At 44.0% G+C, this 72,089-nt stretch overlaps 5 protein-coding genes across 11 annotated transcripts in view; 2 read left to right on the top strand and 3 right to left on the bottom strand.

The window, feature by feature from the left end:
• Nucleotides 1-11,854, top strand: part of LOC310801578 (uncharacterized protein) — a 14,538-nt gene extending 2,684 nt beyond the window's left edge. Inside the window, exons 2-5 of the mRNA XM_083665644.1 lie at nt 1,608-1,996; nt 2,200-3,423; nt 8,649-8,897; nt 9,197-11,854. Coding sequence (XP_083521770.1) covers nt 1,645-1,996; nt 2,200-3,423; nt 8,649-8,897; nt 9,197-10,479 — 3,108 coding nt within the window. The 5' untranslated portion in view covers nt 1,608-1,644 and the 3' untranslated portion in view covers nt 10,480-11,854. The remainder of the gene's footprint in view (nt 1-1,607; nt 1,997-2,199; nt 3,424-8,648; nt 8,898-9,196) is intronic.
• A 10,220-nt stretch (nt 11,855-22,074) lies between these two features.
• Nucleotides 22,075-56,002, bottom strand: LOC310802459 (uncharacterized protein). 7 transcript variants are annotated; one of them, XM_083666827.1, is made up of 4 exons: nt 55,925-56,002; nt 46,430-46,486; nt 24,476-24,841; nt 22,075-24,164 (listed from the first exon to the last, which is right to left on the bottom strand). In XM_083666827.1, exons 2-4 carry the CDS (start codon nt 46,446-46,448, stop codon nt 23,125-23,127), a joined length of 1,425 nt encoding a protein of 474 aa, XP_083522953.1. In that variant the 5' UTR covers nt 46,449-46,486; nt 55,925-56,002; the 3' UTR covers nt 22,075-23,124. The 7 variants fall into 7 exon arrangements, with proteins under 7 accessions (XP_083522953.1, XP_083522955.1, XP_083522952.1 ...); XM_083666829.1 differs by lacking the exons at nt 46,430-46,486; nt 55,925-56,002 and adding exons at nt 27,341-27,430; nt 28,124-28,140; XM_083666826.1 differs by lacking the exon at nt 55,925-56,002 and having other exon boundaries at nt 46,430-46,548.
• Nucleotides 48,892-51,488, bottom strand: LOC310802461 (uncharacterized protein). Its single transcript, XM_083666833.1, has 2 exons — nt 50,956-51,488; nt 48,892-50,395 (listed from the first exon to the last, which is right to left on the bottom strand). Exons 1-2 carry the CDS (start codon nt 51,299-51,301, stop codon nt 49,353-49,355), a joined length of 1,389 nt encoding a protein of 462 aa, XP_083522959.1. The 5' UTR covers nt 51,302-51,488; the 3' UTR covers nt 48,892-49,352.
• On the top strand, nt 54,842-64,363 carry LOC310801577 (uncharacterized protein; the record flags this gene model as incomplete). The annotated part of the gene is made up of 3 exons (XM_083665643.1): nt 54,842-55,085; nt 61,307-61,549; nt 61,868-64,363. The coding sequence occupies 3 exons, from the start codon at nt 54,842-54,844 to the stop codon at nt 62,887-62,889; spliced, it is 1,509 nt and encodes a 502-aa protein (XP_083521769.1). The 3' UTR covers nt 62,890-64,363.
• A 7,330-nt stretch (nt 64,364-71,693) lies between these two features.
• Nucleotides 71,694-72,089, bottom strand: part of LOC310802458 (uncharacterized protein) — a 5,093-nt gene continuing 4,697 nt past the window's right edge. The window contains exon 3 of the mRNA XM_083666824.1: nt 71,694-72,089. This exon is cut by the window's right edge and continues 1,543 nt beyond it. Coding sequence (XP_083522950.1) covers nt 71,906-72,089 — 184 coding nt within the window. The 3' untranslated portion in view covers nt 71,694-71,905.

Below are 72,089 nucleotides of genomic sequence, written 5' to 3'. Positions count from 1 at the left end.
GGTAATACACTTCATTCATACTGAGAAACCTCATCTGTAGGTCAACCATGTTGTCATGGTAATAGGTCAAGCATGTTGTCATGGTAATAGGTCAACCATGTTGGTTATTGGTCAGATGTAGCTTCTGCCCGCCTCCCTCACACCCCAGCCTGATTGGCCGCAGCCCGCAAGTGTCGAGGTGATAAACAGATCCCTCCCACTGTAATCAGTTTGTCTTAATCAGCCGCGTCCATGAGGAGCCTCTGGGTTTGTCAAGGCTGTCAAACGCGTTAACACTGTGTAGTGTGTATTCTGTAGTGTGTATGAGTGTGTAGTGTGTTGTGTGTTGTGTGTGTGTGTGTGGTGTGTTGTGTTGTGTGTGTGTTGTGGTTCGTTTTGGTGCCGTCAGACAGATCATATCAGGACAGCCTCCATAGTGCGCAGCGCGTTGACGGGGTATATTAGGATGAGGAGTTACCTTACGCTCCAATTGTGGGACTAAAATAGGAATGGATTATGTCGCGGAAATGTTGTGGAATCAGGACCAGTCAAATGTAATGGAAATGTTGTGGAATCAGGACCAGTCAAATGTTGTGGAATCAGGACCAGTCAAATGTAATGGAAATGTTGTGGAATCAGGACCAGTCAAATGTTGTGGAATCAGGACCAGTCAAATCAGAAGTATTCAGGAAAACCGTTTTTTATTCTTATACACAAATACGGAGGACAAAGGACATGAATGTCGCCACTCCCTCTGTCAAACATTTAGAATTCACCAGCATTTATATTGAGGAACAAACAAGCTCAGACGTTTGACCACATTCTGTCTCAGAAGTTAATTTCACTGTTGCTATGGCAGATTCATACATATTTATGGCAGATTTAAACATATTTCCTAGTTGTAGTACTCCTAACAGATACAGCAGCCACACAAGCAGATGCAGACAGGTGCATTTCTCTTATAAATCTGTACAGAGGTTTTGTAGAATGCCTGTTGTGGGTGATGGATACATCCTGCTGTCCCTCCCTTAAAGAGAACAGGAGGCCTATGCATTTAGTTACAGAAAACTGTGCACGCAACCATTAAATCCATCAGTCTTTTTTCCTCACAACTACCTGAGCAGGGAATTCATACTACATCCATAACACTGATTAGTCCCTAACCCATGACCGGACAGCATCCTCAGCTGCTTTACAATGTCTGGTGCAGTTTGAAAAAAAATCCCACTTTCTTCTGATTCTTCATGTCGTTGGTACTCATGCAGCAAAAACCCATGAAAAGTAAATTAGTTAATAAATGCACTTTCCAACTACTCAGCCTCCTGTGTTGGATCTTCTGTGGCGGAATGGTGCACTTGTTCACGAACCCCTTGTGCGTTCAAAAGCATTGGATTGGTGCTGGCATGAGACTCCACCATGTTGCTTAGACCAGTCTATTCCTTTTAAATCCATGAGGGGGAGGGTAGAGTGCACCATTCAGCCAGAGGGGTAGAGAATCGGGCCGCAGCCCAGTCAATGTGAAAGACGCTTTACAATAACAATTCATAGTAGTGCATATCCTCTGTTAGGTGTTTGGTAATCTGAATGTTTGTGAAATTAACTCTTCACCTGGTGTGCCTCTACCTTAGTTTACCCTACACAGATCCACCTCACAGCCCAGCTACCATGTCTGAACCCAAGTCCACAGAGTCCCCTGGTTCTGGCTGTGGTTCTCCAGCCCAGACAAGCACACAGCGCGGTCCAGAGATGGTGGCAGTGAAGCTGGAGGACTGCAGTCAAACACTGGAACTCAATGTGGTAGTGAAAGAGGAGGAGGAGGAAGAAGTGATGGTGAAAGAGGAGGAAGGAGGAGAAGAAGTGGTGGAGAAAGATGTGATGGTGAAAGAGGAGGAAGAGGAGGAGAAAGATGTGATGGTAAAAGAAGAGGAAGGAGGAGAGGAAGTGGAGGAGAAAGATGTAATGGTGAAAGAAGAGGAAGGAGGAGAGGAAGTGGAGGAAAAAGAAAGTGAGGTGGATGGTAAGCATACTATTGTAGTCTGACAGTGCCTCTTTGGTCTCTTCCATTGTGGCATTGATGAATCTCTCTTGAACTCTGTGTTCAGTCATGGTGTTCTGCAGACCCCAGAGATGTTGTTACTTCTGGCACTGCTGAGCCTATGGAAGCATTACTTGTTGCTCTCATGTGTTGTTATAATCCTGTGTATGTTCCTATCCTTACAGGAGAGAGCTCCAACCCAGGCTCAGACAGCGAGCCCAGCTCCACCGCATCAGGAAACCATACAGACAGGGGAGACTCAAGACGGAAGAATCACCACTGCATGGACTGCTTCAGTAGTTTTTATGAGCCAGAGGATTTGAGAAGTCACACTTGCAGGCCCCGTCCCTGTTTAGATTGCAGTGAGAGTTTCATTTGTCCAACTCACCTTGAATCACACCCACAGACTCATAGAGGAGAAAAGACTTACCTTTGCATTCAGTGTGGGAAAGGTTTTCTTACGATGAGCCACCTAATGAGACACGAAAGAATACACACAGGGGAGAAGCCATACCACTGCTCTCAGTGTGGAAAGAGTTACAATCGTTCTAGCACCCTAGAGCAACATCAGAGAACCCACACAGGAGAGAGGCCTTACCACTGCTCCCAGTGTGGGAAGAGTTTCAGTTGGACAGGAGCACTAAAGACACATCAGAGAATACACACAGGAGAGAGGCCATACCACTGCTTCCTGTGTGGGAAGAGTTACAGTCAACTAGGCAACCTAAAGACACATCAGAAAATACACACAGGAGAGAAGCCACACCACTGCTCCCAGTGTGGGACGAGTTTCAGTCAACTAGGAGACCTAAAGTCACATCAGAGAATACACACAGGAGAGAGGCCATTCCACTGCTCCCAGTGTGGGAAGAGTTTCATTCGGGCAGGAGCACTAAAGAAACATCAGAGAATACACACAGGAGAGAGGCCTTACCACTGCTCCCAGTGTGGGAAGAGTTACAAAAGCTCAAGCTCCCTAAATACACATCAGAGAACCCACACGGGAGAGAGGCCATACCGCTGCTCACAGTGTGGGAAGAGTTTCAGTCAACTCGGAGACCTAAAGAACCATCAGAAAATGCACACAGGAGAGGGGATGTACAACTGCTCCCAGTGTGGGAAGAGTTTCAGTCGGGCAGGAGCGCTAAAGACACATCAGAGAATACACACAGGAGAGAGGCCATACCACTGCTCCCAGTGTGAGAAGAGATTCAGTCAGGCAGGAGCCTTGAAGTCACATCAGAGAATACACACAAGAGAGAAGCTGTACCACTGCTTACAGTGTGGGAAAAGTTTTACTGAGTCAGGAACCCTAAAGAAACATCAGAGAATACACACAGGAGAGAGGCCATACCACTGCTCCCAGTGTGCAAAGAGTTTTACTGAGTCAGGAACCCTAAAGAAACATCAGAGAATACACACAGGAGAGAGGCCATAACATGCTCCCAGTGTGGGAAGAGTTATAGTAAGTCTTGCAACCTGATGACATATCAGAGATGGTCCAGACACTGACAGAGTTCCATTGCCCCTTGTACAAGAAAGAAGACAGATATACAGATATCCCTTATTACACTATACTGGCCTTAGCTTCAGGCGTCAGCTCCTGGTGCTGATTTTAGTCATCCATAGACATGAACACAACCTGAATGTACAAGAAGAAACCAAGCAGCTGGCGGATGTGTCAGCTGTTATGGAAAGCTTCGCCGTGTAGCAAAAAGCAAAGCTTTTTGTTTCTGTGTGATATACAGTGCCTTCCGTAAGTAACAGGACAGTGAAGCATTTTTCTTCTTTTGGCTCTACACTCCAAATGTTGGGTTTTGAAATAAAAATTGGTTTATCGGTTTATCGGTATTGGTTTCACCATTCAGAAATTACAACACTTTTTATGCATAGTCCCCCTGTTTCAGGGTAGCCAAAATTAATGGGACAATTGGCTTGACAGGTTGTGGTAAATCAGGTGGGTTCAGTCACATCATCTGTGCTAGCATAAGAGAGCTGTTACTGTCTAATATTGATTAATATTATCTAATATTATATATCTAATATTGATTCTAGGCTTTGCATTTGCCTTTGAAGTCTGCTATTGGTGTCTGTCAACATGAGGACCAAAGCAGTGTCAATGAAAGTCAAGTCAGTTTGGAACATCATTAAAAAGAAAAAAATGGTCTGGTAGGCTAAGGCAGACCTACAGTGGATGACTGAAGAATGCTCACCATAATTAAGAAAACCCCAAAACAACCGTTCATACAGATCAGGAACACTGTCCAGGAGGTCGGTGTGAATGTGTCAGAGACGTCACCAGCCGAACTACAGAGGCTTCACTGCAAGATGCAAACCACTAGTTATCCTCAAAAAGCATGGTCACTTACAGTCTGCTAAAAAAGGTACCTAAAAGCCTGCAGATGTCTGGAAAAACGGTCTTGTGGACAGATAGGATGAATATTGTCATGTACCAGAGTGATTACAAGTGGAAAGTTTGGAGGAAAACGGATCTTAATTGGATCTTAATTGATGATGCAACTGCTGATGGCAGCAGCAGAATGTATTCTGAAGAGTTACAAGCAAATTCATACAATGGTGCTTCATCACACAGAAAGACCATGACCCAAAACATACTGCCATAGCAACTAGGGAGTTTTCAGGGCCAAAAAGTGTAAAGTTCTTGACTGGCCAAGTCAATCTTCAGATTTAAATCCAATTGAACATGCACTTCATTTCCTGATGATAAAAGGCAATCCAGGCATGGCAGAGCATCACCAAAAAAGACACCCAGCGTACGGTCAATGGGTCACAGACTTCAGGCAGTTATTGCATGCAAAGGATAGTCGATGCAAAGGATTGTGGACTAACATGTGCTTAATTTTTACGTTAAATGAATCTGTCCCATCACTTTTGGGTACCCTGAAACAGGGGGACTATGCATAAAAAGTGCTGTAATTTCTGAAGGGTTTTATTTGATGTAATGCCAGAGAGAGAGAGAGAGAATTATGCCTTTCCAAAATGTGTTTTTTGGTTGAATTATTGTTGTGTATTATCCAGCTCACTGTAGCTTATGATGGACGATCATGGCATATTACTGGTTAAACATTGACTTACCTGGTTATTGGTGTTAATTACACACAGGTGAGGCACCTGCTGTCCTCTCACACCCGTATGTATGTGTCTATTCATTCCTCTGTGTCTGTCTTGAGGAAGGCTACAGCATAACGTCAACTCTCTCCTGCTCTCCATTGCTGAGTATCGAATAAAGATACAAGAACATACTTTTTGCCCTCTAGTCTTTATTTTCCTTCATTAAGCAAATACAAACTCACAAAGAACCATGGGTGTGTTCCAGTCGGCAGTTATTCCCTGCAGGGCGCTGCACAGGGTATTCAGCCATTTTAAGGGAGATTCCAATCCGTCGGGAATGAAAATGTTCAGTTGGAAGTGACCTGCGACCTGGGCATAACCGTAGGGAACAACAGGTGTACACTGAACAGGACATGGAGCAAGTCTTCTCCACAGTCATTGGTAGAGCTGAGTGAGGATTGTGGGTCATATTTCCTGTGTGCATTGTTTGTACAATGTAGCTATTAGTGAAATCCTTTGTATAGCAGTTTTGTAACATTCTGATATTAAAGGTGACTTACATAAATAGGGCTAAAATGTAACATTAGCTGGCTAACCAACATAACTCAGTACAGTAGCAGCTAATTAGTTGAGTAACATCTAACTTAGAATACTGTCTGTAGTTACTGAGCGTTTATGTCTGGAGAAGCCATTTAGTTGAAATACACGTCACTTGTGTGACAGTTTGATGATGCTGCAGGGCATTCCAAAATAATACATGTTTCTACTCAGAATCAGAATCAGAATTATTTTACATATTTGCACATACAGGAAATTGACTTGGTGAGGTTGGTGCATGGGACATAAAAAACCAATAGCAAATATTGACAAGAAATGTACATTTTGTAGATTTGTACATCTTTAAATACTCAGTGCACTTCATAGTTCCCTTTGACAGAGTCACCCTGTTATGTCACTACAAATTCTCCCATGTCACCCCCCTCCTCCGCACCCTCCACTGGCTCCCGGTAGCAGCTCGCATCAGATTCAAGACCCTGGTGCTCGCCTACCGGGCGGCAAAGGGAACAGTCCCTCCCTACTTGCAAGCAATAGTCAGCCCCCAAACCCCCCCTGTACTAACCCTAACCCCGGCCCGATCACTCCGCTCTTCCACCTCGGCTGCCCGCCTGGCACCGCCGCCTCTATGTGGATGCAGCAGCTGCACTACTCGGTCACGGCTTTTCACTGTCCTGGCGCCCCGCTGGTGGAATTACCGATCTTCCGCCGTAGATTGAAGACCGATCTCTTCAGGCTACATCTTAACAGTCAACTAAGACCTCTTCACCCCCACTACCCCCCTGTACAAGTTCTCTCCTGTTAATAATAATAAATAAATAAATAATTATTCCTTCTTCTGGCATTACAACTGCCAATGGCCCCTGGTGTGAGCATTGATTACTTTGTCTTATGGTGACTGTTGGATAGATGATTCACTTACTTAAACAAATGTATTTGTTGTAAGTCGCTTTGGATAAAGGTGTCTGTTAAATGCCGTAAATGTAAACAATGTAAAACATACTGTAGTTCCCTGGCCAGAGTCTCCCTGTGCAGTGTGTAGAGAACCAGGATTCTCCCTCTGGTCTGGAACACAGCCCAAAGACGAACAGACTATTTTAGAAAAAAATACGTGAATTGGGGGAAAAAAAGGTATTATTAAGAATATTATGTGAATGAGCCTGTTAGTGGTCCGCCCCCGTGGTGATGTCATCAACAGACGACAATGTGCACGCTCGAGTGCAACAACGCATTTCGGATCACTGCTTCATTCACGGCTGCGGTTCATTTCTGGAGTGATCGGCCGTCCTACAATCCCGATTTGAGCAGCGCCGATATCTCGACATTGTTAAAAAATAAGAAAATGTAAGTAAAACGTTCCCCGTAGCGAAGTCCTGCATCGCATTGTTTCATTCGCCTCCTAATGGTTGTAACTGTAACTCGAGGTTTCACAAAGACGAAAACAGGAACACACCGCAGCGCTCTATCGCTGAATAAAAACCTGCTTGAAGATATATAACTTGTTTGTTGTGTCGTTTCGAAATGAAGTCAAAATTATCACCAGAAGAGATAGTCAAACGTATCTTCTTGTGAGTATTTTGGACTTCAACTTTCCACAAGAAAGAACAACAACACACGTTTTGGTCCTTTGTTCAGCCCGTGTGAGGCCTCGCCGTGCAGCAGCTATCAGCTCTGAATGAGGTCGATGAGGGATGGGAGACTAAATATCAGAGGAAATAACAGGGATATTATTAGCCAGCTTATTAGGCCAAATTTACAAAGGCTCATTTACTATGGGGACGTAGCATTAGTCAACAGCATATGGTTTCGTTTTAATCTTATTCCAATACCGTATTAATATGTTGCATTGTTGAGACTGTTTGCATTCGGGGGGGGGGGGGGGCATTTTTATTTTGTTTAAAGAAAATTGATGACTTCTCTTACAATTTGTCCCGGTTTCGAATCTACACATTATTTATCTATTAATTATTGTATAATGACATTCTAGTGAAGTGTGCTAACAGCTTGTTATTAGATAATAATAATTCCGTTATTGTCCCAATTATTGATAGCGTATGAATTCATACTATTAGAAACCAGGTTGAGTCACTGAGTCGGTGGCGCAGGGTGACGGGTCTGTCCGTGACACTCGACCACTTGATCTTTTTGCGTCTCGGCAGCCGGAGTGAAGGGAGTCTGACGTAACGTTAAGACATCTGGAGCAGCGGTGGATTGGCGAGGGGTCGGCTGACCATCTAAATCAAGTTGGCAGAAGTTTCATATATTTTTGCATTAATGACTTAGTCATAGCCAAGGAAAGGGGCTTGCTGCGTGGCTGGGGTACGACATGCCTGCGGTGGAGGAGGAGGAGGATGAGGATGGTCCAGTAGCAGCAGGAGTTGCCCCCTTCCAAGACAACAACCGACTACATATATTTAATTTTGCTTCCTTTTTTTTTTTACTTTTGTGAAATGTAGCTAAGGGCCATTCATAACCTCTTTTCATAATTTAAAATGTAACCCTGGCTTATCCTGTAGCCGACACAAAATAATTTTTATGTCCATTGTTCTTTGTGATTTATCATGTCAGATGGAACAAACGGATAATAAGAACACGTAGCTAGGTCCCAATGCTAGTTTAGCTAGCTAGCGCGTTCAACAATAGGTACAGCAGCTCAGCTGCCCCTGACCTTTATTTTTCTTAAAACATAAAAATTCTGATTTGCCCAACATCTTTCAATTTTATTTTCTCCCCCCCAAAAATATTACTGTTGTCATTTAAAAAAAAAATAATAATAAAAAAAAACTCTTCTTGGCTTGGCACCCCCTGTGGAACACCTACACGGCTTAGGGCCGACCCTGATTCAGAGGAATGCTTATCCTATTGGTAAGGTTTTGGTAATCTCAATTTACCCTTTACTGTTTGTGCTTCTTCCTTTGTTTACACGACACAGATCCACCTCACAGCTCAGCTACCATGTCTGAACCCAAGTCCACAGAGTCCCCTGGTTCTGGCTGTGGTTCTCCAGCCCGGACAAGCACACAGCGGGGTCCAGAGATGGTGACAGTGAAGCTGGAGGACTGCAGTCAAACACTGGAACACAATGTGGTAGTGAAAGAGGAGGAGGAAGAAGTGATGGTGAAAGAGGAGGAGGATGATAAAAATGAGATGGTGAAAGAAGAGGAAGTGGAGGATGAAGCGGAAGTCAAGGAGAAAGATGTGATGGTGAAAGATGAGGGAGGAGAGGATGTAGAGGAGAAAGACAGTGAGTTGGATGGTAAGTTCATGTTATGAATTTGGCCAATGTTAAAATGGTATTTATTTGAGCATTGATTCATTTCAATGCTCTATGGTGTTAATAGTGTACAACTGTAACAGTCAATACTTGCGTAGTCTGACAGTGTCTCTTTGGTCTCTTCCATTGTGGCATTGATGAATCTCTCTTGAACTCTGTGTTCAGTCATAGTATTCTACAGACCCCAGAGATGTTGTTACTTCTGGCACTGCTGAGCCTATGGAAGCACTACTTGTTGCTCTCATGTTGTTATAATCCTGTATATGTTCCTATCCTTACAGGAGAGAGCTCCAACCCAGGCTCAGACAGCGAGCCCAGCTCCACCGCATCAGGAAACCATAAACAACACAGACATAGGAGCTCAAGACAGAAGAATCACCACTGCATGGACTGCTTCAGTAGTTTCTATGAGCCAGAGGATTTGAGAAGTCACACTTGCAAACCCCGTCCCTGTTTAGATTGCAGTGAGAGTTTCATTTGTCCAACTCACCTTAAATCACACCCACAGACTCATAGAGAAGAAAAGACTTACCCTTGCCTTGAATGTGGGAAGAGTTTTGATCATTTAAGCAACTTAAAGATACATAAGAGAATACACACAGGAGAGAGGCCATACCACTGCTCTCAGTGTGGGAAGAGTTTCAGTCAACTAGGACACCTAAATACACATCAGAGAATACACACAGGAGAGAGGCCATACCACTGCTCCCAGTGTGGGAAGAGTTTCATACACTCTCACAGCCTAAAGATACATCAGAGGATACACACAGGAGAGAGACCATACTACTGCTCCCAGTGTGGTAAGAATTTCATATACTCTCACAGCCTAAAGATACATCAGAGGATACACACAGGAGAGAGGCCGTACCACTGCTCCCAGTGTGGGGAGAGTTTCATACGCTCTCACAGCTTAACGACACATCAGACGATACACACACGAGAGAGGCCATACCATTGTTCCCAGTGTGGGGAGAGTTTCAGTCGACTAGGAAGCCTAACGAGACATCAGAGAATACACACAGGAGAGAGGCCTTACCACTGCTCCCAGTGTGAGGAGAGTTTCAGTCAACTGGAAGCCCTGAAGACACATCAGAGAATACACACAGGAGAGAGGCCATACCACTGCTCCCAGTGTGGAGAGAGTTTCAGTAAACTAGGAAACTTAAAGAGACATCAGAAAATACACACAGGAGAGAGGCCGTACCACTGCTCCCAGTGTGAGAAGAGTTTCAGTGAAATAGGAGACCTAAAAACGCATCAGAGAATACATACAGGAGAGAGGCCATACCCCTGCTCCCTGTGTGGGGAGAGTTTTAGTCGACTAGGAAACCTAAAGAGACATCAGAGAGTACACACAGGAGAGAGGCCATACCACTGCTCCCAGTGTGGGAAGAGATTCATACACTCTCACAACCTAAAGAGACATCAGAGAGTACACACAGGAGAGAGGCCGTACCACTGCTCCCAGTGTGGGAAAAGTTATAGTAAGTCCTGCAACCTGATAAAACACCAGAGAGAGCATCATGGTCTGGACACTGACAGAGTTCCATTGCCCCTTGTGTAAGAAAGAAGACAGGGGCAGATTCTTCAGTTGATTTGTAGTAAATTGTGTCTTTGGTTGCAGAACAGGAGAGGGTTCTGTGCTCCAATAGATGTGTGTTTGACCTCATTAGAAGCATTGTAATAACTATGCATCGTAGGCAGTGTTAGGAGTTCAGTGTTAGAGTAGGGGTGGAGTATCAGACTGTTTAGATGTTAATAATAATACTAACTGCCTGGTGTCTGCGACCCATTAACCCCCCCCCCACCAGACACTGGGTATCTGCTCTGGTGATGCTCTGCTGGGCCTGTAATGCAGCCATCTTAAGTTGTTTGTTTTGAGGTCTTTTTCCCTAAAGTGTTATTATATATCAGGAAATTAGTTTTACACCTTTTGGCCCTGAAAAACTCCCTAGTATGTTTTTGGTCTTTGTCTTACTGTATGATGAAACCCTCTAATGAACTGAAGGCCAGATGCTTCTGTACACTTCAGAATCCATTCTGCTGCTGCTGTCAGAAGTTACATCCTCAATGAAGACGAGTTAGCCAGTTCTAGTGTCGGCTATACGTGCCCAAACCAGGACACCCCCTCCACCATGTTACAGAGATGAGGTGATATGCTGTAAATCTTGGGCAGATCCTTTTTTCTCCAACCCTTCCTCTTCCTCACTCTGGTCCATGATAATAGTCATCTTATCCGTCCACAAGACTGCATGCTTTTTTGGTCTCTGCATGTTTTCTTCTGTATTTTTTTAGCAAACTGTAATGTGATTCCCTGAAATTGGGGGACTATACACTCACCGGCCACTTTATTAGGTACACCTGTTCAACTGCTCAGTAATGCAAATATCTAATCAGACAATCACATGGCAGCAACTCAATGCATTTAGGCATGTAGACATGGTCAAGACGACCTGCTGAAGTTCAAACCGAGCATCAGAATGGGGAAGAAAGGTGATTTAAGTGACTTTGAACGTGGCATGGTTGTTGGTGCCAGACGGGCTGGTCTGAGTGTTTCAGAAACTGCTGATCTACTGGGATTTTCACGCACAACCATCTCTAGGGTTTACAGAGAATGGTCTGAAAAAGAGAAAATATCCAGTGAGCGGCAGTTCTCTGGGTGAAAATGCCTTGTTGATGCCAGAGGTCAGAGGAGAATGGCCAGACTGGTTTGAGATGATAGAAAGGCAACAGTAACTCAAATAACCACTCGTTACAACCAAGGTATGCAGAAGACCATCTCTGAACACACAACACGTCGAACCTTGAAGCAGATGGGCTACAGAAGGGGGTCCACCCCAGTACTAGCACGGTGTACCTAATAAAGTGTATATAAACAGTGTTGTCATTTTTTAATTGGGAAACCATATGTACACAGACATGATATAAAAGCTAAGAATCTCTACTAACCTTGTAGTAATTTTTCATTTCAAATCCAAACTTTTGGAGTATAAAGCCAAAAGACCAACTTCGAAAGAAAATAAATTGAATTTTAGTTCTATTTAATAGCATTGCTTGAATCATTTCTAGTCTCTTTTTCCTCCCTGCCCCAACCCTCTCCTAAAAGGAAAATTCTAATTATTTATTATTTTTATTTTTGATGGGTTTTTTTGCCCAGCCACCAGAATCTTTTTGCTAAGAGTATGATTGTGTTGATTAATGACTGTATATTTGCACATACAGGAAATTGACTTGGTGAGGTTGGTGCATGGGACATAAAAAATATAATATATATAAGCAACATATACAACATATACATATAAGCAAAACAAAACATTTACAAAATAGCAAATTATTAACAAAATAGAACAATAAAACAATCCATCTTGTAGGCTGTGTGAGGCTAAGTGGCAATGAGGCTAGAGGCTGTGAAATGGGTATGGGGCATGACACTATAAATTAGAATAATTAGAATAATTATAAATTACAAATGATAAATTTACTCTAATTACTCTAATTCTAAGTTTCCTCACTACAGAATCTGCATAGTGGCGGTTGTTCAATGCTCCGTATGGTGAGCATTCTTTTTGTTGCAATAATTGTATACAGTGTTTTAAATACAGATCAATGCACATTACAATACATCAATCAGTGATTTAATTTTAAACCCATATGGGAGCACAACTTCCAGTAACATTCCCTGGTCGAAGGGAGAATAAGAAGAACTACAGCAAATACACTGATACTGGGGCCTTGAGTTTGTCTCTGAGGCCTGCACAATTTCCCTGTAAGTGTAGTAAAAAATAATAACTTTAAATCTACAGTCTCCAATTCAAGGTAAGGCTTCATAGCCTCAGTCTTGGTGTGACAGGCGGGTTTGAACCCGATGGGTGTGGCTCCACCTGCTCTCTGATAGGCTAGGTTACACCTGTCCTCTGATAGGCTAGGTTACACCTGTCCAACCCTCTCAGGTGCAGACAAGTGAATAGCGAGGAGAGGCCAGGGGTTGTTTCTGGACATGACCGAGGACTACAACATGACCAAGGACTACAACATGACCAAGGACTACAACCAACATGTGTTTCCCTAGTGGAGTGCTACACTGATGCACAGTTTTCTTTTCTTTTAAATATGTTTTTAGGGCATTTCTGCTTTATTGGGATAGAGACAATAGAGATTGACAGGAAGAATGGGAGAGAGAGAGGAGGGATGACATGCAGGATAGGTCGAGGGTCGGAATCGAACCAGGAACCTTGTGATTACGTGGTAGTGCCTCTACCTTTGTTTACACTACATAGATCCACCTCACAGCCCAGCTACCATGTCTGAACCCAAGTCCACAGAGTCCCCTGGTTCTGGCTGTGGTTCTCCAGCCCAGACAAGCACACAGCGGGGTCCAGAGATGGTGGCAGTGAAGCTGGAGGACTGCAGTCAACCACTGGAACACAATGTGGTAGTGAAAGAAGAGGAGGAAGGGGAAGGAGAAGAGGAAGAGCAGGAGAAACATGTGATGGTGAAAGAAGAAGAAGAAGGAGGAGAGGATGTAGAGGACAGAGAGAGAGAGAGTTGGATGGTAAGTTCATGAATGTGGCTTGTATTAAAAGGTCCAGTGTGTAACATTCATTTATTCATTTATAATGACAATGTTTAATCGGCAGCGATCAGGAAATTAAATATTTTCTTTTGGTCCAGAAAAAGGGGATGTTCTAGGGGAGGGGCCAGGGGTGTTCTAGGGGAGTGGACTCATTTCAGGGTTTATATTATTATTATTATGTTGTTGTTGTTTTTGGTTTTGTTTAGAACTTGTAATTGACTTTCATCGTGGTGGCGGATTTCCAACAAACTTACTCCTTTAAATTAAACTACAATCCTCAGTCAATGCTCTATGGTGTTAATAGTGTATTAGGGATGGGTCCGACTAAAGTTGTTGAAAATGAATAATAATAAATCTACTTATAACGCTTTTCTAAGACCTAAAGATGCTTTACAAAAAGAAGTGAACGACACAGGAAAAAAAGAAATAGAGAAAAGCATAGCTAGGCTAAAGAGACAAGGCAGACCAGGCTGAGTCCAGACCAGGCTGAGTCCAGACCAGGCTGAGTCCAGACCAGGCTGAGTCCAGACCAGGCTGAGTCCAGACCAGGCTGCGTCCAGAGCTTCTGTACAATTGATTCGTTGATTAGTTGTTCAGGTTGCTAAATCCATCCCACACTGCATCACTTCAACAACAATATTGCTGGTTTTTTTAAGCATGCCTGGCCGTCCAGGAGGGATGTGACCCGGCCGTCCAGGAGGGATGTGACCCGGCCGTCCAGGAGGGATGTGACCTGGCCGTCCAGGAGGGATGTGACCCGGCCGTCCAGGAGGGATGTGACCTGGCCGTCCAGGAGGGATGTGACCCGGCCGTCCAGGAGGGATGTGACCCGGCCGTCCAGGAGGGATGTGACCCGGCCGTCCAGGAGTGATGTGACCTGGCCGTCCAGGAGGGATGTGACCCTGACAGAGAGAGCCGGCCTGTTGCTGTCGGATGGAATCACAGACTAGTGGCTTGCTTCAGCCATGCTGCTCAAAGTGAGCCGAGGCTCTCTCAATCGACTAATTGATTAATTAATTAGGCTGAAAGCAGGGGCATTTCCTGGGCCCAGCCCTAGGGGGCGCCACAACCATTTTACCTCCCAGCCCCAGCTGTGTTACTTCTGGCACTGCTAATGTTAAAATTGTATTTATTGTACAACTCCTTGTCAATGCTCTATGGCAGTGGTTCCCAGACTTCAAAAGTCATGTACCCCCTGAGACCCTCTCCATCCTACTGAGTACCCCCTGAGACCCTCTCCATCCTACGAGGACCCCCTGAGACCCTCTCCATCCTACTGAGGACCCCTGAGACCCTCTCCATCCTACTGAGTACCCCCTGAGACCCTCTCCATCCTACTGAGGACCCCCTGAGACCCTCTCCATCCTACTGAGTACCCCCTGAGACCCTCTCCATCCTACTGAGTACCCCCTGAGAACCTCTCCATCCTACTGAGGACCCCTGAGACCCTCTCCATCCTACTGAGGACCCGAGACCCTCTCCATCCTACTGAGGACCCCCAGCACCACAGACAGCTCACTACAATAGTTGTGTTTGTAATTCTGCTGCATAAACAAAAAGTAAACACACATATACATAATATACATAAATTATAAATATATGAGACAGAATAACCAATAATTCCTGCTTTTTATTTCAAACAGGTGATCAGCACCTAAACTCACACACAACATAACAAGGTCAACAAAACTGGTCAGTAACAAACTGGACTATAGCCATAAACTGTACTGTACCTGCCAATTTGAACTGGGCTATATGGACTATAGTGGACTACAAAACTGTAAAATCTGTAAAAATGAACACGCATGCAATACAACCTGTATACTTGTATCGATAATTCTGTAAATATCCTAAATATCCAGAGACACATCCACTTTACTGTACATAGTACTATTACTTTACCCACTGTACACACACACATTGCACAGTTAGAAAAGGAGTTGGCAGCAGAGCATTTTGCTGCAAGTTGTACTTTGGGCAAAATGAACTTGAACACATAATGCCTCACCTCACCACAGATGAATGTGAGGGATGTGCTTGAATGGCCTCACATAATGCTGCAATGTGGGGTTGTATTGGAGACAGTTTCAGTCTTAGATGGTTTTCCACACATAGTCTGTGCCTGTACTTTGTCTTCATGCTGGTGAGAGCTGAGAACCCAGTCTCACAAAGGTAAGTTGTTGCAAAGGGCATCAAAGTCTTAATGGCGCGATGTGCCAATTGAGGATGCTCTGCGCGCAAGGCAATCCAGAAATCTGGCAGCGCCTTCTGATTGAACTCAATTTTCATTGCCCCATTGGTGGATATCTCAATGAGGCTCTCTCGCTCAGACACAGGTAGGTGGCATGAGTTGTTGGAAGAAAAGGGACAACGAATCCAGTTATCTCTGTCGTCTGTTTCGGGGAAGTACCTGCGTAATTGTGCAGCCAGCTCGCCGAGGTGTTTCCCCATGTCACATTTGACACTGTCCGCAAGTCTGCGTTTGTTTGCACACACAAAATCGTGCAATGATGGGAACACTTGAGTGTCGTTCTTGTTGACACAGTCAGACCAGAGTTCCAGCTTTTTAATCATGGCCTCAATTTTGTCCCGCACATTGAATATCGTCGCTGAGAGGCCCTGCAGTCCGAGATTCAGTTCATTCAGGCGAGTGAAAATATCCCCCAAATAGGCCAACCTTGTGAGCCACTCATCGTCATGCAACTTGTCCGACAAATGAAAAGGGTGGTCAATGAAGAACATTTTAAGCTCGTCTTTCAATTCAAAAAAACGCGCCAAAACGTTCCCCCTTGATAGCCACAGGACTTCAGTATGGAGTAACAGCGTTAAATGATCGCTGCCCATTTCGTTGCATAAGGCGGAAAAAAGGCGTGAGTTCAGGGGCCTTGCTTTAACAAAGTTCACCATTTTCACCGTATTATTTAATACTTCAGTCAGGCTGTCAGGCATTCCCTTGGCAGCAAGCACTTCTCTGTGGATGCTGCAGTGTACCCAAGTGGCATCAGGGGCAACTGCTTGCACTCGAGTGACTACTCCACTGTGTCTCCCCGTCATGGCTTTTGCACCATCTGTACAGATTCCAACGCATTTGGTCCACGTAAGTCCATATGCTGTTATAAAGCTGTCTAGTAGTCCAAAAATGTCCTGCCCGGTTGTCCTGGTTTCCAGCGGTTTGCAGAAGAGGATGTCTTCTTGAATAGATCCCCCATGAATATACCTGACGTATACCAATAGCTGAGCCAGGCCCGCTACATCAGTTGATTCGTCCAACTGTAATGCATAGAATTCACTGGCTTGTATGCAAAGTAGTAGCTGTTTCAAAACGTCTGCTGACATGTCACTGATGCGTCGTGACGCAGTGTTGTCTGATGAAGGCATCTTCCGAAAAGTCATTTTGGCCTTTTCCCCCAACATTTTCTCAGCCATGTCTATAGCAGCGGGGACAATTAGGTCCTCCTCAATAGTGAGAGACTTGTCTGACTTAGCCACTCTATAACTGACCATGTAAGATGCTTCTAGACCTGCCTTATTAATAGTATCTGTCACTGTTAGACATTTCTTGGTGTTAGAAAGTTGTCTCAATTGTCGCTCAAAAAACTCCCGTGGCTTGTTTTTCAAATGGTCATGTTTCGTTTCTAAATGTCTGCGCAAGAGCGAAGGTTTCAAACTGTTATTAGACAGAACCTGGGCACATATGACACACTGAGGCTGAGGGAAGTCCTTACTCCCAGTGTAAGTGAACCCCATAGTAATATAGTCTACGTTATATTTGCGTCTCTTTGAGACTCCAACCTTCCTGCCAATTTGGTGTTTTCCTGGGGCAGGGGTCTGGTGTTTTCCTGGGGCAAGGGTCTGGTGTTTTCCTGGGGCAGGGGTCTGGTGTTTTCCTGGGGCGGGGGTCTGGTGTTTTCCTGGGGCAGGGGTCTGGTGTTTTCCTGGGGCGGGGGTCTGGTGTTTTCCTGGGGCGGGGGTCTGGTGTTTTCCTGGGGCAGGGGTCTGTGGCTCTTGGGCTGCATCGTCATCACTGTCCATATTGGTGGAGCTCTCTCCTGTAAGAATAGGAACATATTCAGGATTATAACAACATGAGAGCAACAAGTAGTGTTTCCAGAGGCTCAGCAGTGCCAGAAGTAACAACATCTCTGGGGTCTGCAGAATACTATGACTGAACACAGAGTTCAAGAGAGATTCATAAATCCCACAATGGAAGAGACCAAAGAGACACTGTCAGACTAAGCAAGTATTGACTGTTACAGTTGTACACTATTAACACCGTAGAGCATTGACTAGGAGTTGTACAATAAATACCATTTTAACATTTGACAAATTCATAACATGAACTTACCATCCAACTCTCTACCTTTAACGTCTGTTTCCTCTCCTCCTTCCTCCTCTTTCTCCACCACTTCTTCTCCTCCTTCCTCCTCTTTCACCATCACTTCTTCCTCCTCCTCCTCTTTCACTACCACATTATGTTCTAGTGTTTGACTGCAGATCTCCAGCTTCACTGCCACCATCTCTGGACCCCGCTGTGTGCTTGTCTGGGCTGGAGAACCACAGCCAGAACCAGGGGACTCTGTGGACTTGGGTTCAGACATGGTAGCTGGGCTGTGAGGTGGATCTGTGTAGTGTAAACAAAGTTGATGTTATTAATCCTAATAACAAGCTGTTAGCACACTTCAGTTGAATGTCATACTGTAATATTTAATAGCTAAATCGGGTGTAGATGTAAACCGTTTTCAAATCAAATCACTTTTTAAAAGCCCCAATGCAAACAGTCTCAATAATACAACATATTAATATGGTATTAGAATAAGGTTCAAATTAAACCTTTTAACTGAAGTGAAAATACTCACCAGAAGAGATGTTTGAACCAGACTACAGCAACGCCACAGGAAGAAAACTGATCAAACTCATCATCATCATCTCTTCTGGTGAGAATTCAATCAATTCAATTCAAGAACAACACAACAAACAAGTATGACGTGTAGCTCTGCATCCTGCAAGGAACGGACACACAGATCCTCATGTACTGCCTCAACCAACCTGTTGCTGGCCTATGCTCACATATAAACTGTTAAAGGTCCCTGTTTAAAAAAAAACACAGCTGCATTGTAAAATGTTTCATTAGCCCTATTTCCCTTAAAAGGTTCAATGAAATGCTTACTCTGCCAGCTTCCTCTCAACAGTGCAATATCAGCATGTAAGAATAAAAATACTATAACAGCACATAAGACATTAAGTGTAACAGACATACATGTCAAATAAAGTGAGCAATTCAATACATACATAAATAGCAGCAGTGATGGTAGTATGTGTAAGTGTGTGTGAGTGTGTGCATTGTGTTCTACTCATGTATCCATCTATGCGTCTGTGTGTGTGTGTGTGTGTGTGTGTGTGTGTGTGTGTCTGTGTGTGTGTGTGTGTGTGTGTGTGTGTGTGTGTGTGTGTGGTTGATGTGCAGAGAGAAAATTGTCACTGGTGCAGGTGAGCAGCAGCAAACCACAGCTCTTTTTGGTGTAGGTTCTCGTCCATCATTATATAGGCTACCAGTTGCAAGCGGTGCGATAACGCGGCAGCTATGTCACTTCACCTGCCAGTACGTTGCTCGCCAAATGGCTGAAGTTTTGAGATGTCTGCCAGCGTCATATTTATGAATTAGCCTTCTTAAATGTTTTTGCTTTTCTATTAAGATTGTCTAGCAAGATAGAACACCAATGTATGTGATTATATTTTTTGTTTATTTAACAGTAGGTGACCTTAGGGTGTATAAACCCAAGACATTAAATATTAGTTTCAAAAACTACTTTTGGGAGAGATATTATGGTTTGTCAAAAGCCGCAAAAACCAGGATTATTGTTGAGCCGAAACGTAGACGGGCAAAAAGTAGGAAATGCAGGAGCGGGGACATTGCTGTTTAAACCTACCACACAAGGACAAATTACGATTAATGTATGGGGATATTGATACCATCATAATAACGATAGCCATGTCATATTTATCTAGCTAGATAACACATTGTAATCTTGATAATAGTAATTATTTGAGGCGGTAATGCACTGTAAGCCGCCCCTATGCTCGAACGCTGCCTGCCTGCTACGGTGGGACGCTGAAGTGCGTTTTTGCGCTCTGCGGTCTTGACAGTTTGACTTTTCCAGTGTTCTTATGGGGATGTTCCTGTAAGAATGGGAGGACGCAGGAACGCATTTTGGAACACAGCCAAAAGCCCAATCCCATTTCTTATTTTCCCCCCTACCCCTCTTTTTTTCGAGTGCCCCTCGGAACAGAGTTACAAGGGGTAGTGGTTGTAGTTGACATCTTCCCTATGAAATGGGACAACTCTTCAAGACCCTGATACGTCATCGGTAACAAGTGCAGCAACTTCGCTGCTGGACTTTAGTTAAATTCCGGGCGTCATACGCCATCAAAGGGGGGAAATGCGACATGGATATATGTCAAAATGCGGGACTGTCATGCACAAATCAGCCTTAAAACAATGTTGTTTTAACTCTAGCTAGCTAGAGACATCAGCATACTATACATAATATTTTTTGTTATGCTTGTTATAAAGAACTTCACCCTACCCCTCTATCCCAACAAGAACCTGACACCCTACCCCCTACGCGTGAACGCGCTAAACGGAGGGGTCGGGCTAAGTGGTCGGGCCACGGGGTGCATCTCCGACTCAAAAGACTGAGGATCAGCCCATATGTCTCAGTCATTGCGATAACTTGGTCTTCAAATTAAAACGAAGTTGCAGCCTATGTAGTCCTTGAATAAAAACTACCAACCTGTTCGATGTAGCTTTATCTCAGGTTGAAGGATGTTTAGCATCCCCCGTAGACGGTCGTTCTCTTCGTTGGAACGTGAGATTTCTCCTTGGTACTCTGTTAGGGTTTTTTCCACTGCCCCGAATATCTCAAAAGCCGCCACTGTTAATCGCTCGGAGATAAACTCTTTTAACAGCTGTATCTCGGCCATTTTGAGATTATAAAAGTCTAAAAGGTAGCAAGTTGTCAACACATAACAACATAAACTTTCTTCTTCCACGTCTGGTAGTTCTTTGTTCTTTGACTGTAAAAACGTCGTAACACTATTGCAACACCGCCACCTGCTGTACTCGAGTAATAGAGCAAACAAACGTGAAAAGATCTCTATGGCGAACTGTTTCATACACTGCTTTCTTAATCTATCAAATGTAGTTGCTGTAGATCTGTATGCAGTACAGGTCTACTTGGTTTAGATCTATTAATTCTAGTTGGTATAGATCTGTGTCTCACTGAGTGGTTAATCCTCAGTAGAGGAATGACGACGACCCTCAGACAGAGGCTCTGATCCATCACCAGCAGAATGAATAAGATGCTTTGGAGTCCTGAGGCCATACAAGTATTGGAGCCATGGAGGTTCCATGGTGCTGTGTGCAGGTATGTCTGAAGACCTGTACAGTACAGTGATATTTGTCCCTCCTCAGGTGAGTGTCTGAGCACCAGGCTGTCAGCTGACTGAGGCTGGGCCAGGCGTCCCATTTACCTGGTTCTTGTTTTACAGACACCATAGGAGCCCAACATGCACGGTCGGAGGTGCTGGACCTCGGCATGGTTCTAAAGCATGCAGCAGACGTATGCAGGGGTGGAGGACGGCCATATAATAAATACATTTCATTTGATCTTGTAGCAATTACATGTGTTCACTGTTTAACCTGTCCGTCTGACCAATTGATATGGTGCTACAAAATAAATATTCAGCCGTTGTTGTGAATGGATATTTTAGCTCTGAATGTGTCTTTGTAGATTTTGTCTTGATCTTTGTTTTTACTGTTGCAACCTCCGTGGCTGTTTCCATGGCTGCTCTAAAACATCTAGTTAGTCTAGATCTATTAAATCTAGTTGGTATAGATCTGTGTCTAACTGCTCTCCTTGACATGGCTGAGTGGTTAATCCTCATATCAATATACAATACATGGCCAAAAGTATGTGGACACCCGAACATCACACCCATATGTGCTTGTTGAACATCTCATTCCAAAACCATGGGCGTTAATATGGAGTTGGTTCCCCCTTTGTTGCTACAACAGCCTCCACTCCTCTGGGAAGGCTTTCCACTAGGTTTTGGAACATGGCTGCAGTGATTCACTCCCATTCATCCACAAGAGCATTAGTGAGGTCGGGCCCTGATGATGGGCGAGAAGGCCTGTGTAGTGAGTGATCTGTTCTTTAATGAAACTGATCTGTCTAACTATGACAGATCAGTTTCATCATTTAAACCATAAAATAGGTAAAACCTCCTTTCAGCATAAATCAACCCCAAGTCATCTGATCAGTTTTACATTTGAATAGTATTTCTTTGCCATTACACTGAGTAAATTAGTAGTACATATCACTAGTAGTATATAGTAAGTTTTTGCTGATTATGTTTCAGCGTACTAGTTGTACATACTCTCAGCATCAAAATCCATCTGTGGGTAATCCATGTCACAAGGGAGCCCTACGACATGTTCTTCAGTAGCCTCTGTAGGTACCCCCCCCCCCCCCCCCCGCCTGCCACCCCCGACCCCACCTGCCCCTCCACAGGAAGCGGAGCGGGAGCGGGAACCGTCACAGGGAAATCCCCAGGAGAAACATTGACATCACCATCTTCCTCTCCTCCCTCTGGCTCGACAACCTTCTGAGGACCATCCTGTATCATCCCCTGAGCCTTCCCGGACACTTCTAGCTCGAGGGCACTAGATGGAGCCAGCCCCCCACGCCTGGGCGCTCCATCAGGAATCCACCGGGGCCCACGTGACACCACCATCCCCTCTCGTCCATACGGGAGCCTGCCATGATTTAAGCGTTGGACCCCTCTTCTGAAGTTCTGAGTTTCAACTCAGGTGGAAATGCAAGTCGGGGGAGGGCCAGACTTTCAACAATTTACATTTACATTTTTGACATTTAGTAGACGCCTTTATCCAAAGCGACTTCCAACAAGTACATTTGTCTAGAGTAAGTGAATCATCTATAGATGATCCATCAGTCATCATAAGAAAAACAACTCTATGCTAGGACCAGGGGCCGTTGGCAGTCACAATGCTAGAAGGAAGGATTACTTTTTTTTTTAATTTGTATTATTTACAGTAGAGAAACTGTACAGGGGGGTAGTGCGGGTGAAGAGGTCTTTAGGGTTAGGGTTAGTACAGGGGGGTAGTGTGGGTGAAGAGGTCTTTAGGAGGGACAGTCAAGATGTAACCTGAAGAGATGGGTCTTCACTCTACGGCAATAGGACTGGATCAAGCAGATCAGCCCCAATCGATTTTTATGTCAATTTTAAGCAGGGCATCCAGTAGATCACAAGTAGAAGATTTGCTAGTGACTGATCTCCCATCGAGCCAAGTGGGGGCTGGGAGATGGGGGAGCAGTCGACCGTCTGACCAGGGTCAGCCAAACCACCATGTCTCTCAAATAACTCCTAACACTGCCTGTCAGGTGTCTCTCCTGTGTGTATGGTTATTACAATGCTTCTAATGAGGGTTAGGGTTAGACACAATCCATTGGAGCACGCAACTCTCTCCTCTTCTGTGACCATAAAGGGCGTTGCTGATGTTCAATATGCTACAAGACAGAACTTACTAGAAATAAACTATGTATGGTGTATCTGCCCCTAGAGCGTCTTTCTTACACAAGGGGCAATGGAACTGTCAATGTCTGGACCATGACACTTTCTCTGGTGTGTCAACAGGTTTCTGGACGTTGTGAAACTCTTCTCACACTGGGGGCAGTGGTATGGCCTCTCTCCTGTGTGTATTCTCTGATGTCCCTTTAGGTCTCTTAGTTCATAGAAACTCTTCTCACACTGGGGGCAGTAGTATGGTTTCTCTCCTGTGTGTATTCTCTGATGTCTCTTTAGGTCTCTTAGTTCATAGAAACTCTTCTCACACAGGGAGCAGTGGTATGGTTTCTCTCCTGTGTGTATTCTCTGATGTCTCTTTAGCTGTCCCATTTGACTGAAACTCTTCTCACACAGGGAGCAGTGGTATGGTTTCTCTCCTGTGTGTATTCTCTGATGTCTGTTTAGCTGTCCCAGTTGACTGAAACTCTTCTCACACTGGGGGCAGTAGTATGGCCTCTCTCCTGTGTGTGTATTCTGATGTGTCTTTAGGGAGCTAGAGTTATTGAAACTCTTCTCACACTGTGAGCAGTGGTATGGCCTCTCTCCTGTGTGTATTGTCTGATGTGTATTTAGGCTTCCCAATTGACTGAAACTCTTCCCACACTGTGAGCAGTGGTAAGGCCTCTCTCCTGTGTGTATTCTTTGATGTGTCTTTAGGTGGTGAAAGTGTGTGAATTTCTTTCCACACTGTGAGCAGTGGTATGGCCTCTCTCCTGTGTGTATTCTTTGATGACTTTTTAGGTTGTAAATCGTAAGAAAACCTTTCCCACACTGCAGGCAAGGGTAAGTCTTTTGCCCTCTATGAGTCTGTGGGTGTGGTTTAAGGTGATTTGGACAAAAACTCTCAGTGCAATCTAAACAGGGATGGGGCCTGCAAGTGTGACTTCTCAAATCCTCTGGCTCATAGAAACTACTGAAGCAGTCCATGCAGTGGTGATTCTTCTGTCTTGAGCTCCTCTGTCTGTGTTGTTTATGGTTTCCTGATGTGGTGGAGCTGGGCTCGCTGTCTGAGCCTGGGTTGGAGCTCTCTCCTGTAAGGACAGGAACATATACAGGATTATAACAACATGAGAGCAACAAGTAGTGCTTCCATAGGCTCAGCAGTGCCAGAAGTAACAACATCTTTGGGGTCTGCAGAATACAATGACTGAACACAGAGTTCAAGAGTAACTCTGTGATGGGCGATTCATCAATGCCACAATGGAAGAGACCAAAGAGACACTGTCAGACTCAGCAAGTATTGACTGTTACAGTTGTACACTATTAACACCATAGAGCATTGACTAGGAGTTGTACAATAAATACCATTTTAACATTTGACAAATTCATAAAATGAACTCACCATCCAACTCTCTACCTTTCTCCTCTGTTTCCTCTCCTCCTTCCTCTTCCATGTCCTCTTCTTTCACCATCATGTCTTTCTCCTCTTCCTCTTCTTTCACCATCACATCTTTTTCCAACACTTCCTCTCCTCCTTCCTCCTCTTTCACCATCACTTCTTCCTCCTCCTCCTCTTTCACCATCACTTCTTCCTCCTCCTCCTCTTTCACTACCACATTGTGTTCCAGTGTTTGACTGCAGTCCTCCAGCTTCACTGCCACCATCTCTGGACCCCACTGTGTGCTTGTCTGGGCTGGAGAACCACAGCCAGAACCAGGGGACTCTGTGGACTTGGGTTCAGACATGGTAGCTGGGCTGTGAGGTGGATCTGTGTAGTGTGAACAAAGGAAGAGGCACAAACAGTGGAGGGTAAATTTCACAAACATTCAGATTACCAAACACCTAACAGAGGATATGCACTACTATGAATTGTTAATGTTAAGCGTCTTTCACATTGACTGGGCTGCGGTCCGATTCTCTACCCCTCTGGCTGAATGGTGCACTCTACCCTCCCCCTCATGGATTTAAAAGGAGTAGACTGGTCTAAGCAGCATGGTGGAGTCTCATGCCAGCACCAATCCAATGCTTTTGAATTTTGAAGGATTCGTAAACAAGTGCACCATTCCGCCAGATGGTTGACAATCAAAGCAGGAGAATACAGGACACTGAGCAGGTGAAGGTAGGTGCGGGGGAGGCATAGTAAATGTGGGAGGATGTAGAGCCCATCCCTTTGCCCTCAAAATTTATTTTATCAGCATCATTTATTCATGGCATTGATTCTACAAGATGTTGGAAACATTCCTTTGAGATTCTGGTCCATGATGACATGATCGCATCATGCAATTCCTGCAGATTTTTCAGGTGCACTTTCAAGCTGTAAATCTCCCGTTCTACCACATCCCAAAGATGTTCTATTGGATTCAGATCTGGTGACTGGGAAGGCCACTGAAGAACACTGAACACATTGTCATGTTCATGAAACCAGTATAAGACTTTTGCTTTGTGACATGGTGCATTATCATGCTGGAAGTAGCCATTAGAAGATGGGTCAATTATGGCCATGAAGGGATGCACATGGTCAGCAACAATACTCAAATAGGCTGTGGCATTCAAGCGATGATTGATTGGTGTTAACGGGCACAAAGTGAGCCAAGAAAACATTCCCCACACCGTTACACCACCTCCACCATGAGAAGGTGTACAGGTGTTCCTCCACCATGAGAAGGTGTACAGGTGTACCTCCACTATGATAAGGTGTACAGGTGTTCCTCCACCATGAAAAGGTGTACAGGTGTTCCTCCACCATGAGAAGGTGTACAGGTGTACCTCCACTATGATAAGGTGTACAGGTGTACCTCCACTATGATAAGGTGTACAGGTGTTCCTCCACCATGAGAAGGTGTACAGGTGTTCCTCCACCATGAGAAGGTGTACAGGTGTTCCACCACCTCCACTATGATAAGGTGTAATAAATTGATTTGAGTTGGCTGCATTTATTTGACCTTGAACATGTTTAAAACCCACATTTTATACAAATATAATTTAAATATAATCAAATATGAACCATTGTTAATGTTTAGACAGTTATATTTCATAAACAGGTTTAATCACAGTTTATTCATTTATTACTTTGGGACTTTTAATTTTGAAACATTCCGAAATTCAGTAACCCGAAAGTACTTCGTTAATGTGGCTGAAAAGACGAGAATAACGGAGATCCCTCTCAGTGTGTCAGCTTACTGTCTATGAGCTAACTACAGCTACATCAAAGTCAGTGTGTCAGCTTACTGTCTATGAGCTAACTACAGCTACATCAAAGTCAGTGTGTCAGCTTACTGTCTATGAGCTAACTACAGCTACATCAAAGTCAGTGTGTCAGCTTACTGTCTATGAGCTAACTACAGCTACATCAAAGTCAGTGTGTCAGCTTACTGTCTATGACCTAACTACAGCTACATCAAAGTCAGTGTGTCAGCTTACTGTCTATGAGCTAACTACAGCTACATCAAAGTCAGTGTGTCAGCTTACTGTCTATGAGCTAACTACAGCTACATCAAAGTCAGTGTGTGGATCTACATTACCAGGTTGCTCACATTATACAATAATAGCGTTCAAAACGCTTCCTTACAGTTAGCTAGCTGGTAAAAAAATTGAAATTAAAACTTAGTTAGTTTGCTACTTACCACTCTGCATTGCTTGAAATTGAGAGCTAGTTAGCATAGTCTTGGTATTCTCAAATGCAGTAATTATTACGAAATTAAACAAACTTGTGTTAGAAATTATTTTTATAAAAACAGTTGCATTATAATGCTCAATAGCAGACGAGTAAATAAAGCTATTCAGTTCTTTATTTAGGGTGATTAAATTTACAAATTGTATTTGATATTCCATATGCAAATCAATTGAATTAATATGTTTTTTAATCATCTGAAATTTACTAATGTGATGTCCTGTTGATAAATGAGAGATGAATCAAGCATTAGTTCCATGGTACGTTGGATTAATACATGAAGAGGTTGGGTCAGGTCATCAAGATGTTGCAACACACACATAACACAAGAATGATGTAATGGAAAAATACTTGGCTAGGAAAGGACAAATCAGAGTAGGTGTATGTTTTCTTCAGCAGGTCAACTCGTTCCCCAGAGGGAACGGACCGGCGATATCTCCACCTGGAACGGATCGAGTGTCAGGGGCTGGGACCAGGACCAGGACCAGGACCAGGACCGGCCTAAAACACCAACGAGAGGAGAGCCAAGTCTAACCCGCGGCTCCTCCCCAACCAAACAGCCAATCACAATCATTCTGTTTGCTGTAAAATGCTTACTTTGCCATTTTTGGAGGGTTGGTAACAGATTAACAGCTTGCTGACTGTGATTTTCTTCTCCAAAAGTGGTCCTTGTACAAGCCTAGAATTCTGACATATAAATAAATAGCTAAAAGTAAGAAGTAGTTCGTCTTCTCCTTCAAATAAAGAACACGTTCTCACACTTGCACGTTAGCATAAATCGTCCCATTTTCAGGGAGAATCTCTCCAGGGATCTTTGTCATAAATCGGGGTTAGTTTGTTTTGTGTGGGTGGAGAGAGATGTCGGGGTTAGTTTGTTTTGTGTGGGTGGAGAGAGATGTCGGGGTTAGTTTGTTTTGTGTGGGTGGAGAGAGATGTCGGGGTTAGTTTGTTTTGTGTGGGTGGAGAGAGACGTCGGGGTTAGTTTGTTTTGTGTGGGTGGAGAGAGACGTCGGGGTTAGTTTGTTTTGTGTGGGTGGAGAGAGATGTCGGGGTTAGTTTGTTTTGTGTGATTTTTTAATAGGGTGACCAAACTTGTTAAAACTCAACATCGGGACAGGTGACAATAAGTCGAGCATTTTGAAAGTCTCTTTCTGTTAACAGTCTCACGCACCGAGACCATCAGTTCACTCACTGCGTTCATATACTGAGTCTGAACCAAGTACACAAGCATGCTGAACACACGACGGAGCCCAAACTACATACGGTATTAGAATAGGCTACAAGACAACGACATATAATGCAACATGACAATCTGCAGATACTAACTGTCCTTTGCACAGTTAAAGTCATTAATAGGGCTAATATATTCTTTCTCCTTACCTGCAACGTAATGTTTTATTTGTTCTCTCTCCGGGAGGATCGGACTGCGGCCACGGCATGAAAACTCTCTGCTCTGACAACACAACACTGTCGTCTGTTGATGACATCATCACTGGGAGTTTCCTTCTTTTTCCCTCCTTTTTTATTGTTTCTTTTACAAAGACAGGAACATTTAACAAAGAATAAAATGTAATATAAAGATGATATAAATTAATCTATATTAATAATAATGAAATAAAATTAAATCTGTTCTATTCATTAGATATCAACACTATTTAACATCAGTCTGGTAGCATGGTGTGACGACAACAACCTCACCCTCAATACGGACAAGACAAAGGAGATGATAGTGGACATGAGGAAGAAGAGGGGACCTCATCGGCCACTGTACATCCGGGAACTTGAAGTAGAGAGGGTGAGCAGCTTCAAATACCTGGGCGTCCACATCAGCGAGGACCTCACCTGGACACTTAACACCACACAGCTGGTTAAGAAGGCCCAACAGCGGCTGTACTTTCTGAGGAGGCTGAGGAAGTTTGGCATGTCGCCCAAGATCCTCAGCAACTTCTACAGCTGCATTGTTGAGAGCATCCTAACCAGCTGTATCACTGTATCACTACTGCTATGGACCGCAGACGCCTGCAGAGAGTGGTGAAGACCGCTGAGAAAATCACCAGGACTCCACTGCCCTCTCTGCAGAGCATCTACCACCGCAGAGTCCACAGGAGAGCCGCCTCCATCCTCAAGGACCCCACCCACCCCCAGCACAGACTGTTCACACTTCTACCCTCAGGCCGGAGGTACAGAAGTGTTAAATGCAGGACCACCAGACTAAAGAACTCCTTCTTTCCCACTGCCATCAGGCTCCTAAACAACGCATAGGAGATTATAATCATGGACTTACTCATATAACTGTACTACCTCATATAACTGAACCCGACTGTCATTTTCAGTTTGCACATGCATAATTGCACTGCTTACATTTGCACTGTTTTATTATTATTATTGTTGCTTTTTTATTATCACATGCTGCCTTAAATTTTGTTATCTTGTACATTTTGTTTAGTATATATTGTATATTTTTTAGTATTGTACATTTTACATTGGTTGGCATTCTGCGGACAGCAAAGCAAGAATTTCATTGTACAGGGAAACATGTTTTCTACTGTGCATATGATAATAAACACTTTGAATCTTGAATCTCGAATTAGAAAATTGTGTGTCACTGTAGCACTCCACTAGGTAAACAAGACAAGGTATTCAAGACCCTGGTACTTGCAAGCAATGGTCAGCCCCCAAACCCCTGCAAGATCACTCCGCTCCTCCACCTCGGCTGGCCGCCTGGCACCGCCGCCTCTACGTGGATGTAGTGTCGTAGAATTTAAGTTATAATACTTTGAAATAAAATACCGTTAACCAGAGCTGTTGATTCATTCAAAGACTTTATTCACGCAGAATATTTAGCCGTTCAGGTTTGCAAAGTTGACCCGTTATCTCCTCAGTCACCTGCCTTTATAGACTTCGCACAGGTTAACGCCTTCTATTCAACATGTTTCCTGTCTACATGCACCAATAACATTCAAGATCTATATTTCGTCATCAAGGTGTGCACCGCCTACCTGGCGCCCGTTAGTCTGGTCAGACCTTGCTGACCCCAGGCTGATTTCAAAAGCCTTTTGTGCTGGCTGTTTGTTTATTACTTAATTACCCTATCCTGGTTTCTCCAGCTTTGATCCTTTGTTCTCTTCACCTATAGCAAACCCCTCAATGTCTTGGGAGCTGGACCATCGTAGACCCTCGGCTGAGGGTATAGTGCTGCTTAGGAGAAGTGGGCCAGGCTGATCGAGGATGCCAGGGTGTCATGGCAGAGGCCACTGTCGATGCTGTACGGAGCCTCTCTAAAGTTATTACACGTTTATTACAAGACAGACTAGGGACAGACAGATTTGAAATTATTTTCTTTATTTTACTTTAAAAACTCTATTATCTATTTGTATTTGGACTTATTTACTTGATTTTCGGTAAGTCCATTCACTCCAAGTTGTTTACGTTCACTTTAATTTCTTTGATTTCTTTTCTTTTAGTTATTTTCAATGATTTCTTTGATTCTGTCGATTTTACTTTATCGTGTGGGTTTACTTTAATTACTTTGGACCTTCTATAATAAATATAAATATTTTCCATTTTTATATTATATAATATATTTTATGTTATTTCCTAAATCCTTTTCTTTTGGTTGGAGATCTGGAAACCCTCGGCTGAGGATGTGGTGATCGACCAGAAGCATATTTCTTATCTATTCTTATCAGCAATTAATATATTTTCTTTCTTTTTACTTGGAGATCGGGTGAATTGGAACCCCCAGTATTTAGACTGACAGTAATTACTTTTTATCCTTCTTTCCATAGTATTTTTATTCTTTTACTATTAAATCATTTTTTTAATATCATGTATTATCCTGCTTACCTGTTTTATGCTTGAATAAAGAACAACTCTGAAAAGCAACTAGCCCAAGAGTAACCAAGAGTATAGTACTTATCACAGTACTTATCACCTAAAATGATGTGTTACTCTCCTTGCTAAACACAAAAAGATGCATATTACACCAAAGGATCTGAATGGTTATTCTAGCCTCTGTATTAAAATATCCCCTTTGGATGAATTGTCCTCATTGATAAATCTGATGCGTGCAGCCACACCAACAGGCTCTCCTATAAGAACAGAGCCGTCGTTCACCACTGGGGCTTTCATAGGCTGGGCTCTGATTTGTAGCTCACTTTCAGAGCATGACATTAAGCTGCAGCAGTGGAAACCTGTGGGAAATCTGTGGCTCAGTTGGTAGAGCACTAACAATGCTTAGGTTGGGGGTTCGATTCCCGCTGGGACCATATATACTGAAATGTATGCACTCACTGCAATGTAAGTCGCTTTGGATAAAAGCGTCAACTAAATGGCATATATTATTATTATTATTATAGAAACCTATTAGGGTAAGACCCTTTAAGCTGAGGATCTAACCCGTTAGATGGAGGGCTGGACTGGGACTCCTGTAGAGGGTCTAATTTATTTCCTTTCAATGGCTGCAGGCACCAAACTCTTCAGTTGACCTATGACCACTTTTCCCCGACCCTTCAACTCCCACAGGTAAACTCCCAGTCATTTACTGACCAGACTATTGTTTGAAAAAACTTTGATTCAGAAATAATTGTTTAACAAAATTCCATTGACGAGCCCCTATTTGTCATGTCCCGGCTCCAGGCCAAGACAAAGAGGAGACCAGAGAGAACGGTTAACCAATATTTTATTCCAGCACAAATAACTCATAAATAAACCATAAGAGTACAGAGAGTGAGTCAGAGCATCAGTGTGAGTGGGGGGGTGTTGGAGGAGGGAACCATGGACATGAAGGATGTTGAAAATGCCAAAACAAAACATAAGAGAAAACCAAACTAAAACTAAGAAGGACCAGAGTCCATCGAGAGAGAGAGAGAGAGAGAGAGAGAGAGAGAGAGAGAGAGAGAGGGAGAGAGAGAGAGAGAGCCCAAAGACCTCATGGGCTTTCTAGGCCAGCCCACAGGTGTGCTTGCATGGACAGCCAATCACGGCTCCTGCTGCCACTCCCCACCTTGCACTGCAACATAGAAACAGAACAGCACTCCTGCAACATAGAAACAGACACGACAGAACAGCACTCCTGCAACATAGAAACAGACACGACAGAACAGCACTCCTGTATAGGGTCAATTGCTCCCAATACAGGTGATATGGACACTCATCCCCTAGTGATCCCTTTGGCTGTAAATGGGCCAAATGAGTGAGTCTCCTTCTGTTACTAACAGCAATTCAGACTGGGGGCTTCCCTTTCAGACTGGGGGCTTCCCTTTCAGACTGGGGGCTTCCCTTTCAGACTGGGGGCTTCCCTTTCGAAAGCTCTCTCCAGAGAGGATTTTGGTCGTGGAACCCCGGTTGGGCTAGACCTCCTGGTCTCTAAAGGGATCCGTCCTTCTGGGAGATCTGTGGAAAATGCCCAAATACATACGCCTAACAACCCCCGTCATAAGCTCCTCTGAGCATAACTGCTTCAGGTGAACAACACTTCTAGGTCTCTGTGATGTACTTCCTCATTACCCCGTCCCTCCGGGTCGTCCCTCTGGGTCGTCCCTCCGGGTCGTCCTTGGCTATCAACCCATTATCTGCTGGACTCCACCCAAACATCTCTCTACTTTGACCTAATTCCTCTTTCTCTACTTCCTTTTCCAATTTATTACATTTCAACTTCATTTGTTACACATAGTTAGACAGATCAGTTTCATCCTTTAAATCATGAAAACAGGTTAAACCCATTTTATCTACGTCAAGCCATCTGATTAGTTAAACATCAGCCGTCAGATATTCAGTACTTTAGTAGCACATAGCACTTGTAGTATACAGTATATTTTGCTGGTTACACTTTACCATATTAGTAATACATAACATTAGTAGTATATATTGTTCTTCAATTTAGTAGATCATGTTTCAGTGTTGTTAGCAAAACATATTCTCAGCACCAAGGTCCAACAGGTGCCTTCGCTGTAACCAGCGAAGGCACCCCCTTATCCTCCATCCCCCGCCTGCCCCACCCCAGGGACCGGAGAGGGAACAGGAAGGTCAGGAAGGTTCTCCAGAGAAGCACCAACACCCCCATCCTCCGGCTCAATAACCTCCTTCTTAATCCTATCCTCAATGTTCCCCTGAGCCAAGCTCTCAGCTCCCCCAGATACTTCCAGGCTAAAGCCACTAGATGGCGCCAGCCCCCCACGCCAGGGCTCCCTACCAGCAATCTCTCGGTAGTCACGTGACCCAGTCCTCCCTGCTCGTCCATAAGGGCCCCTGCCATGATTCCAGCTCCGAACCCCCCCTCTATAGCTCTGAGCAGCCTGCGCAGGTATAGATGCAGGTCGGGGATGGACCAGGCCTTCAACAGACGCAGGTCGGGGATGGACCAGGCCTTCAACAGACGCAGGTCGGGGATGGACCAGGCCTTCAACAGACGCAGGTCGGGGATGGACCAGGCCTTCAACAGACGCAGGTCGGGGATGGACAGATTTTCGACAATGGAGGTTGCTGCCTATTGGAGGCCTGTGCTGCCGCAGGCAAAGTAGAGTCCTCAACTTCCTCTCCTCCTTCCTCTCCTCCTTCCTCTTCATTCACCATCACATCTTTTCTTCATCACCAGAACGCACGGGCAACGGAACCGCTTTCTCTGGTGTTTTATCAGGTTGCAGGACTTACTATAACTTTTCCCACACTGGGAGCAGTGGTATGGCCTCTCTCCCGTGTGTATTCTCTGATGTCTCTTTAGGTCTTCCTTGTTGACTGAAACTCTTCCCTCACTGGGAACAGTGGTATCTTTCACTACCACATTGAGTCCCAGTGTTTGACTGCAGTCCTCCAGCTTCACTGCCACCATCTCGGGACCCCACTGTGTGCTTGTCTGGGCTGGAGAACCACAGCCAGAACCAGGGGACTCTGTGGTCTTGGGTTCAGACATGGTAGCTAAGCTGAGAGGTGGATCTGTGTAGGGTAAACAAAGGAAGAGGCACAAACAGTGGAGGATGAATTGAGATTACCAAAACCTTACAGATAGGACATGGGCTAGGGCTAGGGTTAGGGCTAGGGTTAGGGCTAGGGCTAGGGTTATCTGGCATTACTCTGAATTATTACACTATGAATACTTGAGACAACAACATAAAATAACTACAAAAAGAAGTTCCAGAAGAAACTGTCGATAGTCTGATAGATGGATAGATTAACAGATAGATATACACACTCTCTCTGTGCTACGACTATAAACCATAGGTTGTATACACACACACACCATATAATTGTGTGATAATCACTGAATTTAAGAGTCCTATAATCAATATATACAACCTATAGTTTATAGCAGTGTGTTGAACAGCAGTTACAGGTTGTTGACTCAATGTAGAAACTATCACTCAGAAACAGGAAGCGCCTTGCAGCAAGCAGCAGTGGAAAATGCCCAGTTAAAAAATGAGGAAACATGCCTTCGACCATGTGATTGAGGAACTGTATTCATAGAAAGAAAATTGAATTGCTCACTTTATTTGACATGTATGTCTGTTACACTTAATGTCTTATGTGCTGTTATACTATTTTTATTCTTACAATGCTGATATTGCACTGTTGCGAGGAAGCTGGCAGAGTAAGCATTTCATTGAACCTTTCATGGGAAATAGGGCTCAAGGAACCACCAACAATATGCTTATCATCTTAACAAATATATATATCAATCATAACCATATCATATTTGGTATAGTATTGCCCCAGAAGGGTTTGTAATTGTTCTTATATCCGAATTACCCTGAAATGGTATTGCCCCAGAATAATGGACTGTCAGTCGACTGGGGCCACCGTCAAAAACGCCCAGATGCCAGTGGAACCAGATGCCAGTGGAACCAGATGCCAGTGGAACCAGATGCCAGGGGAACCAGTCAAACAAAACACATCACCCGTCATGAACGCAGATGGACATCGCCTACGTCAAGACAAAGCCCCAGAGCAGAATATATTTTAAGATTAAGAAATATGTTGAACCCTTTCTCGTGGGCGCAATCATTGCAGCTTCTATTTCCAACATGTTAGCTTCATGTTTAGCTGTGACCACTTGCTTTGTAACTACTTTTGCTGGTCCAAGTTGCAGGCAGCAGACCCCGTGGGAGGGCAGCAGACCCCACGGGAAGGCAATAGTAAAGATGTGGCAGACATCTAAACAATAAACAAGACGCCTCGGGCAAAAGTGCAGCTCGTCAACTACCTGGCTATGTAACAGTAACTCAACCAATGAGCCGCCTGACATTGCAACAGTGCAGCCTCTCAACAAAGTGGCTCGCAGGACCACATATGAGGCCTCTACAGTACACAGCAATGCAAAGTACGGGGTGCTCAGTGGCGTAGCACATTAAGGCGCATACCACGTCATCGCAAGGTCCCTGGTTCGACTCCGGCCATGTCATCCCTCCTCTCTCTCTCTCACCCATCCTTCCTGTCAATCTCTACCATCTCCATCCCAATAAAGCAGAAATGCCCTAAAACATATATATTAAAAAAAGCAATGCAAAGCTTTTCTCACCAAAGCCGCTCACTTGAACAGGAAAGCGTCACGGCGGTCCTTCTTTTGGGAGAATTTCTCGATGACCTTGTCGTTAAAATCGGTTCGTCCATGGATGAAGCCGTTCTCAACGGAAAGCATCGCCAGCGCGTTCAGCCTGTCCTGGTGGGCCGCAGTGTTCCGTGTGAACGTCTTAATTCTTTTCAACGTGGAAAAGCTCCTCTCGGACTCCGAGGTCGTCATCGGAGTAGTGATGATGATTTTGAGAAGGGAGACCGTCTCGGCCAGAGCCTCTTGCAAACTGTTCTCATGAATAGATCTCAGTAAAGACAGTGCCGTGTTCCCAGCATGCAGCTCGGCGTGACGGTAGAGGGTCGACAGCTCCGTCTGAAGCTTCTGCTTGTTCTCCAAAGGCCAGAGGCGAGTAGCGCATTCCAGTCCCTCCGTAGGAAAAGACATTACGAACTGCGGGAAAAACGAACTATCCACTAGTTTTGCGGCGATCAGATAGTCACTCTGAGAACACCGGTCTTCCACTTGCTCAACCATTCTGTCGCACGCCTCGTTCATGACAGCAGCCGTGTCTGTGGGCCTCCTCCGTTTGCCACCAGCCCCCGTGTCCCCGTGTCCTGTGGCCAGAGCCTCCGCCTGTCCCCGTATATTTTTAACGCTCACCTTGAAACGGTCAACGGCGCGGCGGATTCCTGCTGCATCAATGCTCCGTTTCTGCACGGTGTTATACAACACGTTCACCTCTGGCATGACCACAGAAAAGAACTCCAGCAGTTGAAGGAATTTGGGGTCCTTGAGTTTCGCTGACAGGCCGTACGCCTCGCCGATCGTGGTCTGGTCCCAGCCTGGCTGCGTGCGCATCGTGTCCATGCAGTCAGCCAGCGCATCACGTTGCTCCCAAACTGCGTTGACAGTTCCGCTTTTAAAGCTCCGTGGTGTAGCGGTCGGCCTCGGGATCCGTCTGGCCGCTGCCTCTTGGAGAGCTGTGGTTCTTTTGGGGGAGTTTGAAAAGAAGGTCCCAAATGACGACAAGTCAGCAAAAAACACCTTGAGCGCACTCACTCTCGCTGAGCAAAGTTGCTGAAGGGTTAAGTCCAAACGGTGAGCGTAGCAATGCACAAACTGTGCGTATGGATACGCGTCCTTCAGCAGGGTTTGAACCCCACGTACATTCCCGCTCATCACCGCTGCCCCATCGTAGGTCTGGGCGATCAGCTTGTCCCTCAGTCCCAGTGGCTCCAGAACACGCTTAATGGTGTCGGCGAGCCCACTGCCAGTTTTGTCCTTCACCTCCACAAACTCCAGAAACCTCTCAGTCACAGTGTTGTCTGGCAACAAATAGCGCAGCACGATAACCATTTGTGACCGGCATGACACGTCCGTTGTCTCGTCTGCCTGCACCGCCACAAAGTCGGCCCTTGACACCTCCGTGGCGATCTCCTCCCTGTACACTTCGTACATACATTCTAACAGTTCGTTTTGTATAACTGCGGATGTCCCCTTAAATACGGGCTGCCGCTCGTAATGTCTTTGGAGTCTAGAGTCTCCGTCACACATCGTCTCAAAGATGCACCTGAATATAGCAGGGTTCAGAGAGTCCACAGACTCACCGTGTCCACGCAGGGCCGACTCCGTTTTACCACACAATTTAATGCAAGCAATTATTCTACCCAGCACGTACCTGTTCTCCTTAGTTTCTTGGTTATGGCGCTCAATGTCGCGTCGGTGTGCGCTGTCGAGCTGAGCAACAACGTTGGTGTTCCCCGTTAAACCCAGTTTAATTGCACTGTCCACATGAGATCCACAACCCTCATGTTTGGAAAGCCTCTCCGACAAATGCTTTAAGTCCTTGAATCCCGATTTGGACCAAATGCTCTCTCCACCAAACAGAAGGCACGGATAGCAAAATAGGGCTTTCTTAGATACACTTGCTGTTAGCCATGTTTTCCTCTGAAACCACTCGGGGTTGAAACTGCGATTTCGGTCTTTTCCAGCCTGAGTTATAATTAACTTCATAGGCCTGTGAGCCCCAAGACGCTTAATTTCTATTTTTTCTTCCAAAGTCAAGGTGTTGAAGCGAACGGTGAGTAAATAGTCGACCTCATTCATCATGACCGGTGACATCATGACCGGTGACATCATGACCGGTGACACTTCCTCACCGCCTTCCTTTTCCATGTCCCCTTCTTTCACAAACACCTCTTTCTCTTCTTCTTCTTTCACCATCACATCTTTCTCTTCTTCTTCTTCTTTCACCATCACTTCTTCCTCCTCCTCCTCTTTCACTACCACATTGAGTTCCAGTGTTTGACTGCAGTCCTCCAGCTTCACTGCCACCATCTCTGGACCGCGCTGTGTGCTTGTCTGGGCTGGAGAACCACAGCCAGAACCAGGGGACTCTGTGGACTTGGGTTCAGACATGGTAGCTGAGCTGTGAGGTGGATCTGTGAAACAAACAGTAAAGGTAAACTGAGATTACCAAAGCCTCACGGATAGGATATGCGTTACTCTGAATTATTACACTATGAATAATTGGGACAATAACATACAACAATTATAATCTAAGAACAAGCTGTTAGCACACTTAATTTGAATGTCATACTGCAATATTTCATCAATAAAGTTGGTGTTGATTCGAAAATAAGACATACTGAATGAAAGCAAATCACTTTTTAAACTGCAAACAGTCTCAACAACATATTTATAGGCTATTAGAAAAAGGCTAAAATAAAAACAAATGGTGGTGACTAATGGTACTTCGCAATCGACCTATAGGTGTAAATTAACCTTTGTAAATTTGGCCGAATAAGCTGGCTAATAATATCAGTGTTATTTCCTCTGATATTAAGCCCATCCCTTATCAACCTCATTCAGAGCTGTCATTATGATAGTTGCAACTGTAACGCGATTCCTCACGCAGGTTGAACAAAGGACAGACAAACGTGTTTGTTGTGTTGTTCTTTCTTGCGGCGTTGAAATGAAGTCAAAACACTCAAGAGATGTTCGATCCGTGGTGTATTCCGGTAAAACTGATCAAACAGATGCAACATCTGTTCGGATTTTGACTTCATTTCAACTTTCCGCAAGAAGAAACAACGACAAACAAGTAGGATATCTTGAAGCAGGTTTTTATTCAGCGATAGAGCGCTGCGGTGTGTTTCTGTTTTCGTCTTTGTGAAACCTCGAGTTACAGTTACAACCATTAGGAGGCGAATGAAACAATGCGATGCAGGACTTCGCTACGAACACGTTTTACTTACATTTTGGCATTTTCAGCAATGTCGAGATACCGGCGCTGCTCAAACCGGGATTGTCGGACGTCTTATCACTTCAGAAATAAAAGATAATTCCGACAAGCTAGTTACCTCGACATACACATTTATAATAGTAACCATGAGACCGTGAACGAAAAAAAGACGCTTTGAACACGGTGTCGTCTGTTGATGACATCATCACTGGGAGCTGTGTTCGGTGAACAACAATAGTGGAGCTCCGCCCACTTAGCTCGGGTGTATGTAGATTAGGATTTCTTCAAAATAAAAGAGCCCACGTTAAACTTGTTTACACATTTAGAAATACTCAATATGGATTAAGGAACGACAAATAATATGGAAATGAATCTGGAAATAAACATCATCATCCTCTCAATGTATTATTTGTGTTTTTAAGGATTTGTAATTCTTCTGATATCCCAAACACCGTGAAGAAAGAGTGCGGCAATACATAGGGAACATAATGGCAGGTTACTTACACATGAGTTTCTGCTGCTATTCTTATAATTGATGGATAATCGATGTTTTTGAATTTCAATAATGAGGTTAGGTAACCTGGGAGTTTATGCAGTAAGGCTTTATACACAACAATGGTGAGTGTTAAAACGATCACCTATGGTAAAGTCAAGGGCGCTATGGTAGACGGCATCCACATGTTTAGGAGTCGTGGTTGCTGCACTCCGGTAGATGACATCACATAATCAAGCCCTGGCATGAAGGTTGATTGTACAATCTGCTTCCTGCTGTTCAGGGAAAGGCAAGATCTATTCCTATAAAAGAAGCCTACCTTAAATCTTAACTTTTTAAGAAGCTCCTCTGTTTGTTTTCTGAACGTCAAGTCTTTGTCAAACCAAATACACAAGTATTTATAAGTGGGGACACACTCAATAGGGGCACCACCTAAAGTACATATGCATAAATCAGACACATTTTTGTGTGATTTGGAAAATAACATATTTTGTTTCTCCAACATTCAGCACCAACCTCAGCCCAACAAAAGCTCTCTGCAGGACAGCGAATGCTGACTGTAGCTCAGAAGGAGCCTGGTCAATCATGGTGGCAATAGCATAAACAACAGTGTCATCAGCATATAGATGCAGGCCGCAATTATTTACAGATAATTCAATATTGTTCATGTTAATAGTAAAAAGAAATGGTCCAAGAATTGATCCTTGTGGAACACTCTTTGTTATGTACAAAAAAACTGATTTTACATCATCAATTAAGACACACTGCGTTCTGGTCGTTAAATCATTTTCAAACCATCTACATGAAGCTTGATCCAGGCCTATTTCAGACAACCTCCAAGTCCAAAGTAGGGAATGGTCGACTGTAACAAATACCTTACAGACATGTATAAATAAGGCAGCACAATGTTTTATTCTGATCCAGGCAATTTATCACATCATCTAAGACAAGTGTAGCAGCTGAGACTGTGCCATGATCAGGTCTAAAGCCAGATTGGTCCACATTTAGAACAGAATGGGAAGATAAATGGTTCTTAGTTGGGAGTTTGAGGCTTGAGCCTTATTTCCGAAGGCAACGTTATGGCAAATAGGAGACCAGGGTTCAAATCCCATCAGTTATAGTCACTGACTCCAGTTAATATAAAATATGAATATGATTGATGATGGATATCAATATAATAATTTGCTCCTCCCTGTGTGACAAACACTTACACCTTGAGCCAAGCTGACAGATAGAAATGTCAAATATATAATGCAAAATATATACCATCTATGTAGCAGATTAATGGGGGTCTTTCTAAGATTCTCAACATTTCTGATTGGAATACGTTTTGTGCCGATTTATATCATTGGGGAAAAAAATTCCATTGAAAATATTTTCAAAGGAAGGTAAATCATGTCTTCATTCTACTTTCCTGGTCCTGCCTGATGCTCCAGAACCCGTCTGCTGAGTCAAGACAAGTTTTGAAACGCCTTATGTCCAATGTTTTCATACATGCAGTTGGATGTAGCATGTGTCTGTTATCTGGTGCGATAACTCTGTTTAAGGCTTTGTAATTTCTTACTGCTCTCCATGTTCCATCAGGCGCTACGATACGATACGGCGCTACGATACTCGATGTGGCGATATTTACTGGTGGCGCTGATTCGATACCATTGCACCCGAACTGTAATATCACAACATTTGTGTACAAGTCATATTTCTCACTTTCCAAAGAATAGTTCCATTGTTAAGTGCATGGTCTGCAAAAAAAACAAAAAAACATTTTGATTCCGTCTGAGGCGAACTCAAAACTTGCACGTGGCATACCGTGTCCCATTGTAACCATGGTAACGCTTTTGACAGCGCATGTCTTAGCCAGGCTACTTTTTATCCCATAACCGCAGTGTTACCAGACAGATCAGAGAGGTGCCAATGACATTACTGGAGGCTAATAGTTAAAAAAAAAATCCTTCTTTATTTATCTAATATCGATTTTATTATTATTAAGTGTAATCTCAGTTTGCAATATTTCTCAGACTGCCTACCCAGGAAGGCAAACGGTTGCCTGGCAACCTGCTCCATAGGTTTGCGTGAAGGAACTATTTGAGTCTCCATCAGCGAAAATGGAATATAATATACCACTCAATCAGTGTTAATGCAATGACAAAACAATGTGTGAGCATGTATGCCTACAAGAGTCTGTTTGTCTTTGTGTCAGAGAGATGGTCTTCTTTCTGTGTTTGTATTTGCTTAATGAAGGAAAATAAAGACTAGAGGGCAAAAAGTATGTTCTTGTATCTTTATTCGATACTCAGCAATGGAGAGCAGGAGAGAGTTGACGTTTAGGCTGTAGCCTTCCTCAAGACAGACACAGAGGAATGAATAGACACATACATATGGGTGTGACAGCAGGTCCCTCACCTGTGTGTAATTAACACCAATAATCAGGTAAGTCAACGTTTAACCAATAATATGCCATTACAGTCCATAATAAGCTACAGTGAGACATGGGGCAGAATAACAGCAAAGTCATATACAACTAAATAGGGCCCATATCAAGGAATAGCTAACCTGAAGGACAATAAAATATATCAGTGGTCACACAGAAACAAAATGCAGTGTCTTTGCCATACGGCTAAGCTTCAATAACAGCTGATATATCATGCCAGGTGCTTGGCTTTCTTCTTGTAGTCAGGTTGTGCACATGTCTAAGACTAATATCAGCACCAGTAGCTGACACCTGAAGCCAAGGCCAGTATAGGGTAACCAGGGTAACCAGGAGCTGCTACTTTATCACTGTATAATAGCAGCTATTTTATCTTTTTTGTGGAAACGGTTTCTTTCATGTATAGATTGAACAAGCAGCCTACTTCTAGAAGTCCACTTCTCTTGAGCTTCCAACCACAACAACTATATCAGGTGTATTCTGAACGTTACAAAACATGGAGGTCGCTGCCTATGGGTGGCCTGTGCTGCTGATAGCAAAGTGGAGTCCTCAATATCCTCTCCTCCTCCTTCTTCTTCTTTCACCATCACACGTTCCTCCTCCACTTCCTCTTCTCTCACCATCACATCTTTTCTTCATCACCAGAAGGCACGGGCAATGAATCTCTGTCAATGTCTGGACCATGATGCTTTCTCTGGTGTTTCATCAGGTTGCCGGACTTACTATAACTCTTCCCACACTGGGAGCAGTGGTATGGCCTCTCTCCTGTGTGTATTCTCTGATGTATCTTTAGGTGTCCCTGTTGACTGAAACTCTCCCCACACTGGGAGCAGTGGTAGGGCCTCTCTCCTGTATGTATTCTCTGATGGTCTTTTAGGTTTCCTAGTTGACTGAAACTCTTCCCACACTGGGAGCAGTGGTATGGCTTCTCTCCTGTGTGTATTATCTGATGTCTGTTTAGAGCACTGGAGCGATTGAATCTCTTCTCACACTGGGAGCAGTGGTATGGCCTCTCTCCTGTGTGTATTCTCTGATGTCTCTTTAGCGCTCTTGCCCGACTGAAACTCTTCCCACACTGGGAGCAGTGGTATGGCCTCTCCCCTGTGTGTATTCTTTGATGTCTCTTTAGGTTTCCTAGTTGACTGAAACTCTCCCCACACTGCGAGCAGTCGTAAGGCCTCTCTCCTGTGTGTATACTCTGATGTCTTTTTAGGTGGTGAAAGTGTGTGAATTTCTTTCCACACTGGGAGCAGTGGTATGGCTTCTCCCCTGTGTGTATTCTTTGATGTCTCTTTAGGTTGCTCATCGTAAGAAAACCTTTCCCACATTCAAGGCAAGGGTAAGTCTTTTCCCCTGTATGAGTCTGTGGGTGTGATTTAAGGTGATTTGGACAAATTAAACTCCCACTGCAATCTAAACAGGGACGGGGCCTGCAAGTGTGATTTCTCAAATCCTTTGGCTCATGGAAACTACTCAAGCAGTCCATGCAGTGGTGATTCTTCCGTCTTGAGCTCCTCTGTCTGTGTTGTTTATGGTTTCCTGATGCGGTGGAGCTGGGCTCGCTGTCTGAGCCTGGGTTGGAGCTCTCTCCTGTAAGAATAGCAACATATACAGGATTATAACAACATGAGAGAGCAACACGTAGTGCTTCCATAAGCTTAGCAATGCTTCCATAGGCTTAGCAATGAATTAACACAGTCAAGACAGTTCAAGAGAGACTTATCAATCCCATACTGGGAGAGACACAAATTTGGCCCCTAAGAGTAGTCCATGGGCTAGGAGAAACTGTCATCCATGCTTCAGATTTGTTTATCAGCACGACTAACTTCAGCTAACTTTAGCCATGGCTAACAAAAACCAATTGGAGTGATGCGGGCAGTTAGATGACAAATCCCATTGTACCATCTGACTATGCGGTGTAAAAAAGTCAACTATCCCTTTAACACCATTGACGAGGGGTGGTACAATACAATGTTAACATTAGCCAGATTCATGGACTTACCATCCAACTCACAATCTTTCTCCTCTACATCCTCTCCTCCTTTCTCTTCTTTTACTGTTGCATCTTTCTCCTCCACTTCCTCTTCTTTCACCGGCAAATCTTCTTCCTCTCCTCCGTCCTCTTCTTTTACCGACAAATCTTCTTCCTCTCCTCCGTCCTCTTCTTTCACCATCACTTCTTCCTCCTCCTCTTTCACTACCACATTGTGTTCCAGTGTTTGACTGCAGTCCTCCAGCTTCACTGTCACCATCTCTGGACCCTGCTGTGTGCTTGTCTGGGCTGGAGAACCACAGCCAGAACCCAGGGACTCTGTGGACTTGGGTTCAGACATGGTAGCTGGGCTGTGAGATAGATCTGTGTAGGGTAAACAAAGGTAGAGGCACTTTGAGATGAACAGATCCCTAACAGAGGATATGTGTGTGTGATGGACATGAAGTTGCTGCAAACATTCCTTGCATTTCGAGTTGCTCCACATGAGCATCGAACCTGCGACCTCTGAACCTGCGACCCTTGGTAACAGGCTCAGCGTCAGCAAGACCCAAGACAACCCATTACCATTAGGCTACACGAGGCTATTTTTAAATATTGTTTTTCTTTCCACCAACCAGTCATTTTCCCTCATTAACTTGAATGGTCTCGGGAGCTTATCCTATCTCCAACAAAGATTCTTTTCACAAGATGAAGTATGTTTTTTGTTTTTTTTTATAAACTGAAATATATGTACATGGATTTGACACAATACATAGTTGCAAGTGTTGTTAATGTCTATCTACTCATGCTTCATAGAACCTACACAAAATAACCCATATAACATTACAAAAAATAAACCATATACGATTACAAAAATAGAGTATTTGGTTATGGCTGTTTGGTAGTTTTAAGTAACGGCTTGATCAGAAATTGATGGTTTGTGGTTTGTGCTCTGTTGCGTTACGTGCATCACAGAGTCAACATGTGACCAATGTCAGGGTAGGCTGCAGTAACATCTGTTCAACATGTGACCAATGTTAGGGTAGGCTGCAGTAATATCTGTTCAACATGTGACCAATGTTAGGGTAGGCTGCAGTAACATCTGTTCAACATGTCTTACTTAATAGATTATAGATTATAGACTATAAATCTATGCACCTATTTGCTGCGTTGCACATTGAAATAGAAGGGTAGTCAGACCGGCCGTTAGAGGGTACACATTGACTTCAGCAGGTATCTGAAGTGGACTGAAGCTTCTCAAAGGCTGTGGCAGTGACACCACAGGGTGACTCTGTCCAGGGAACTACAGTATGTAGTGACACCACAGGGTGACTCTGTCCAGGGAACTACAGTATGTAGTGACACCACAGGGTGACTCTGTCCAGGGAACTACAGTATGTAGTGACACCACAGGGTGACTCTGTCCAGGGAACTACAGTATGTAGTGACACCACAAGGTGACTCTGTCCAGGGAACTACAGTATGTAGTGACACCACAGGGTGACTCTGTCCAGGGAACTGCATGGTGGACCACCCTGGCCTACACCCAGTCTCCCTCAACCCCTATGCCCTCCAAAATGCAATGAGTATTTATAGGGCAGATTATGGGCCTCTGCGATTTAGGGTATAAATAAGTAAGTAAAACATAGAATATAAGACATTGTTGCATATGAATTGAACAATGAATGAAGGGCACTGTTAGTACACCGTCTCAGCAAGTTGTTGTTTTGTTATGAGAGCTAAGACAGGAGGCAGGAGTGTTCTGTATGAGTGCAGCTGTCACCCAGACTCGCGTGAACCAAAGATGCATATTTGTTTTAAATGTATTTGTCATTTTTCTTTTGTCATGTCTTGTCAATATTTGCCATTGTTTTTTTTCTGCCATGCCCCAACCTCACCAAGTCAATTTCCAGTATGTGCAAATATACTTGGCCAAATAAAAGAATTCTGATTCTGAATCTTGATGAACAACAGCAATTAAACATTGACAGCAGGAGGGAGAGGGAGATGGAGAGATATGTTAAGCTAGTTACTTGTGTGACAGCCGAGCTTGCAAAACAGTCGAAGTTAGCAATACAGCACAGAGCTGCTGTGGTAAAGAGCTGCTGTGGTAAAGAGCTGCTGTGGTAAAGAGCTGCTGTGGTAAAGAGCTGCTGTGGTAAAGCGCTGCTTGCTGCGTTGATCAGCTCGTCCACCGCGATTAGCATCCGTCACTGTTAGCTAGCTGGAGTTAGCTAGCGTTGCCTAGCAACCTATTTATCAAAATGTGTTTTCAATTCATCAAGCGAGTTACTAACTGTTGGTTGATCAGCTGTTGTAACTGCAGCTGGGTCTTAATAGTATTCATTTCTGCCGGTATCAACTCCAGCCTTGCTGAAAATCCAGAATTATGTCTCGTTCGTAACGCAGTCAGCTGAAAACTGCAGTGCACACTGGAGGAAGATCGGGACTGACTTGGGCTGGTACTTGGTTGTTAAAAACAAACTATATCCAAGTCTTGCGCAGATTTGCATCTTTAGGAAGGACACGCAACGATGTATTTGCTGCTTTACACCCCTTTACAACCCAATTTGCATGACATGGTTTGCTCGTCATACCTGCAGCTAACGGAGCTATAGAAGGTGGATAGCGACCTGCTTCTGCAAACTGATTAGGGGGGATCAGTGTGGAGCTGGGGAGGGCTGTTCTAATACAAGGATCAATGTGATTAGTCTCATAAAACGAGGTCCTGCGATGACCCAGCAGCAGGAGACAATGAGCAACAGCGTGTAAAAAACATTTCATAGGTTAACTCTTCCGAAACGGTGCTGATCATGGATTTCACACTTCAGCAGTATTTATTCTACACCTCGATGCAGAAATAACATGTGAAATACAGGAAAACGTGTATTTTAGTGCATGTGGCCTTTAAGTCCTCTAGTTCCATACTGTACACCGGGGCTAACATGCACCATACTGGACGGTACTAGAATAGGCTACAAAAGAACGAATGCCTCTGCCCAGTTAAAGTTATTCATCTGGCTAATACCTTAGTTGTCCTTACCTGCGATGCGATGCTTCATTTATTCACACTCCGGGAGAATCGAACTGCATCCGTTGTCTTGCATCAGGAGAATGTAATCAATCACTGATCAAATAGAATGAAAATGCTCCGCTGACAAAAACACACACATTGTCGTCTTTTGATGACATCATCAATGGGCGATTCATTATTTTCTTTAAATGTCAAGGCGAACTGAACAGAGAATAAACAGGTAACAGAATGATTACAAAATTGAAGATGATATTGATGACATTAATGTATTACTTTTATATTTAAAAAAAAAATCTATTTTATTAATTATTTATCAACACTATTTAACATCAGATTATACACATGTTAGGGATACACATGTTAGTAATCACACACAAAACAGTCTGACACTCCGCCCCGACTCTCACATTAGTATTTTATTGAACCTTTATTTTATCTGGGGGTCCCACTGAGACCAAAGTCTCTTTTACAAGGGAGCCCTGCATACACAGTTTACAACCATACATAATACACATACAAAATTACAACATAACAAAACACAATCAAGAAAAACAAACACATTTTACAATAAAGAGGTCCTTAATGAAAACTTTAAACTGCCCTAGCAGCACCAGAGCAACCAACTGAAATGTTCTCTGCAGATTCTGATTCTGATTCTGATTCTCTGTAGACTGTTCCAGCAGTGAGCACCACAACTAAAAACGGATTTACCCAATTCAGTTGAGACCGAGGAACAACAAATTGGGCCAAAATGAGATTTAACTGACACTGAAAAGTCACAAATTGCAAAATGCCTTTCAGACGGATGCACTCTTGAAATAGTTAAACTATGGAGGCGTGACCACCGGACAATCAAATGTTTTTTTGCGAATAGTCAACAGGGTCGCAAAAAATGCATGAAGAAGAAAAGGCGCAAATTAACTGCAAAACACTTGAGAAGAATTAAATGTGAAGCTACCAGGAACCCATTATCCTCCTGTGCCACCATATTCCAGAACTGCAACCTACCTGGAGTGTCCAGAAGTACAAGGTGTCAAGGTAAAGAAGGCTGAAACACGACCACCACTGAATAAGATTCACAAGTTGAAGCGTCAAGATTGGGCCAAGAAATACCTGAAGACAGATTTTTCAAAGGTTTTATGAACAGATCAAATGAGAGTGACTCTTCATGGACCAGATGGATGGGCCCGTGGACCAGACGGATGGGCCCGTGGCTGGTTCACTAATGGACACAGGGCACCACTTCGAGTCAGGCGCCAGCAAGGTGGAAGAAGGGTACTAGGCTGCTATCATTAAGGATGAGCTAGTTGGACCTTTTCGGATTGAAGATGGACTGAAAATCAACTCCCAAACTACCAGTTTCTGGAAGATACTTTCTTCAAGCAGTGGTACAGGAAGATGTCTGCAGCATTCAAGAAGGCGATGATCTTTATGAAAGATAATGCTCTATCACATGCATCCAAGTACTCCACTGCTTGGCTAGCCAGCAAAGGCCTCAAAGATGACCGAATAATGACCTGGCCCCCTTCCTCACCTGACTTAAATCCTATTGAGAACTTGTGGGCCCTTCTCAAACATCAGATTTACAGTGAGGGAAGACAATACACCTCTTTGACCAGCATTGGGGAGGCTGTGGTTGCTGCTTCAGAGAGAGTTGATCATGAACAGATCAAGAAACTGACAGACTCCATGGATGGAAGGCTCATGGCAGTTATTGAAAAGAAGGGTGGCTATTTTGGTCACTGAATATTTTTGAAAGGCCAAAAAATGTAATTGTCATTTTGTGTTTGTTATTTGTTACATTTACTCTAAAAGTTTAAAATAAACAAGTGAGTTGGAAAAAAATATTTTTGTAATTTGGTTGGCTAATACTTATATAGTGCACATTTATATATTCCCCTGAGAAAGACAAAACTCACTTTTCCTTTGTTAAACATTCAGGTTTGAGGTTCAATAACATTTTGGATTGACTGAGAGCATTGTATTTGTTCAACAATAAAATTAATCCTGAGGAATACAATTTGCCACATAATTGTGCATGCAGGGTATGAAGCCTGATTCAGGCCTATTTCAGACAACCTCCAAGTCCAAAGTAGGGAATGGTCGACTGTAACAAATACCTTACAGAGATGTATAAATAAGGCAGCACAGTGTTTTTTTTCTGATCCAGGCAATTTATCACATCATCTAAGACAAGTGTAGCAGCTGAGACTGTGCCATGATCAGGTCTAAAGCGAGACTGGTGCACATTTAGAATAGACACCTTTATCGAAAGCGACTTACAACAAGTACATTTGTCTAAAGTAAATGAATCATCTATAGATCAGTCATCATAAGAAAAACAAATCTATGCTAGGACCAGGGGCCGTTGGCAGTCACAATGCAAGAAGAAGGAAGGATAACTTTATATAAAAAAAAATAGTTTTAGTTTTATTATTTATTATTTATAGTAGAGAAACTGTACAGGGGGGTAGTGGGGATGAAGAGGTCTTTAGGAGGGACAGTCAAGATGTAGCCTGAAGAGATGGGTCTTCAGTCTACGGCAATAGGACTGGATCAAGCTGATCAGCCCCAATAGATTTTTTATGTCAATTTTAAGCAGGGCATCCAGTACATCAGAAGTAGAAGATTTGCTAGTGGTTGACTGATCTCCCATCGAACCAACTGGGGGCCGGGAGATGGGGGAGCAGTCGACCGTCTGACCAGGGTCAGCCAAACCACCATGTCTCTCAAATAACTCCTAACACTGCCTGTCAGGTGTCTCTCCTGTGTGTATGGTTATTACAATGCTTCGAATGAGGGTTAGGGTTAGACACAATCCATTGGAGCACGCAACTCTCTCCTCTTCTGTGACCATAAAGGGCGTTGCTGATGATCAATATGCTACAAGACAGAACATACTAGAAATAAACTATGTATGATGTATCTGCCCCTATGGCGTCTTTCTTACACAAGGGGCAATGGAACTGTCAATGTCTGGACCATGACACTTTCTCTGGTGTGTCAACAGGTTGCTGGACGTTGTGAAACTCTTCTCACACTGGGAGCAGTGGTATGGTCTCTCTCCTGTATGTATTCTCTGATGTCTCTTTAGGCCTCTTAGTTCACTGAAACTCTTCCCACACTGCAAGCAGTGGTATGGCCTCTCTCCTGTGTGTATATTCTGATGTGTCTTAAGGGAGCTAGAACTATTGAAACTCTTCTCACACTGGGAGCAGTGGTATGGCTTCTCTCCTGTGTGTATTCTCTGATGTCTGTTTAGGACTCCAAGTTGTCTGAAATTCTTCCCACACTGGGAGCAGTGGTATGGTCTCTCTCCTGTGTGTATTCTCTGATGTGTATTTAGGTCTCTTTGTTGATTGAAACCCTTCTCACACTGGGAGCAGTGGTATGGCCTCTCTCCTGTGTGTATTTTCTGATGTCTATTTAGGGCACTTGAGCGATTGAATCTCTTCCCACACTGGGAGCAGTGGTATGGTCTCTCTCCTGTGTGTATTCTCTGATGTCTTTTTAGGTTTCCTAGTTGACTGAAACTCTCCCCACACTGCGAGCAGTGGTAAGGCCTCTCTCCTGTGTGTATACTCTGATGTACCTTTAGGTCTCCTAATTGACTGAAACTCTTCCCACATCGGGAGCAGTGGTATGGCTTCTCCCCTGTGTGTATTCTTTGATGTCTCTTTAGGTTGCTCATCGTAAGGAAACCTTTGCCACACTGAAGGCAAGGGTAAGTCTTTTCTCCTCTATGAGTCTGTGGGTGTGGTTTAAGGTGAGATGGACAAATTAAACTCTCACTGCAATCTAAACAGTGACGGGGTTTGCAAGTATGACTTCTCAAATCCTCTGGCTCATAGAAGCTACTGAAGCAGTCCATGCAGTGGTGATTCTTCTGTCTTGAGCTCCTCTGTCTGTGTTCTTTATGGTTTCCTGATGCGGTGGAGCTGGGCTCGCTGTCTGAGCCTGGGTTGGAGCTCTCTCCTGTAAGGATAGGAACATATACAGGATTATAACAACATGAGAGCAACAAGTAGTGCTTCCATAGGCTCAGCAGTTCCAGAAGTAACAACATTTCTGGGGTCTGTAGAATACTATGACTGAACACAGAGTTCAAGAGAGACAAATCAATCTCATACTGGGAGAGACTAAAGAGGCATACATTTGCAGGCCCCTAAAAGTCGTCCATGGAGAAACTGTAATCCATGCTTCAGAGCTGTTTATAACCACGGCTAACTTCAGCTAACTTCAGCTAACTTCAGCTAACTTTAGCCACGGCTAATAACAAACAACAGGAGTGATGGGGGCAGTTAGATGAAGTTCAATGTTTGTGGCCAAATCCCGTTGTTTTTTTGTTAGCTGTGGTGATATAAACAACACTGAAGCAGGGATTACTGTTGTTCCTGGTCCATGGAGTACTTCCAGGGTAAGGAACCATCTGACTATAAGCTGTACTAAAGTCATCTATCCTTTTAACACCATTAACGAGGAGTTGTACGATGAATACCATTTTAACATTAGCCAGATTCATGACATGAACTCACCATCCAACTCTCTATCGTTCTCCTCTACATCCTCTCCTGCTTCCTCTTCTTTTACGATCGCATCTTTCTCCTCCACTTTCTCTTCTTTCACAGACAAATCTTCTTCCTCTCCTCTTTCCTTTTCTTCTTTCACCATCACATCTTTCTCCAACACTTCTTCTCCTCCTTCCTCCTCTTTCACCATCACTTCTTCCTCCTCCTCCTCTTTCACTACCACATTGAGTTCCAGTGTTTGACTGCAGTCCTCTAGCTTCACTGCCACCATCTCTGGACCGCGCTGTGTGCTTGTCTGGGCTGGAGAACCACAGCCAGAACCAGGGGACTCTGTGGACTTGGGTTCAGACATGGTAGCTGGGCTGTGAGGTGGATCTGTGTAGGGTAAACAAAGGAAGAGGCACAAACAGTGGAGAGTTAATTTCAACAGAGAATGTGTGTGATGGACGTCATGTTGCTGCAAACAGTCCTCACATTTGGAGTTGAACCTGCAAATGTATTATTATTATTATATATGAATTTATAATTTGCTATTATTTGATTTCAGCAACTCACACAGCTACGAGGCGTAGCTCTGAATCAGAAGCGTGTGGTGTGCAAGAACCGGGGGGAGGGGCTGTGGGAGATGATTGATGGGAGGTGAAGCCAATGGTTATGCGTTGTCTGTTTTCCACAATCTTACCATTGGCTTAATGAAGGCCAGGTTTGGCGTGTTGGTCCACCAGACCTTTCACATATGTGGGTGGAAGTGTCTGGGAACGAGACTTGCACTTTAGCAACATCACTACTTTGGTCAGTAACAAACGTATGTTGAAGCCAGTCAGTAAACTACAGACATGAGGCCAACATGGTTTTGTATTGTGTACCAGGGCGTTGGTAACAGGCTCAGCATCAGCAAGACCCAAGACAACCCATTACCATTAGGCTACACAAGGCTACATGAGGCTACATGAGGCTACTTTTATTTTTTTATTTATTTTACACAGGCTATTTTTTATATATATATATATTTTTTTTTTTTTCACTTTCCACCAACCAGTCATATTCACTCCTTTACTTGAATGTTTAGCTTATCCTATCTCCACCAAAAATTATTTTGAAGTATGTTGTTTTGTTAAAAAATATACCAAATTATATGTAAAGCCATGGATTTGACAGAATATATAGCAGTCTACCAAAAAGACTTGTTACGTTTTTCTCATTGATCATTTCTTCTTTTGGCTTTAAACATCACTGACTCCGGACAAGAGTGACTACATCACTGCTTGCAAGTGTTGTTAATGTCTATCTACTCATGCTTCATAGAACATACGTAAAATAACCCATATAAGTTTATAAAATAAAAAATAAAAATAAAAAAGCAATAGAACATCTGTTTTGGTATTGCCCCATTGTGTCTGACCTTTGGTCTCGGGTTCAGGAATGGCTGGTTAAAAAAAAAAAATATTCATCTAGAAATAACGTAGAACAGGCAGTATCAGGTGACTTAGTATCAGACAGACAATCATTAATCAACATAATCATTAATCAACATAATCATACTCTTAGCATGAAGATTAATGTTTGGCTTGGAATCTGTGCAGGCTCTGAGAATGGAGAGTTTCAGGAACCATGTCAGACATCACAGCACTGAAAGGTCGATGGCACAAGGAGACCAAGAGAGGGTGTCATATCGAGAGAGGTGGGGTGAGCTGGGAGCAGCGGAGGGGTGAATTAAAAAATACATCTAAAGAATTTCGATTAAAAAAAAAACATAAGATCTATTTAAAAAAAACAACAACAAAAAAACATTACAGATTAAAAAATAAAGTATTTGGTTATGGCTGTTTTGTTATTTTAAGTAACGGCTTGATCAGAAATTGATCGGTTTGTGCTCCGTTGCCATTACGTGCATCACAGAGTCAACATGTGACCAATGTCAGGGTAGGCTGCAGTAACATCTGTTCAACATGTCTTATTTAATAGATATCAAACTATAAATCTATGTTAATCTAACATCACTGCTTCTGCATGACATGGTTTGCTCGTCATACCTGCAGCTAACGGAGCTATAGAAGGTGGATAGCGACCTGCTTCTGCAAACTGATTAGGGGGGATCAGTGTGGAGCTGGGGAGGGCTGTTCTAATACAAGGATCAATGTGATTAGTCTCATAAAACGAGGTCCTGCGATGACCCAGCAGCAGGAGACAATGAGCAACAGCGTGTAAAAAACATTTCATAGGTTAACTCTTCCGAAACGGTGCTGATCATGGATTTCACACTTCAGCAGTATTTATTCTACACCTCGATGCAGAAATAACATGTGAAATACAGGAAAACGTGTATTTTAGTGCAGGGGGCCTTTAAGTCCTCTAGTTCCATACTGTACACCGGGGCTAACATGCACCATACTGGACGGTACTAGAATAGGCTACAAAAGAACGAATGTCTCTGCCCAGTTAAAGTTATTCATCTGGCTAATACCTTAGTTGTCCTTACCTGCGATGCGATGCTTCATTTATTCACACTCCCGGTATTAAAGTGCATCAGGAGAATGTAATCAATCACTGATCAAATAGAATGAAAATGCTCCGCTGACAAAAACACACACATTGTCGTCTTTTGATGACATCATCACTATGTTAAGGCTAACAGAATAAACAGGTAGCAGAATGATTACAAAACTGAAGATGATATACATTAATGGATTACTATTATAAAAAAAAAACATCAGTTCTATTCTATTAATTATTTATCAACACTATTTAACATCAGATTATAAAAACTGCTGCCTGGGGATACACATGTTGGTAGTTGTCCTTGGCCATGTTAGCAATTCACTTGTGTAGATCTGAAAGGGTTGGACAGGTGTAACCTAGCCTATCAGAGGGCAGGTGGAGCCACACCCATCGTGCTTAGACCTATCCTATCACCTTTCAGATCTACACAAGTGTCTAGAGTCTAGGGGTCCAGGGTCCTTCTCTGTCAGGGAGACATGTTCAATAAGACTGATGAGAGACGTTCAAAAGCCCCGGGGAAGGATCCATCTATCGTCTCCTGAGAGGAGGGACAGCGTGGGGACAGGAAACAATGCTGACGTGATGACAATGTGATGGAGTGATGAGACCCGGGTTCAAACCCGCCCGTCACACCAAGACTGAGGCTATGAAGCCTTACCTTGATTTGGAGACTGTAGATTTATAAAAAAAAAAAAAAAAAAAAAATACTCACAGTGAAAGCCTCAAAGACAAACTAAAGGCCCCACTGTTACAGTGTATTTGATGTAGTTCTTCTTATTGACCAGTAGGTGTCTCTTAGACAAGTGAATGTTGGAAGTTGTTGATCTGAAATAAGGTCCCAGATGGAGTGAAGAGTTAAATCACTTCACACCCTGGGGGTGTGAGGAGAGGAGTAGGCAGCAGAGAGGGCTGCTGGAGTAGCCGTGTTCTCTGGTGTGATCCATGTCTGTGAGAACCAGGAAGTGGAGGGACCTGTCACTTTAAGAAAGTACTCCTAATCTCTGCTTGTTATGGGTATAAAAGACACCTGTCATTAGAATCAATCTCTTCCATTCCAACCGGGTGGTGAGGTATGCAGTGTAATAAGGACCAGCCACGTAGGAAGCAGAGGGACGGGGACAGAAAATGTTGCCTAACAGGTGTTGAAGGCATTTTCAGGAGGTTCAGGGGAGGGGGAAAGATCTTCTGTCATTGTCGGAATCGGGACAAATAGCCACCCTTTAAAATCAGATTAGAAATCATCAGTGTAGCACTTCACTAGGGAAACACAAGTTGGTAGTAGTCCTTGGCCATGTCCAGTGAGCACGGCAGCCCTGGCGGGAACCTCTGGACAAACGGAAAGGCTGCGTGACGGCTGGTGGTGGCTGATGCGGGAGGCTGAGAGTACATAACCATGACCCACTTAATAAAACCCTCACCAACCTCAAAACCCTCACCAAACCCAAAACCCAAAACCCTCACCAAACCCAAAACCCTCACCAACCTCAAAACCCTCACCAAACCCAAAACCCTCACCAAACCCAAAACCCTCACCGACCTCAAAACCTTCACCAAACCCAAAATGTTTCACAGTCGACAACATTTACCGCCATTCTCTGTGGTCAAATGCCTTTTCTGCATCCAAAGCGATCACCACGGTATCCTCCGAATGTCGGTGATACATTATATTGAATACGAGCCTTAGATTGAAGTGTAAGTGTCGACCCGCAATAAATCCCGCCTGGTCGGCATCAATGTATCAATGACCTGAAGGTCTGCTGTTCCACACTTGGAGCGATGGAGCTCTTCATAACACTGTGAGAAACATTCCTTGATCTCGCCTGGGTCCGTCTTACCCGCCTTGTCTTTAATGTTGTGAACTGCCTGCGTCTGCTTTAGCTGCCTGGACAATAACCTCTGGGGTTTGTCCCCAAGCTCGAAAAACGGCTGTTGTGTTTCCGCGAGCGAAGAGGCTACTCGCTGCGACACATGGTTTTGTATTCATACTTCAATTTGGTGATACGCTTGAGACCAATATCCGATGGGTTGTCTCTGTACTTAAAGTCATGCTCCGCTACATTTACATTTACATTGATGGCGTTTAGCAGACGCCTTTATCCAAGGCGACTTACAACATACACTTTACTTAAAAAAATCCATTTGTTTAAGTAAGTGAATCATCTGAACATCAGTCATCATAAGATAAAGTCATCAATGCTCAGACCAGGGTTAGGGTTAGGGGTTAGGGCCGTAGGCAGTCACAATGCCAGAAGAAGGATTGGTTTTTTTGTTTGTTTGTTTTTTTGCTAAGGCTTGCTCAATTTATTTCAATCTAATGTTAGCTTCTTTCTTTCCATTCTACCCCCAGCGGACCCCATACTATAATATAACAGCTTACAAAAGGACGAAATATAATGCAATGTGACAATCCGCAGATATTAATTGACCTTTGCACAGTTAAAGTTATTCTTCGGGCTAATATATTAGATTTCCTTACCTGCAGTGCTAAATGTATCGTCACGCTCGGCCAGGGTCCAACAGGTTTCTTGAGGGAGAAGCTTGTGGCTTCGTGTTGTTCGTCTCAACTAAGCCCTGAACCCCCACACCCTCCTGACAATCTCAAACATTTCATCTCTTGATGACATCACCATTGGGAGTTTCTTTAGTTTAGTTTTTTTTCTGCTAGGTACATTCAACAGAGAATATACGGTTATATCAATTAATCTATATTAATAATATGGAAAATGTAGAAATATGTTCTATTCATTATTTATCAACACTATTTAACATCAGATTAGAAAACTGCAGTAGGTGCATCAGTGTAGCACTCCACAAATGTTGGTAGTAGTCTTTGGTCATGTCCAGAACCAACCCCTGGCCTCTACTCCTTGTTCACCTGTAGATCTGAAAGGATTGGACAGGTGTAACCGAGCCTATCAGAGGGCTGGTGGAGCCACAAAGTAACTCATTTTGGCCTTGAAAAATTCCAGAATTTCTCACTTAATAAAAACAGTTCTAATAGCATTCTGATTCATATTATTATCTGATTGATAACATCCTTCAAGATTTACCAAAAACCTATAGGATCCAATAGGATTACTTTGATTTTGTTTTGTATTTTGTTTTATTTTGTATTATTACAGATTGGGACCTACATAAATCTACTGCATATACAGTGGGGGAAATAATTATTTCTGCTGATTTTGTTAGTTTGCCCGATTACAAAGAAATGAGCGGTCTATCATTTTTATGGTACTTTTATTTTAACAAATAGACACAGAATATCAACAAAAAAGTCCAGAAAAACATATTATATAAAGTTATAAATTAATTTGCATTTGATAGAACGAAATAAGTATTTGATCCCCAACAAACCAGCAAGAATTCTGGCTCATACAGACCGGTTATATGCCCATGAGGCACACAGATTACTCCTGTCACTTTAAGAAAGTACTAGTAGAATCACTCTCTTCCATTCCAACCGGGTGGTGAGGTATGCAGTGTAATAAGGACCAGCCACGTAGGAAGCAGAGGGACGGGGACAGAAAATGTTGCCTAACAGGTGTTGAAGGCATTTTCAGGAGGTTCAGGGGAGGGGGAAAGATCTTCTGTCATTGTCGGAATCGGGACAAATAGCCACTCTTTAAAATCAGATTAGAAAACTGCATCAGTGTAGCACTTCACTAGGGAAACACATGTTGGTAGTAGTCCTTGGCCATGTCCAGAACCAACCCCTGGCCTCTACTCCCTGTTCACTTGTAGATCTGAAAGGATTGGACAGGTGTAACCTCGCCTATCAGAGGGCAGGTGGATAATATAATAATATAATATAATATTATATTATATAATAGTTATATACTACCATTATGTGTATCCCCAGGCAGCAGTTTTTATAATCTGATGTTAAATAGTGTTGATAAATAATTAATAGAATAGAACTGATGTTTTTTTTTTATAATAGTAATCCATGAATGTATATCATCTTCAGTTTTGTAATCATTCTGCTACCTGTTTATTCTGTTAGCCTTAACATAGTGATGATGTCATCAAAAGACGACAATGTGTGTGTTTTTGTCAGCGGAGCATTTTCATTCTATTTGATCAGTGATTGATTACATTCTCCTGATGCAAGACAACGGATGCAGTTCGATTCTCCCGGAGTGTGAATAAATGAAGCATCGCATCGCAGGTAAGGACAACTAAGGTATTAGCCAGATGAATAACTTTAACTGGGCAGAGGCATTCGTTCTTTTGTAGCCTATTCTAGTACCGTCCAGTATGGTGCATGTTAGCCCCGGTGTACAGTATGGAACTAGAGGACTTAAAGGCCCCCTGCACTAAAATACACGTTTTCCTGTATTTCACATGTTATTTCTGCATCGAGGTGTAGAATAAATACTGCTGAAGTGTGAAATCCATGATCAGCACCGTTTCGGAAGAGTTAACCTATGAAATGTTTTTTACACGCTGTTGCTCATTGTCTCCTGCTGCTGGGTCATCGCAGGACCTCGTTTTATGAGACTAATCACATTGATCCTTGTATTAGAACAGCCCTCCCCAGCTCCACACTGATCCCCCCTAATCAGTTGGCAGAAGCAGGTCGCTATCCACCTTCTATAGCTCCGTTAGCTGCAGGTATGACGAGCAAACCATGTCATGCAAATTGGGTTGTAAAGGGGTGTAAAGCAGCAAATACATCGTTGCGTGTCCTTCCTAAAGATGCAAATCTGCGCAAGACTTGGATATAGTTTGTTTTTAACAACCAAGTACCAGCCCAAGTCAGTCCCGATCTTCCTCCAGTGTGCACTGCAGTTTTCAGCTGACTGCGTTACGAACGAGACATAATTCTGGATTTTCAGCAAGGCTGGAGTTGATACCGGCAGAAATGAATACTATTAAGACCCAGCTGCAGTTACAACAGTTAGTAACTAGAATCTTGACCTAGAAATACATTTTCGTGTCGCCATTTTAAAGAAGGTGCCTGGCCACACCCCTTCAGTGACGTTTTGATGACATCTCTGCGAGTGAGTGAGGGGATTGGTCGAGGGAGTGAGTGAGGGGATTGGTCGAGGGAGTGAGTGAGGGGATTGGTCGAGGGAGTGAGTGAGGGGATTGGTCGAGGGAGTGAGTGAGGGGATTGGTCGAGGGAGTGAGTGAGGGGATTGGTCGAGGCATGGCCCGAACTGGCCTTAAAGGTCGCTGGTTCTTACCTGTCTGAGTACCTCAGAAACGGGTGAAACAGCCCATTTTTGAACAAAACATACTTCATCCTGTGAAAATAACTTTTGGTGGTTGGTGGAAAGTAAAAAAAAAAAATAGATATAGAAAAAAAAAATTGCCTATGTAACCTAATGGTAATGGGTTGTCTTGGGTCTTGCTGACGCTGAGCCTGTTACCAACGCCCTGGTACACAATACATTTACATCTACATTTTACATTTACATTGATGGCATTTAGCAGACGCCTTTATCCAAAGCGACTTACAACAAATACATTTGTTTAAGTAAGTGAATCATCCATCCAACAGTCATCATAAGACAAAGTCATCGATGCTCACAAAACTGTGTTGGCCTCATGTCTGTAGGTCTGTAGTTTACTGACTGGCTTCAACATACGTTTGCTACTGACCAAAGTAGTGATGTTGTTAAAGTGCTAGTCTCGTTCCCAGACACTTCCACCCACATATGTGAAAGGTCTGGTGGAACAACGCGCCAAACCTGGCCTTCATTAAGCCAATGGTAAGATCGTCGGAAACAGACAACGCATAACCATTGGCTTTACCTCCCATCAATCATCTCCCACAGCCCCTCCCCCCGGTTCTTACACACCACACGCTTCTGATTCAGAGCTACGCCTCGTAGCTGTGTGAGTTGCTGAAATCAAATAATAGCAAATTATAAATTAATATATAATAATAATAATAAATTCAGAGTTTGCAGGTTCAACTCCAAATGTGAGGACTGTTTGCAGCAACTTGACGTCCATCACACACATCCTCTGTTTTTGAACTTAACTCTCCACTGTTTGTGCCTCTACCTTTGTTTACCCTACACAGATCCACCTCACAGCCCAGCTACCATGTCTGAACCCAAGTCCACAGAGTCCCCTGGTTCTGGCTGTGGTTCTCCAGCCCAGACAAGCACACAGCGGGGTCCAGAGATGGTGGCAGTGAAGCTAGAGGACTGCAGTCAAACACTGGAACTCAATGTGGTAGTGAAAGAGGAGGAGGAGGAAGAAGTGATGGTGAAAGAGGAGGAAGGAGGAGAAGAAGTGGTGGTGAAAGAAGAAAAGGAAGGAGGAAAGGAAGAAGATTTGTTGGTGAAAGGAGGGGAAGTGGAGGAGAAAGATGCGATCGTAAAAGAAGAGGAAGCAGGAGAGGATGTAGAGGAGAACGATAGAGAGTTGGATGGTGAGTTCATGTCATGAATCTGGCTAATGTTAAAATGGTATTTATTGCCAAACTCCTTGTTAATGGTGTTAAAGGGATAGTTGACTTTTGTACACCTTATAGAAAGATTGTTCCGTAACCTGGAAGTACTCCATGGACCAGGAAAAACTGTAATCCATGCCTCAGTGTTGTTAAAATGTTTAACCAGCTGACTGTATAAAATGTGGGTTTTTAAAACATGTTTGACTACTGCAACGCACTCTTTCATCATCACGTAGCTCATCCAGAACACTGCTGCCCGTCTGGTGTTCAATCTCCCCAAACTCTCCCATGTCACCCCCCTCCTCCGCACCCTTCACTGGCTCCTGGTAGCAGCTCGCATCAGATTCAAGACCCTGGTGCTCGCCTACCGGGCGGCAAAGGGAACAGCCCCTCCCTACTTGCAAGCAATGGTCAGCCCCCAAACCCCCCCTGCGCGATCACTCCGCTCTTCCACCTCGGCTGCCCACCTGGCACCGTCGCCTCTACGTGGATGCAGCAGCCACACTACTCGGTCACGGCTTTCCACTGTCCTGGCGCCCCGCTGGTGGAACGAGCTTCCCATTGCTGTCATGACTGCAGAGTCACTACCAATGTTCCACCGTAGATTGAAGACCCATCTCTTCAGGCTACATCTTAATGGTCTTAAAGACCTCTTCACCCCCACTACCCCCCTGTACAAGTTTCTCTCCTGCCTATGGCCCCTGGTCTGAGCATTGATTACTTTATCTTATGATGATAGATGATTCACTTACTTAAACAAATGTATTTGTTGTAAGTCGCTTTGGATAAAGGCGTCTGCTAAATGCCATAAATGTAAATGTAATGTAAATGTTTGAAGGTCAAATAGATGCAGCCAATGCAAATCATTGTATATGAAATATATATTGGCTTAGAGCGCAAAAACTATTCTAGGTGCCGCGGTAAATGTATTGTAACAAATACTCAGAAGAGTCTCGAACCAATATGCTGTCATATCATGGGGTACTGCATAATTGCAATTTTTGCTGGCCTTTTAGTCCGCCTGTACCTTTGGCCACAATGGGCTCTAAGTCCTCCCACATTTACTATGCCCCCCCCACACTCAGGGGGGTACGCCGCCTTCACCCGCTCAGTGTCCTGTATTCTCCTGCTTTGATTGTCAACCATCTGGCGGAATGGTGCACTTGTTTACGAATCCTTCAAAATTCAAAAGCATTGGATTGGTGCTGGCATGAGACTCCACCATGCTGCTTAGACCAGTCTATTCCTTTTAAACCCATGAGGGGGAGGGTAGAGTGCACCATTCAGCCAGAGGGATAGAGAATCGGACCGCAGCCCAACCAATGTGAAAGATGCTTTACAATAACTATTCATAGTAGTGCATTTCCTCTGTTAGGTGTTTGGTAATCTGAATGTTTGTGAAATTAACTCTCCACTGTTTGTGCCTCTTCCTTTGTTCACACTACACAGATCCACCTCACAGCCCAGCTACCATGTCTGAACCCAAGTCCAGAGAATCCCTGGGTTCTGGCTGTGGTTCTCCAGCCCGGACAAGCACACAGCGGGGTCCAGAGATGGTGGCAGTGAAGCTGGAGGACTGCAGTCAAACACTGGAACACGATGTGGTTGTGAAAGAGGAGGAGGAGGAAGAAGTGATGGTGAAAGAAGAGGAAGGAGGAGAGGATGTAGAGGAGAAAGATAGTGAGTTGGATGGTAAGTTCATGAATCTGACCAATATTCAAAGTGTATTTATTGTACAACCCCTGTTCAATGCTCTATGGAGTTAATACTGTATTAGGAATGGGTCAGACTAAAGTTCTTGAACATTAACAACGATATATCTACTTATATAATGCTTTTCTAAGACCAAAAGAAGTGAACAGCATGGAAAAGATAAATAGAGAAAAGCATAGCTTGGCTATGTTGCTCTCATGTTGTTATAATCCTGTATATGTTTCATTACTGCAATGAAAGTCGCTTTGGATAAAAGCATCAGCTAAATGACATATATTATTATTACTATTCTTACAGGAGAGAGGTCCAACCCAGGCTCAGACAGCGAGCCCAGCTCCACTACATCAGGAAACAATAAACAACTGCAAAACCAGTACCACTGCTCCCAGTGTGGGAAGAGTTTCATTCGACTAGGACAACTACAGAGACATCAGAGAATACACACAGGAGAGAGGCCATACCACTGCTCCCAGTGTGGGAAGAAATTCAATCACTCCAGTGCCCTAACGAGACATCAGAGAATACACACAGGAGAGAGGCCACACAACTGCTCCCAGTGTGGGAAGGGTTTCAGTCAGGCAGGAGCGCTAAAGACACATCAGAGAATACACACAGGAGAGAGGCCACACCACTGCTCCCAGTGTGGGAAGAGTTTCAGTCGAATAGAATACCTAAAAACACATCAGAGAATACATACAGGAGAGAGGCCATACCACTGCTCCCAGTGTGGGAAGAGTTTCATTCGACTAGGAGACCTAAATACACATCAGAGAATACACACAGGAGAGAGGCCATACCACTGCTCCCAGTGTGGGAAGAGTTTCATTCGACTAGGACAACTACAGAGACATCAGAGAATACACACAGGAGAGAGGCCATACCACTGCTCCCAGTGTGGGAAGAGTTTCAGTCAACTAGGAGACCTAAAGACACATCAGAGTATACACACAGGAGAGAGGCCTTACCACTGCTCGCAGTGTGGGGAGAGTTTCAGTCAACTAGGAAACCTAAAGACACATCAGAGAATACACACAGGAGAGAGGCCATACCACTGCTCCCAGTGTGGGAAGAGATTCAATCGCTCCAGTGCCCTAAATAGACATCAGAGAATACACACAGGAGAGAAACCATACCACTGCTCCCAGTGTGAGAAGAGTTTCAGTGAACTAAGAGGCCTAAAGAGACATCAGAGAATACATACAGGAGAGAGGCCATACCACTGCTCACAGTGTGAGAAGAGTTTCACTACTTCCAGCAACCTGTTGACACACCAGAGAAAGCATCATGGTCCAGACTTTGACAGTTCCATTGCCCCTTGAACGACGACATAGGGGCAGATACATCAGTTTATTTCTAGTAAGTTTGGTCTTGTAGCATATCGATCATCAGCAAAGCCCTTTATGGTCACAGAACAGGAGAGAGTTGCGTGCTCCAATGGTTTGTGTGTTTGACCTCATTAGAAGCATTGTAATAACCATACACACAGGAGAGACACCTGACAGGCAGTGTTAGGAGTTATTTGAGAGAAATGGTGGTTTGGCTGACCCTGGTCAGACGGTCGACTGCTCCCCCATCTCCCAGCCCCCACTTGGCTCGATGGGAGATCAATCAACCACTAGCAAATCTTCTACTTGTGATCTACTGGATGCCCTGCTTAAAATTGACATAAATAATAAATCTATTGGGGCTGATCTGCTTGATCCAGTCCTATTGCCGTAGACTGAAGACCCATCTCTTCAGGTTACATCTTGACTGTCCCTCCTCAAGACCTCTTCATCCCCACTACACCCCTGTACTAACCCTAACCCTAGAGACCTCTTCATCCCCACTACCCCCCTGTACTAACCCTAACCCTAGAGACCTCTTCATCCCCACTACCCCCCTGTACTAACCCTAACCCTAGAGACCTCTTCATCCCCACTACCCCCCTGTACAGTTTCTCTACTGTAATTAATACAAATAAAAAAGGTAATCCTTCCTTCTTCTAGCATTGTGACTGCCAATGGCCCCTGGTCCTAGCATAGATTTGTTTTTCTTCTGATGATTGATGGATAGATGACTCACTTACTTAAACAAACGTATTTTAACCCTAACCCTGACCCTAACCCTGACCCTAACCCTGACCCTAACCCTGACCCTGACCCTGACCCTAACCCTGACCCTAACCCTGACCCTAACCCTGACCCTAACCCTAACCCTGACCCTAACCCTGACCCTAACCCTAACCCTAACCCTAACCCTATCCCCAAGGTTCTGAAGAGAGCCCATGTGCTCCTTCTCCATGAAGGTGGTGATCCCTCCGACCTAGATAACTACCACCCAAAGTAATAGAGTCTCTGGTCAACTCCCAACTAAGAACCATTTATCTTCCCATTCTGTTCTAAATGTGCACCAATCTGGCTTTAGACCTGATCATGGCACAGTCTCAGCTGCTACACTTGTCTTAGATGATGTGATAAATTGCCTGGATCAGAATAAAACATTGTGCTGCCTTATTTATACATCTCTGTAAGGTATTTGTTACAGTCGACCATTCCCTACTTTGGACTTGGAGGTTGTCTGAAATAGGCCTGGATCAAGCTTCATGTAGATGGTTTGAAAATGATTTAACGACCAGAACGCAGTGTGTCTTAATTGATGATGTAAAATCTGTTTTTTTGTACATAACAAAGGGTGTTCCACAAGGATCAATTCTTGGACCATTTCTTTTTACTATTAACATGAACAATATTGAATTATCTGTAAATAATTGCGGCCTGCATCTATATGCTGATGACACTGTTGTTTATGCTATTGCCACCATGATTGACCAGGCTCCTTCTGAACTACAGTCGGCATTCGCTGTCCTGCAGAGAGCTTTTGTTGGGCTGAGGTTGGTGCTGAATGTTGGAGAAACAAAATATGTTATTTTCCAAATCACACAAAAATGTGTCTGATTTATGCATATGTACTTTAGGTGGTGCCCCTATTGAGTGTGTCCCCACTTATAAATACTTGTGTATTTGGTTTGACAAAGACTTGACGTTCAGAAAACAAACAGAGGAGCTTGTTAAAAAGCTTATTTTATAGGAATAGATCTTGCCTTTCCCTGAACAGCAGGAAGCAGATTGTACAATCAACCTTCATGCCAGGGCTTGATTATGTGATGTCATCTACTGAAGTGCAGAAGCTACGACTCTTAAACCTGTGGATGCCGTCCATCATAGCGCCCTTCACTTCATCACAGGTGATCGTTTTAATACTCACCATTGCATCCTGTATCAAAAAGTTGGCTGGACCTCGTAGATCTCTGCATTACTCCATTGTTGTGTATAACGCCTTACTGCATAAACTCCCAGTTACCTAACCTCATTATTGAAATTCCAAAACATCAATTACCCAACTTGTTGTTCAACTCTTGAGGTTCCTCGGTCTCAACTGAATTGGGTAAATCCATCTTTAGTTGTGATGCACCTCACTGCTGGAACAATCTACAGAGAATCAGAATCTGCAGAGAACATTTCAGTCGGTTGCTCTGGTGCTGCTAGGGCAGTTTAAAGTTTTCATTAAGGACCTCTTTATTGTAAAATGTGTTTGTTTTTCTTGATTGTGTTTTATTATGTTGTAATTTTGTATGTGTATTATGTATGGTTGTAAACTGTGTATGCAGGGCTTCCTTGTAAAAGAGACTTTGGTCTCAGTGGGACTCCCTGATAAAATAAAGGTTCAATAAAATACAAATGTGAGAGTCGGGGCGGAGTGTCAGACTGTTTGGTGGAAACAGACATGATGGGCATTAAGACTTAGACTCTGACTGTCTTTTAGTGCTGACAGCCTAAAATATCTCTATCTTGACACTTTTCGCCCAAAATGATAAACACCTCGATGTCCCTTATTTCTCCGTTCTCACCTGGAGTTAGCAGGCCTCTTAAACATGTCCCTTCAGGCTGTGAAGGCAGCAGGTTCACAGCGTTCAGCTCATCAGGTTGCCCAAAATACTATCAAACAAGTCCTTGGTTAGTCAGGATCACTATGACGTTGAACTGTTTTCCTTTAGTCTGTGTGTGCATGTTTAGAGGTATTTTGAATAGTTCTTTGAAGAAAGACCTTTGACCTAGCTCCTGCTACTGTCACAAGTCTTTCTCCCATCCCTGTTATTTCTTCTGTCTGTAGACAAGGCTCTCCACCTCACTGCTGCAACCTCTCCAGTCTGGTCTCCCGCACACTCACACTGTGTTGACCATGAGTTAATCTACCACACACTCAAACTGTGTTGACAGAAAAAATAATGTATTGGTCATGTACACAATATACAAGATACAGTGTAATTACACACTTTAGGGCAAACAACTCATCAACAATAACAATAACAATTAATGCAATAATAATAGGAAAGAATAAAACAATGACAATAAATAGGTTACAGTGGCACAGAATAGCAGCAGAAACTCAGCAACATGTCAGTGACCTGCTGCTGCAGGAGGACTCTGGGACTGACAGTCCACTGAGTTCATCTCAGCCTTTGCCTCCTTTGAGTCCCTTCACTTCCTGGTTCTCACAGAGACATGGATCACACCAGAGAACACGGCTACTCCAGCAGCCCTCTCTGCTGCCTACTCCTCTCCTCACACCCCCAGGGTGTGAAGTGATGTAACTCTTCACTCCATCTGGGACCTTATTTCAGATCAACAACTTCCAACATTCACTTGTTGAAGACTACTGAGAAGACTAATTGAGACACCTACTGGTCAATAAAAAGAACTACACCAAATACACTGTAACAGTGGGGCCTTTAGTTTGTCTTTGAGGCCAATACAATTTCACTGCAAGTAAAACATTATTATTATTATTTATTTATTTTAATCTAGAGTCTTCAAATCAAGGTTAGGCTTTATAGCCTCAAATCAGCCTTCATCATAAGATGAACGTAGATAGCCAGGGGTGGATTTGTGAAGGGAGTGAAGGAAAGAGGTTCTTAGAGGTTCTCCTAGACTCTAGACACTTGTGTGGATCTGAAAGGTTATAAGAGGTCCTAAGCATGATGGGTATGGCTCCTTGTAGTAGTAGTCCATGGCCATATTGGCAATTCACTTGTGTAGATCTGAAAGGATTGGACAGGTGTAACCTAGCCTATCAGAGGAGCCACACCCATCGTGCTTAGACCTATCCTATCACCTTTCAGATCTACACAAGTGTCTAGAGTCTAGGAGTCCAGGGTCCTTCTCTGTCAGGGAGACATGTTTAATAAGACTGATGAGAGACGTTCAAAAGCCCCGGGGAAGGATCCATCTATCGTCTCCTGAGAGGAGGGACAGCGTGGGGACAGGAAACAATGCTGACGTGATGACAATGTGATGGAGTGATGAGACCCGGGTTCAAACCCGCCCGTCACAACAGGCCCCACTGTTACAGTGTATTTGATGTAGTTCTTCTTATTGACCAGTAGGTGTCTCTTAGACAAGTGAATGTTGGAAGTTGTTGATCTGAAATAAGGTCCCAGATGGAGTGAAGAGTTAAATCACTTCAAACCCTGGGGGTGTGAGGAGAGGAGTAGGCAGCAGAGAGGGCTGCTGGAGTAGCCGTGTTCTCTGGTGTGATCCATGTCTGTGAGAACCAGGAAGTGGAGGGACTCAAAGGAGTCCTCCTGCAGCAGCAGGTCACTGACATGTTGCTGAGTTTCTGCTGCTATTCTGTGCCACTGTAACCTATTGTCATTGTTTCATTCTTTTCTATTATTATTATTATTATTGCACTGTTAATTGTTATTGTTGATGAGTTGTTTGCCCTAAAGCATTTAATTACACTGTATCTTGTATATTGTGTACATGACCAATACATGATTTTTTTGTCAACACAGTGTGAGTGTGTGGTAGATTAACTCATGGTCAACACAGTGTGAGTGTGTGGTAGATTAACTCATGGTCAACACAGTGTGAGTGTGTGGGAGATTAACTCATGGTCAACACAGTGTGAGTGTGTGGGAGACCAGACTGGAGAGGTTGCAGCAGCGAGGTGGAGAGCCTCGTCTACAGACAGAAGAAATAACAGGGACGGGAGAAAGACTCATGACAGTAGCAGGAGCAAAGGAAGACGAGCCAAGTGTGCAGAGGTGGGGTGCAGAGGTGGGGTGCAAAAGCGTAAACTGCTGATTACCACAGAGCTGTTTCTCCAAAACAGCCCCGTCTTGCCTCATATCTGATGTCCCAACTGCCAACACTTGCAAGATGAACTATGTACGACCTATTTTGTTTCCTCCCTCTATAAAAGGGGAACTCTGAAGCTGCGTCTTCGGACTTGTGCTGAACTATTGCTGTTCTGCGTAACTCCCATGCTTGCAAGCATTCAATAAAGACTCAACTTGTATTGTGGTGCAGCAAGCCTTTATTTCTTGATTCTCATCTCCAAAGAGCTAATAGTACAGAGTGGTTACCCTAGAATTTCAACCACAATTTGGGGGATACCTGACCTGGCGACCTGGATACGCCGGGATAGCTGGGATAACTGGGATAGCTGGGATAAAGTCACCGGCTGCCGGCAAAATGTGGGCGAAAGAGTGGATGACGACCGACTACACTCCGAGAAAACTTTCCAGCGGCCGGGTCAAACCTGTTCCCATGGGAACAGCAGCGTAAACACAACCTGATAAGGGCACTGTTGACTGACATTCAAGACTGTGTGAGGAAAAATACTTAATTCTCAATCTTACAGAGTACGACAGCCTGAGGGGTGCTTGCGCCCCTCCTCCTACAGCGCAAGGGTGTCATCATCCTCCTCGTCTGAACACAGATGCTATCCTTACAATACATGGCCTTTACACGGGTACAGTTATTCTCTTTGCCATGTACAGAACAGGTCATTACATCAGCGTCAGGAAGGTCGCCACTGCCATCTTGTTCTGGATCTCTTGGTGGCTCGCAGGCCCAGAAGATGGAGCCCACGACCACGATGGCAATGATCAGAAGACCTCCAACCGTCAGCCTCATCCCTCCAGTTCTCCTAAATGGGTGCCAAGGCCGTCCCCGTGGCCCCATGGAGCTCATTTTGCAGAGGTTACTAGCACGTGATTCTTGTTGGAGTCCCTGGCGTGACTCGGGGTTGTCCTCGTCTCGGGCCTGGCTACCCTTCTCCTCCTGGCCTGGTCACTCCGTGTCGTCTGGGGCCTGGCTGCCCACGTCCGGTCTCTCCGTGTCGTCCTTGTCCTGGGCCTGGCTACCCTGGTCTGGTCCCACCTGGTCTGGTTCCACCTGGTCTGGTCCCACCTGGTCTGGTCCCGCCGGCGGTGGCACCTTCTTGCAGTGTGTGGCGTGTGCCCACGTGCCTCTCTCAGCTACCTTCATTGCAGACTGCGTGACGAGATGAACCTGGAATGGCCCCAACCACCGTGGACTGCTCCAGTGTTTTCTCTTGCAGTTCTTGATCAACTCCCACTCTCCTGGTCGGATGTCGTGAAGACGTCCCTCTAGCGGTGCGGGGAGTGCCTCCGTCACGGTTCTGTGGATGTCTTTTAAGACCTCAGACAGGTTAGCACAGGACGTCAACATTGAGTCATTCGCATATTCAGTGGTTAGCCCACCCCCGTTACGGGGTGCGCCTATCCCTGTGTTCATTGGTCTACCAGTCAGTATCTCATGAGGAGATAGGCCGTTCTTTGCCCTAGGTCCACCTCTCATGGCCGTGAGTATCAATGGGAGGGCTTTCACCCAGTTCAGTCCCGTTTCCTCGCACAATTTTGACAGTTTCATCTTAATTGTCCCGTTCTCTCTCTCCACTCTGGGGATGATAAGAGCAGTGAGTTCTCAAGTCCACCCCTAGATACTCAGACATTTTCTGTACGACAAAATGTCCAAAATGTGACCCGTTGTCACTTGACAGTTTCCTAGGGATTCCCCACCGTGGCACTATTTCGGTTAACAATGCCTTAGCCACTGCTGAGGAATCTGCTGTTCCAGATGGGAAAACCTCAACCCATTTGGAAAACACATCTACAAAAACCAAACAATATTTCTTTCCCTCGCAGGGGTTTAACTCAATAAAATCTATCATAACATGATCAAATGGGCCATCAGGGGGAGGATGGCTTGATTGGGGAACAGCCTGTCCCCGGCCTATGTTATGTCTTAGGCACACTGGGCATTTTGAACAAATATTTTGTGAATAGTTTGAGAAGCCTCGTGTGTACCAGTGTTTATTTACAATATCCGTCATCCCCCCCCTTTTGACACATGATCCTTTCCATGTGACAATACAGCATAAAAATAAAACAAACATTTCGGTAAACACAGGTTACCGTTTGGACCAAATCTTATTTACATAGGTCTTATTTACATAGGTAGCTCCAGTTGTTTTCCATTGCTGTCTCTCAAGCATTGGCCTGTGCCTCAGTGAGATCAGCGAGTGAGACAGTCAGACAGTGAGACAGTCAGACAGTGAGACAGTCAGACAGTGGGCGTTATCTGTATCATCTGCAGAGCTGTGTCTGCAGGAGCCTGTGCTAACAGTTTAAGCAGCTGCATCTGCCCTGCGGTTTCCTGCTGAGATAACATCTGTTCTACTTGTGTGAGCCTCACACTGACATATTGCAACCTGTTTGGGGAGCATGATAGCTTGTTAAACTATTGTTGATGGTGTGTGCGGTTGTGGCCTTCTTGATGATCTGTTGTGCATTGATTTCGATGATGTGTAAAGCATGTGCATCAAGGGCTACAACCCACGTGATGGCCACTAGCATTGTGGTAGAGATGAAGGAAATGAACGTTGCTTCCCCTAATCTGTACCCCTACCCCGACTACTGACACACACACCGGCCACTTTATTAAGTACACCAGTTCAACTGCTCGGTAACGCAAATATCTAATCAGCCAATCACATGGCAGCAACTCAATGCATTTAGGCATGTAGACATGGTCAAGACGACCTGCTGAAGTTCAAACCGAGCATCAGGATGGGGAAGAAAGGTGATTTAAGTGACTTTTAACGTGGCATGGTTGTTGGTGCCAGACGGGCTGGTCTGAGTGTTTCAGAAACTGCTGATCTACTGGGATTTTCACGCACAACCATCTCTAGGGTTTACAGAGAATGGTCCGAAAAAGAGAAAATATCCAGTGAGCAGCAGTTCTCTGGGCGAAAATGCCTTGTTGATGCCAGAGGTCAGAGGAGAATGGCCAGACTGGTTCGAGATGATAGAAAGGCAACAGTAACTCAAATAACCACTCGTTACAACCAAGGTATGCAGAAGACCATATCTAAACGCACAACACGTCGAACCTTGAAGCAGATGGGCTACAAAAGGGGTCCAACCCAGTACTAGCATGGTGTACCTAATGAAGTGGCCGGTGAGTGGATGACTTGTCTGACATGATGGAGGGTATGAAGTCCTCCGTGCCGTAGAATAGGATACATTGCTGATGAGAAAAAAAAAAAAGAAAGAAAAAAAGCTAGCTTGCAGATGCTCAAAAGTAGTTAACATTAAGGGTATTACATGTTAAAAGGGGGATTGTGATAGAAGATACATTGATAGAACTGTGTAAAAGAATATTGCCAGCATGTTCTGGTTGCTGGCTGGAGTTTGGGGGGTGGTGGTGGGGGGGTGGTGGAGGTGGGTGGTGAGATATGCAGTGTAATAAGGACCAGCCATGTAGGAAGCAGGGGGGCGGGGACAGAAAATGTTGCCTAACAGGTGTTGAAGGCATTTTCAGGAGGTTCAGGGGAGGGGGAAAGATCTTCTGTCATTGTCGGAATCGGGACAAATAGCCACTCTTTAAAATCAGATTAGAAAACTGCATCAGTGTAGCACTTCACTAGGGAAACACATGTTGGTTAGAAATGACTTGTACATTGTAAATGCAGACTGCTTATTTGAATAAGAAATGTATTTGAACTTTATGTTAAGTCTAATACAGCACAAAAAAGGGATAGGATAGGATATTGTGTTTGGCCCAAAAGTGTCAATATTGAGATATGAATTTTAGGCGCTCAGCCCTAAAAGACAGTCAGCGTCTAAGTCTTAATGTCAGCGTCTAAGTCTTAATACCCATAATGTCTGTTACCACCAAACAGTCTGCCCCTACTCTTACATGTTCTGCCTGTCAGATGTCTCTCCTGTGTGTATGGTGTCTCTCCTGTGTGTATGGTGTCTCTCCTGTGTGTATGGTTATTACAATGCTTCTAATGAGGTCAAACACACAAACCATTGGAGCACGAAACTCTCTCCTGTTCTGTGACCATAAAGGGCTTTGCTGATGATCGATATGCTACAAGACAAAACTTACTAGAAATAAACTGATGTATCTGCCCCTATGTTGTCTTTCAAGGAGCAATGGAACTGTCAATGTCTGGACCATGATGCTTTCTCTGGTGTCAACAGGTGGCAGGACTGAGCGAAACTCTTCCCACACTGGGAGCAGTGGTATGGCCTATTTGCTGATGTTTCTGTAGATTTCCTAGATAACGGAATATCTTCCCACACTGGGAGCAGTGGTATGGCCTCTCTCCTGTGTGTATTCTTATATGTATCTTAAGAGTGCTGTAGTCAAAAAAACTC

This window comes from Argentina silus (assembly GCF_951799395.1).
Source record: "Argentina silus genome assembly, chromosome: 3".
Classification (NCBI taxonomy): Eukaryota; Metazoa; Chordata; class Actinopteri; order Argentiniformes; family Argentinidae; genus Argentina; species Argentina silus.
This window is presented reverse-complemented; position numbering and strand designations above follow the sequence as displayed.

Excerpts from the sequence above, each read along its gene's own strand:
- LOC310802461 (XM_083666833.1), bottom strand. The coding sequence starts at position 51,301 with ATGTCTGAACCCAAGTCCACAGAGTCCCCTGGTTCTGGCTGTGGTTCT. Across the intron at positions 50,396-50,955 it reads GAACGATAGAGAGTTGGATG|GAGAGAGCTCCAACCCAGGC; the intron begins GTGAGTTCATGT and ends CTATCCTTACAG.
- LOC310802459 (XM_083666825.1), bottom strand. The coding sequence starts at position 24,899 with ATGTTTGTGAAATTTACCCTCCACTGTTTGTGCCTCTTCCTTTGTTCA. Across the intron at positions 24,165-24,475 it reads GAAAGGTAGAGAGTTGGATG|GAGAGAGCTCCAACCCAGGC; the intron begins GTGAGTTCATTT and ends CTGTCCTTACAG.